General features: G+C 46.0%; 1 protein-coding gene across 3 annotated transcripts; it reads right to left on the bottom strand.

Annotated features, from left to right (window-relative positions):
* Positions 1 to 24,871: 24,871 nt before the first annotated feature.
* Positions 24,872 to 45,546, bottom strand: TFAP2A (transcription factor AP-2 alpha; the record flags this gene model as incomplete). Of its 3 annotated transcripts, none has more annotated exons than XM_080917422.1 (7): positions 24,872 to 25,160; positions 26,825 to 26,966; positions 28,817 to 28,935; positions 30,746 to 30,977; positions 32,778 to 32,829; positions 36,024 to 36,458; positions 45,514 to 45,546. In XM_080917422.1, 7 exons carry the CDS (start codon positions 45,544 to 45,546, stop codon positions 24,872 to 24,874), a joined length of 1,302 nt encoding a protein of 433 aa, XP_080773548.1. The 3 variants fall into 3 exon arrangements, with proteins under 3 accessions (XP_080773548.1, XP_080773547.1, XP_080773549.1); XM_080917421.1 differs by lacking the exon at positions 45,514 to 45,546 and adding an exon at positions 41,230 to 41,280; XM_080917423.1 differs by lacking the exon at positions 45,514 to 45,546 and adding an exon at positions 37,701 to 37,727.
* Between the last annotated feature and the right edge of the window lie 26,138 nt (positions 45,547 to 71,684).

Raw genomic sequence — 71,684 nt, 5'->3', positions numbered from 1 at the left:
GGGATGAGTGGTCCTGATGGAGGAGGGATGAGTGGTGCTGATGAAGGAGGGATGAGTGGTACTGATGGAGGAGGGATGAGTGGTCCTGATGGAGGAGGGATGAGTGGTGCTGATGTGGGAGGGATGAGTGGTGCTGATGGAGGAGGGATGAGTGGTCCTGATGGAGGAGGGATGAGTGGTGCTGATGTGGGAGGGATGAGTGGTGCTGATGGAGGAGGGATGAGTGGTGCTGATGGAGGAGGGATGAGTGGTACTGATGGAGGAGGCACTACACATGCTTATGAGGGCCCGAGTGTGGCCCAGTGATAGGTCTTTTCTTGAGCATGTGGGAGGCCCAAGTTACACCCCAGCCCTGCAAAGTGAAGATGCTATGTAATACAAATTTAATCGGTAAGAATATATTTTGAAGCCCAGGAGTTGAAGCACACACTTTCAATTTCAGCACTCAGAAGGCAAAGCCAGGTAAACCTCTGAGTTCAAGGCCAGTCTAGTTTACAGGGTGAATTCCAGAACAGCCAGGCTACATAGAAAAACCAAGTTTCAAAAAAAAAAAAAAAAACAAAAACAAAAACAAAAGGAAAGAAAGGAAGAAATGAGGGAGGAAGAATAAAAGAGAAAAAAAAAGAATATGTTTGAAATTTCTTTGATGAGAATGTAAGATTTATCATGAGATTCTAAGCTAAGTAAGACCAGGAAGGAGGAACCCTGTAAGTTCTCAGTGTATCAAAGACATGACAGCAGCCTGTGGCCTTCAGAGTCATTTCATGGGTCAAAAATCCAGAAAAGCAGTTTAGGTGAGGTCAAAGATGACCTCACAAGCCAACTTAAGAGGTGTGAGAGATAAAGGGGGCTACAGGAAAGTAATTGACTTGTGCTCAGGAAAACAATTGTATGCCACATAGAATGTTTCACTTAAAGCCAGTATAAACTGGGGCAAGGGAGGAGAAACAAGATATGAAAATAACAGGAAGAAAATCTCTGTATTAGGTCATCCTCAACCACCTTGAGTTTTCAAGGCCCTCAGTAACTTTACCATGGATTATTTCATCTCCTTCAGTTGGGATATCTAGGAGACTCAGTCTACATGGAATTATGTCCTTGATAACATAAGAACAATGGGGTCATACCCATAGTAATCAGCTCGCCAACAGCACTGCATTGCCTGCCTGTCAGCTTCCAGATCGCTCATCTTTCCCCTAGACCTCAGCCAGCTTCACACAGGTCTGTCCACACTCCACACACTTCCATATCCTCTCTGCTCACAGTTCAAACCTTTGAATATTGGGGAGTTTAAAATAGAGTGTCCTGGCTGAATGGTTAGAGCACTTGTTGTTCTTGCACAGGGTGAGGGGTTGGGGACTGAGGTCACAGTTGTCTGTAATTTTGGTTCCAGGGATCAGGCACCCTTTTCTAGCCTCCTTAAGACACCAAGCATGTACATGGTACACATACATACATACATACAAGCAAAACTCCCATACATAGAAAATTAAAATTAATATTTTTTATCCAGTACCCCTTCTTCCCTTCCTGACTTAGTCAGGGTTTCTATTCCTGTACAAAACATTATGACCAAGAAACAAGTTGGGGAGGAAAGGGTTTATCCAGCTTATACTGTCTACATTGCTGTTCATCACCAAAGGAAGTCAGGACAGGAACTCAAGCAGGTCAGGAAGCAGGAGCTGATGTAGAGGCCATGGAGGGATGTTACTTACTGGCTTGCTTCCCCTGCCTTGCTCAGTTTGCTTTCTTATAGAACCCAGGTCTACCAGCCCAGGGATGGCACCACCCCCAATTGACTGGGCCCTCCCCCCCCCCCCCCCCCCCCCCCCCGTGATCACTAGATGAGAAAGTGCCTTACAGCAGGATCTCATGGAGGCATTTCCTCAACTGAGGCTCCTTCTCTGTGATGACTCCAGCTTGTGTCAAGTTGACACAAAACCACCCAGCACACTCCCTTTCTCTCTGTTTCTCTCTAACTCTCTTCTTTGTGTCTGTCTCTGTCTCTCTGTGTGTCTCTCAATCTCTCTCTCCTTTGTCTGTCTCTTTGTCTCTGTCTCTATCTTTGACTCTGTCCCTATCTTTCTCTATCTGTGTCTCTGCATCTCTCTCTCTCTCTCTCTCTCTCTCTCTCTCTCTCTTTCCTGCCAGCAACAGTACTGAGATCTACAGTGAAGCAAATGTTAGTAGTCAACTTTTAAACTTTGGGAATGGTGTCATTAAAGGAGTAACAGCCACAATAACACGACTACAATAAAACAGTCAGTACCAATATGGTGTGAATGGGAAGAATTGTTTGTTACACTGGCTGAGGAATGTGGGACGGCCTTCTCATGCCTCCCTCACTGCCTTGACTACAGCACTAACAAATGGCTTTTGTGTCTCTGTCTGTGTGACTGCGGTATGTAACCGGACAAGCAGTCACTTCACGTGAGAAGGGTTTCTACATAACGACTTATATCTCCCCATAGCCCCCGCTGCAGCCTGCTGACCTGTGTAGATTGAAAAGCTATTCCAGAGAGAGGCACTGTGGGTCAGATATTTTTTCCAGCCCGTGGCCTTAGTTTGAGAAGTCACTAACTCCAGCTGGCTGAGCTTTGTACTCGGCTGGCAGGTTTTCTGCTCACACAGCCTACCAGGTTCATGGCCTCCTTCAGACACTTCTTAGAACTACTCAGGCTGTCTTTGTGGGTGGCTTTTTATTTTTTAAACTCGAGTGAAGGAGAAACAAGAGTTGTCATTATTCTTTGTAAGTGGGGCCACTTCGGGTAAAGAGACGTCTGAGACCATTTTTGCCCCATCTCCCTCGGGCCATCTTTCCCCCATTACTCAGTAATTATCATTATTTCTGCTTTCTTGATTGTTAGAGTGTAGCTTTTAGTACACTTTCCAAATTTGTCTTATGTTCCACCACTTAAGTCTTTATACAGTGAAAAATTCCTGCCACGCTGTCTCCGAAACTCCCAAAGCTTGGGCTCAGCAATTTCTCAGGTTAAGCTTTGGGCAAGACGTAGCAGAGACAATTACAGCTGGCCCAAGGATTAAAAACTCCAAACCAAAAGAATAAATTACGGGCGTCCTTAGAAGGAGGCTTATTGCTTTCTCTGTATATTAAGATCTGATCCTGTAACCTCCAAGTGAATGGAGGGGAGACGGCTTGCCAGTTTGACATCCGCCTGATTGTTAAGTGGTAACCTGAGCATGTTTGCACCAAGTCCTGACCACTCCAGATCCTAGCACTCTGTCCGGCAACTTCGTTTGTCTGTGGAGCAACTGAGGCCACACAGGGTGGCTTCCCGGGCTTCCCTTGAATTAACCTACTTCTGGAGAAGCTACAGGAAGACTGGAGAACTGACTTAGCGGTTTTATAAATCAGATTCAGGTGGCAGTGTGGATACCATGATACGGATCTGGGCTATTTTGAGGAAGTGTTAGTAATTAAACCTAGCACCTCCCGGGCACTAAGCAGGCATCCTACCGCTAAACTACAGCTCTTGGCCAAGGCTGTTTCTTCCTTCCTTGCTTTTTTTCTTTCTTTCTTTCTTTCTTTCTTCTTTCCTTCATCCTTTATTTTTCTTTTATTTCTTTTTTTTTAAATTTCTTTTGTTTCTTGTTTTCTCTATATAGCCCTGACTCTCTGGAACTCACTGTGTAGACCAGGCTGGCTTTGAAATCAGAGATTCTCCTGCCCCTACCCACTGAGTGCTGGAATTAAAGGCATGTGCCACAACACCCAGTATAAGGTGGTTTTCCTTAGTAAAATACTGTCACATTTTTTGAAGACATCAGCCAGACTGTCCTGGAACTCCAAAAACCTCTTGCTTCTGACTTCTCCTACAGACCAATATTAAAGGAGCACCCCATGATCCCGGACTGCCTTTTCTCTTCTTTTAGATTATTTAAATTAAATGTATGTGTATGAGTATATTCTCTGTATGTATGTGTGCATACTAATGCATGCCTGTATCTAAAGAGGTCAGTAAAAGGCATAGGATCCCTTGGAACTGAAGTTGTAGATTATAGCAAGTCATCCGTGGGTGCTGGGAATCGAACCCAGGTACTCAACCAGAGTGGCAAATAATCTTGATCACTGAGCCACCTCTCCAGACACACCACCAGTGCTTTAAAGAAACAAACCACCCTACTTAGTGTGTATGAATGCTTTCCCTACATGTATGTATATGTACTGAAAGCATGCCTGAAGCTGAACAGAAGGTCCCTAGGGACTGGACTTCGAGAGCTGTGAGCTGTCATGTGGGTGCTGGGAATTAAACCTGTGTCTCTTAGCCACTGAGCCCTCTCTCCAGTCACATTGCTGCTTTCTAACAGCTGCTCAAGTCTCTTTTTCCCACGGGTGCTGGGGCTTGAACCTCTGCCTCCTCCAAGTATTGCACAAGAGTGCTCCACTCGTGGGCCTGATATCCTTAAATGAAAGAACCAGCACCCTTAAGACTTCCAGCTGACCCAGTGGCTTACCAGCTCTTTATTGCGTTACCACCTCCTCCGAGGAGAAGAAAATAAATTCAATTTTAAAAATCTAACAAGAGAGATTAAATCAGAAGACATGTGATGTTGTTGGATAGGGTTTAACATGGAGGACCACAAATCACTGTACTAGCTGAGATTATTTTGTTTCCTGAGAGACAATTTTTGTCCCTTTGAGGGCAACATTATCCCAATTGGGAACACATTTCCTACCCTGATTCCATATATTAAAATGGCTAAGTCCTATTGCTGTTTAAAACATTATAGGGGCTCCCCCTACTGTTCTTTTGCTGTGCCCCTCCCCCAACACACACACACACACACACACACACACACACACACACACACACACACCCAGCAGGGGAAACGTCTCAGTGAGATTTTTCTTTAAAAATCACTAACGATGAAATTTCAGTTTGAATAAATGCATAAACAGGGACAAAATAAAGTGCAAAAACTGATGGTTGAAGAAATCCAGTGTCCTGGTAGATCTGCCTTTTCACTCCTTGACTAAGGAGAATTTCAAACATTAAAGGCACCTCCAGGTGTTGCAAAGACAGTAAAGAGTTTCAAAGCCCACAGGTTTCGCCCACTTTTTGAAGGATGGCAGGTGCAAGGGGTGGCCACAGAGACCCAGTGTGTGTTTGATGTCTTTGTGACCATTCCTTCACCAGACACAAAACGGTGTGGGAAGTAGTAATTATGTCGTCTCAAAAGGAACACTGCAAATTTCCGCACAAAAATGAACACTTAACCTTTCTCACTGTAATGCCTGGACCGAGAGCACAGACAACAGCAGGGCTAATGGTCTGGGCAAGGCAGGACAGAGCACCCTGCAATTAAAAGGGAGGGTAACCCCAGGAAAGACTGTGGAGGTGGGCAGTGGGCTCACCTAGTTCTGCCAAGCCTAAGACCCCACAAGATGCAGAGAAAACTCATTGTATCCTAACAAATGTTTCCTGCATTTATCCAGGAGCATCCTTAGCCCCCATTCTCTTCCAGTCAGTTATCTTCTGCACCTCAAAGCGATACTCAGCAGAAAGTCAGTCAGTTCAGCTGTGGCTGCTATAGGCCGGGTGCTGAGAAGCTGGAGATAAGAAAGAACCCTCAAGGGGGAGTGTGTGGACTGTCACATGGTCGTAGAGCCGGCAAACATTTCATAAGGTGATGCCCTTCTTCTAGCTTCTCCACACTGTACTAGGAAAGCTCAGGCTCCTGACAATGGACTTTTCCAGCCTTGTATCACAAAGACCTGAGCACCCCCACAGGTGCCTGAGACACTGAACTTTCCCCCTTTCTTCGATATTTGTTCTCTCATTTAGAAAAAAAAAAAAAAAAAAAAAAAAAAAAAAAAAAAAAAAAAAAAAAAACAGGAATCTGGGGTGTAGCTCTGGGGCAGAGAGGGGTAAGGTTCCAAGTTCTCTTCAGAGATGCCTGGAGGTTTGGGCTCTTGAGGCTCAGGTTACAGTGGCTGGAAAGATGATGGGCTGAAATATGTGAGAGGGAAGAAGGGAACACACACAGAGAGAGGGGAGAGAGAGAGAGAGAGAGAGAGAGAGAGAGAGGGAGGGAGAGGGAGAGAACTAGTGGAATACAAATACGTGAGCTAAAGGGATGGCTCAGTGGTTGGGTGATGCTGGCTGCTCTTCCAGAGGTTCTGGGTTCAGTTCCCAGCAACCACATGGTGGCTTGCAACCATCTGTTACCCACTTCTGGTGCTGGGGACAGCTACAGTGTGCCTTGATACATAAAGTAAATTTTAAAAAATTTAAAAGAAATACAAATATGTGTAAAGGGACCATAGAAAGGAAGAGAAGGCATTTGTGAGGTAAAAAAAAAAAAAAAACAATAAGCCGGAAGTAGAGACTAGTGGAGGAGGGGAGCAGGGAGGAGAATGAATAAGAACAAAATGTAATTGTGTGCGCACACATGTAAACATGCCAAAATATACTGGATTTAGTGATGTAGGTATTTAGGCTTCACTCAAGAAACAGAGGCAGTTGTGAGTTTCAGGCTAGCCTGATCTAAACAGCAAGTTCCCAACCGGATGGGGGTCACATAGTAAAACTCTGCCTCAAAACATGCAAACAGACTAAACAAGAACAAAACAAGACAAAAAGAAAAGAAACTGTAGTGAAACCCATCACTTCATAAGCTGACTTTAAAAATAAATGAAATTAAATGTCTAGGCAGGAGATATTTGTGGGTTGCAGGCCAGTCTGATCCACATAGTGAGTTCCAGGCCAGGAATACACAGTCAGACTCTATCTCAAAAACAATAAGTAAACAAACAATTATTCGTATTAGTACTTGAATCCAGACTTTATGAAACACTAATCTGTACAAAGCCAAAATGACTTGATTTTTGCAGCACTTGAAGGGAAAAAAGAGCTGGGTGTGGTGGCACTCATGTGTAATCCCAGCACTTAGGAGGATCAGGAGTTCAAGGCCAGTCTCGCCTAAAATGTCAAGTTTGGTGGGAGACTGGGTTTCAGGAGACCTTGTCTCAGAAGCAGATGGACAGGATGCTAATGTTGAACTTGTTTACCATGTAACCTTACGATCAAACACATTCGTGGATTTCTAAACAGACCAAGTGCTTGAGATTCAATCTCTCCTTCCAATGGGATCAAACACATCGTCCCTGCTTTATTTAACCTCCTGACAAAGATCCTCTGTCCTTTACTTTGTTAACCTCACCCCAGGTAGATCACTGGTAGGGCTGTTGTTTAGCATCCAATTGGCCCTGTGTACAATACCAGGTAGAAAGGGAGGGAGAGAGGAAGGAGAGAACAGGAAAGGAGAAATTTACTTGCTCTGGAGCTCACATCCTGATTTTCTGCACAAAAAACTTGGCCATCCTCTTCCTCTAGGCTGGAGAGCTCTTTTCTCCCCATAGTGTCTGATAAATCTTGTTTCTAGAACAGGTTTTCCCATGTCAAATGGTAAGGAAGCAAGGTACATTTCAGAATGCTGTTTGACTTCTGATCTACCGTCTTCTGCACCTCTAGATTTGTGTTTGGTGGTGGTGGTGGTGGTGGTGGTGGTGGTGATGGTGGTGGTGGTGGTGATGGTGGTGGTGGTGGTGATGGTGGTGGGGGTGATGGTGGTGGTGGTGATGGTGGTGGTGGTGGTGATGGTGGTGGTGGTGATGGTGGTGGTGGTGGTGGTGGTGGTGGTGGTGGTGGTGGTGATGGTGGTGGTGGTGGTGGTGGTGGTGGTGGTGGTGGTGATGGTGGTGATGGTGGTGGTGGTGGTGGTGGTGGTGGTGATGAGGTGGTGGTGGTTATGGTGGTGGTGGTGGTGATGGTGGTGGTGATGGTGGTGGTGGTGGTGGTGGTGAAGAGGTGGTGGTGGTGGTGGTGGTGGTGGTGGTGGTGGTGGTGGTGGTGATGGTGGTGGTGGTGGTGGTGATGAGGTGGTGGTGGTGGTGGTGGTGATGGTGGTGATGGTGGTGGTGGTGGTGATAGTGGTGATGGTGGTGATGGTGGTGGTGGTGGTGATGGTGGTGGTGGTGGTGGTGGTGATGATGTTGGTGGTGGTGGTGGTGATGGTGGTGGTGGTGGTAGTTGCACCTGTCAGTTAGGCTGCCCAGTGCCTGCCAAGTGAAGAAGCCTCTCAGTGGCCAACCTCAAGGAGCTACAACAGAGCCCTGGGCCTCTGCCACCTGGTCAGGTCAGCACCATTGTTGCAGCTGCTGCTTTAATTATGAGTGTGTGTTAAGTGGCACCTTCCTTCCTCTGCCTCCCTTCAGAGGCAATGATGTATGGTTACTTTTTGGTAACTGGATTTCATTAACATTTATGAACTCTCATAAAGTAGTAGAAAAAGCAATTTGTGTGGAAGAATTTTCCACCTCATTAAACAGTGTTCTTTGGTTGGGGGGGGGGGGCGGTGGTCAAGCTGAATTTTGTTGTAAGGTTTTTGTTTCTTTTTTGTGGGTTTTTTTTTTTTTTCCTTTTGTAGGTCCTTTGTCCTTCTCTAAGCTCTGGAGTGGGTGAAGGGAAAACTGCTCACATACAGCTGGGTCTCTGGAACCCTATTTAGGACATGCTAGTGGGAGGTTTCCCACACAGGCTTCGGGCTTTTAACACTGCCCAAAGTGTGCCTTGGGTACACACCCTTTCAAACCTCCTTGGCCAGAGCTCACTCTTTTGTGATAGGGCCTAGCAGAGGGCAGTGTGTAGTTACTATCTGTGGTGACTGTGACAAGGATCTGGGGCCTAAAAGGATTCAAGCCACCTGACCTGGAAGGAGTGTTCCAACCCCTTCCAGAAGCTGGATGATCAGCCCTGGCGTTGTCTTTCCAGTGCTGAGTTATATGATCCCATCGTGGTCTGTGCATTCAGAATGCTCCAAATGGAGGTGGGTGGGTTTTGCGTTGACTGTACACCTCCACTGTGCAGACCCTCAAGTGGCTCATCCACTTCAGCCCCTATAGACAAGGGCACCTCTAAGCTTTAGTCTTTAAAATGGTAAGTGGGGAGTGAGGTCCCCCCCCCACGCACACACACACACACACACACACACACACACTCCTGGTCCATGGAAATTCAGGGCGGTGGCCCAGACTCTGAGTGGTTAGAAAAACACTCCTCTCTGGGTAGGTCCCCTTTCAAGCCCTCAGGCAGAAGGAAATATTCCTCATCAGAACCCCAAGATGCCAGTGCCTGAGGGCATGGTAAAGTCACTAAGAAACTGGGTGACAGGTGCTAGGAGAAATTAACATGCAAAGAGACTCCTGTTCTCTAGTCTAAACAAAACAGTAGTTCAAACCCAAGAATCTGTGTGTCCTCCTTGGCAAGAAAACAAAAGCTCTCCGCCCCCCCAAAAGAAGGAAAAAATGGAAAGATAGAGAAAAGAAAGGAAGAGGGAATCGAAAAATGGATATTTAATCCTGGTAGCAAGCGGTTCAGAGGTAGCAGCTCTGAAATCAGATGGTATTAAGGAAAAATGTCTAAGCCTGCAGGTGACCAGGACAAGCCCCAAAGCATCTGCCAACTGTCCCAAGAAGAGGTCAGTGTAGACCCAGACTCAGTGCTCTTGCAATTCGCTGAGTCAGCGCTGGGCTGCCCTGGGTTTAGCTGTTTCCCGCTGAGCAACTGTGCTTTGCTGCCTTGTGTGTGGACAGTGTGGTGTAATGACTGTTTTGCTTTCTAATATGTAATTCTAATACTCTTTGTTTTTGTTGGTTGTTGTTAGGAGTCCACCGAGCTTGACTGAAACCGCAAGGTGGAATCAACATTGGGGTTAAGATCCAATTCCTGGGCTTCTCCCCAGCCCAGGACAACTGGAACAACCCCAACTTACCAAAAGGGGAGAGTCTGGGTCACTGATAAGGGGCCATCAAACCGAGTCTATATTCAGTAAATAACTGTAAATTAAAGATCCCTCCTTTTCTTTTCTCCCCCCTTTCTATTTTTGAGACAGGGTCCTATGTGTCACAGACTGGCCTGAAACTCTGTATGTAGCCTGTGACAACTTTAAACTGACAATCCCCCAACTTCATCTCAGTAGTGCTAAGGTTACACAGGCATACGTGATCATGTTCAGTTTGTGTGGCTCAAGGATTCAAACTCACTGCTCCCGACATATTGGCAAAGTACTCTAAACCAAGCAACGGAGTGCCTAAGAAGTCTCTTCTTTTTCCAAATATCTCCAGAGAAACAAAAATAGGAAGCAAAGGAAAGGGAGGAGGGAAGGTTAAAATGTTCTTACTTGGATTCTGGGAACTCCTGTTTCCATTTTTTATTTTTTTTAACATGCTTGCCTGAGTTACTTCTTAGAGATGCCCACAACCTCAGTGCCTGTTATTCCGGCATGCCAGTCTCATATTCTCCACCTGTGGGGGTGACCCCTCCTGCCTCCTAAGGTTGCCTCACCCTTAGATCAGGAAAAGGCGTGGACAAAGAACATGTTCCCAGGAACCCGAAACTGAAGGACCACACTAGCAGATGCCCCAGGTCCCCAACGAGGCCGCAGGAGGAAGTTCAGCACTCTGTTGAGCCTTGTAATACCCACGTGCTCGCCCGGCCCTGCGCTGCCCCTGTCCGTGGGTGCCTGGCCTTGATGACCTAGCAATCAGCCTAGGAGAAGGAACTGCCGACCCCGGCCGGAAATGGGAGGTTCCCGGCCTCAGAAAAAAAACGATCCATTTTCTCTACCCATTTGTCCTACAGCTGTCAGGGTAACTCAGGCTCCTCGGCGGTCCAGAAAAGAATGCGTTAAAAATTCTGCGCTGGGGAGTCTCCCGACCCCAAATATATCATTCCATGGCTTTCCTGACACCAACCTCTGGTCCCTAACCTCGGCCACCTTCTCTCGTTGAAATATGCACGTCGCTCTTCAATAATTCAGACACCTGGGAAACTGGTCAACTATAATTTTTCCAAACATCCCAGCATCGATGCTGTCATTCATCATGCGTCTGTTTTATTTGAAATGGGCTTTGTGTGTTTTCGCTGCCCAGTTCTATTCCATTTGCATGAGGCTATTTAATGGGCATTTGTTTTAGCTTTGAAGATCTGATTTTAGAATCTAAATCCAGAAAGGCGGGAGTGTCGTCTCCCTTGAGGCTCGGAGTAGATTTGCCTTTGGGACCCATTGCTTTGAGGAGAAGAACCCTGAGGGTCCTGATTACCCATGAATTTTGATTCTGAGATGGGGTAGCGAAGATGGTTCGGCTTCCTCAGGCTTATGGTTTCTTTTTAACCAACCGTGCTCCAGTCGGCATTCGTGTAGGACACGAGTAATTGTGCCCCAAATGCTTACATAAATCACTGATGGCTGAAATCACTCGCGCTCACTTAAAATGTAATGTGATTAAAAGATTATGAGGTTGAAGCTAATATCTTGTCTCCCAGCTCCTGGACCCAAATCTTGACATCAGAAATTTATCAACGACAACTGTCTTGAAACATCCAGATACAATAGGTTTCTATGGTCAATGCATTAAAAGAAACCTCAAAAATAAAAATGAGAGGATGTGCATATGTTCTCTATGATAGTTGTGTTTTTCTCAGAAAAAAAAAAATTGGAGCTATGGGCAGAGGGTGCTAGCTCAGGGGCATCTTTTATTTAAAGAGAGTATATAAGGAAGGGGAGGGAGCCCCGTGACCCACACTACGTCTGCGAGCTGATTACTGGTGCTCTGAAAACCACGCCATTCCCCGCACGGTGGGTAAGTCCTTTATCGGGGGAAGCCCCGGTCTCGCCCGCAGCCATACGTCGCCCGAAGGCGCGCGCTGGGCCGGGGCGCGGGAGCTGCACGGCGACTCCGTAATGACCCGGGTTCGCCGCAGCTGCGCCCTGACCCTTTGTGATGGCGCCGATAGCGCTCGGATGAAATTATGTCCTTCTCCGGGTGTGAAATTACCATGTTTATTAATTGAGCCAGACATTAGCTCTACCTTTTCTTCCTAAGCCGTGAAAATTTGTGATTCAGAGCAAATGGTTTTCCGACAGACGCGGCGCTCCATGTCCTCCCCCTCCCCCCCAACCTCACATCCCCTTCCCTACTCTAGCTCCCTTCCCCCCACGGCCCGGGCAGTCAGCTAGAGAGCTTTCTAGACGCGGGTACCCGGAATCCAAAGAGAACAAGGCGGCAAGCCTGTGAGCACGTGTGCGTGGTTATGCGCACGCGGAGACATTTTCTTCTCCTGTGAGTGTTATCAAAAGTAACAACAGTCTGAATTACAGCTTTGCCCCCGGAATTCCTGATCAGTAAAACTCAAATCGGCTTCAGGACAAAGAACCATCAATCAGAGACAAAGACAGATTTAGCGTATTAAATCTTTATTAAAGTGAAGTCATTCTTATTGGAGTGATGTATTGGGTTGCAGAAAGATTGGATTCCCCACCCACCCATGCTTGGGATGGAGACCGATAGTGGTGAAAAACTGCCAGCGTTGAGGCACGCCCCGGTTGTTCTGGGTAGCTATTGGGGTGCCTGGGACTCTGTGGGGGAGGGGGATGTCCCTAGCTGGGCCACAAGGCTTGGACTCCCTCACCCCGGCTGGCGCACCTCTCCTCCCTCCACCCTGCATCGTAATGGCCCGAGAAACAAGCATAGCCCTGGCCACCTCCCGGAGAAACCTTTCCCTTTGATCTCTGAAGTAGGGAAACTGAGGCACAAGTCTGATAAATAGACTTTCCCAGAGGCCTAGAAAAGAGAAAGAAATATTCTGGTTTTCCGAAACAAGACTTGTTCCGTATAACCTAAAGGAAGTTCCTGTGCTTGGGGTATGAAGGAAAAGGGAGAGTATGTTTGTTCCCTGCGGGCTCGAGGTTCGTTTCCACCATCTCTTACTCCTTGGGGCAAGATTGGAAGCCGGAGCTAGCTGCCCTCACGACTGAAATGGACTCTCGATTAAATTGGCTGGGTTGGACCCCCTGCCCTGCAGTCAGCGAAAGCCGAGCCAGGAGAGGAGTTCAAGGGGAAGTCCTCTGCCTGAGGGATGATCCGCCCCGTAGGGCCGCGCGTCGCCAGCGAAATGGCCCGAATTCTTATCTCCCCGGGAGCAAAGGGAGGGGGCGGGTCTCCCAAACTGCCCGCAGCTTTGCAGAATGGCAGCCTCAACCCCAACAAGATTTATTTGTGTCCCTCCACCGTCAGACACGCAGACATCCATACCGACTAGAAGACTGAAATGAACTGTTGGAATCAATTTCCTTGGAATACCCAACTTTTTTTTTCTATCATATTTCAGCAACGGGCTGAACGTTCTAGCCAGTTGATTCAATTTAGTATTTGCATAACCAACCGGAGAAGGTGGCAGAGCCCATGAATGGATCTCTTGTTTGTTGTCAGTGTGAATGTGTTGTAGGCTTGGGTTTTTAAAGATGTGTAGGGGGAAGGGCATCTAGGGCTTGACTGAAGCAAGCCTTCACAGGTCAAGAGAGAAGCTGCAGACGAACTGAAGACAGACTCAGGATCCTTCTACCCCAAGTTGCTCGCTGCCATTTGGCCCACGTGCCTGCAGAATCCTTTCCGGGATTCACTAGTAGGGCCTTTCGTTCACGCTCTTCTTGCAGTCCGGATCTTAGACTGCCTTGGCAAAATGTTTGAAATAATTTGGTGGCAAAGAAGGAGGACAATGCTGTCCCTTACTTTGCACATAGGAAAGAGACAAACAGGCTTTTCTAAAATAGAACCTGCTTTAATAGGATTCCAGCCAGGGCACTAATTAAATATTTCACAGCTCCCCCCAACCTAATGTGCTAACACTGTGAATTCTTTCCACCAAATCATACAAATTGGCCTTCTCTAATACCACCCCCTACTCTATCTACCCTTTTCATATTCCACACACATACTCACACACACACCACACATACTCACACACTCACATTTTCTCTCTCTCTCTCTCTCTCTCTCTCTCTCGCACACACACACACACACACACACACACACACACACAATACCACAAACTCCTACCAACTGGTTTTCTGAATGGCATTACAAAAAATGTTGTTAAAGAAAAGTCAGACTAATTGCTGCCAGAAGACCCGGCTCTTGGAGAAGTCTGGTTTTCATAAACCAGACTCAGTCAAGGTTGTGGTTAAACCTAAGCCTATGGAAGGTTCTTAAGGTTTCCTCAGCAATACAAAGAAACACTAAGTTCAGCCAAAATACTGGGAAGGGAGGGCGCACTGGGGAAAGGGCTCCACAGAATTATCAAACTCTTTTTTTTTTCCACATTCCTCCCCTCTGAAGAACACCCTCAAACTTCCTAACTCCATTTTCCCCCAAGCAACACCTCGAAATTATTCACTGACTTGACTATCACCCATAGCTAAGGGCTGGAACTTGAGCTAGAGGGTATAGAAGGATTACAAATTTTAAGGCACCCAGGATTTCCAGAAGTACATTTTGCCCAGTCTGCCTCTGTTTGAACTACCTTTGATTAGGAGTAAAAGGCCCTCTGAATTCCAAGCAGGTGGCATTTTCCTCTTTTACCCAGTCATTGGGAAGCACAGGGGCTCCGGGAGACTTTAAAGAGACTGCCACTCCCAGAATTCTCTGCCTCTGGTCTCCCGGAGCTCAACCAGCAGGACACTGCTTACTTTAGAACAGCCAGTTAGAAAGTGGGTGGGAGTGGTTGAGGTCGTGACCTTTGAGCATTTAAGAAGACAGGACTCTTCTAAAAATAATCTTGTTATTGAGGAGCTGGTTTCATTTCAGGCTTTCCTGATCCAAATTTTTCTCTAGTCACTTCTTAAAGCCTCCATGGGTGTGGTCCCAGGGCTGGTTAGAAACTCCTCCAAATGCATCGTTTCCTGACTATGGACCCCCCCTCCCCAAGCCTACTTCATTTCTGTTGATCCAAGAAGTTGAACCTATCTGATTAAATGTCATGATGAAAAGAGAGGAGAAAGTCAAACCAGGCCTAGTAGCAATGGCCTGTGATCCCAGCACGGACACAAAATCATCTAAGCTACTGAGGGAACCACCCTGGGTTCCAGAAGACCTCACCTCAACAATAGAGAAAAGGAAAAACATTCTATTTCAGTCCCACAAACTTTGAAAACTTCACATCTATTTTAGTTTTGAAGAAACAGCTTCCATTTTAGGGCCTGTTGTTTTCATGCTCCCTGATAGTTCAAGGAAACACTTTTTCTTCTTTGGAAACATTGTCTTGAATCTTTTCACTCAACTGGGTATGGAAGGTGGAGTGAGAAAGAACGAATCAGCAACATGTTGACCAAGTATGGTCTCCCCTACTGTATCCTCAACTCTTGTTATCCTTAAGGTTCATACTGAATTCCTTCCCAAGATTCTTAATATGTTTTTTTCTGAATCCACACCACTTACCATAGAGATGCAAGAGATAAAAGAGGGGCAGTGAATGAATACAAATTTCAAAATCGTTCTCCAGATATTTTTCCTGGTTGGGATGGATGTCCAGAGAAATCATCCCTTCCTTACTTAAAACCACTGACAAAGTCAATGCTGCCTAGCAAAACAAAACAGAAAAGTCCCATTTTCTAGGCCCTGCAGAAATCAACTCCCACCCCACCCCACCCCACCCCACCATGCCTCATTTTGAACATTTTAGGGGCTTAAGGAAACATGTTTCCAAACATGTACTAAAGTATGATTACGGAAATTGGCTTCAAATAAGTACCTAGGCATCTTCTGGAATCAGCTGTCTGATCTGTTCTTATGCCCTCGGAATAGCTTTGTAGGAAATAGACCAGTGGGTTGATGCTGAAGATGCAGGCAGCTAAGAAGACCTTACCAGCTCAAGTCCTTAGATCTAAGTGTGCATAGGCAGGAGAGTTGCCCCCAAGCACTGGGGAGTTTCATGACTTAAAGACTTACTGAAATTTCAGATCTGCAGGATGGGGCTGGGGGATGAAGGAGAGCATGCTCACGAGCACTGATTTTTTCCTCTTAGCTATCAGGAGGAAACTGTGACAGGAGGAGGAAAACCACCCACACCATAGGAATCAGTCTCCATGTAGGGTGATTTGGGGATTTGAAATCCGTTCTTTTACCCTATGCTCTATTTAATAAATAAACAACTAGGATACTTCCTCCTAATAGAATGACCACGGCTTCTGCCTGTGTCTATTTGCATAATAATTGCTACACAAAACCAAACCTTGTGCTTCCTTTTACACATTTGCTTTCCTTCCCCTCCCCCACCTCTAGCATTTTTTTTTAAAAAAATGAATTTTTAATCTGCTTCTAGGGGTTTTTCCTAAAGTTTTCTTCAATCTTCCATAGCCTCATTTTTTCCCTCAGGAAATTCAGAATACAATTAAAACATCGGATAGAAAACCAGTGAGCATTCCCATTTACCAAGAGGGTGTTACCATCAGGTAGGAAAGGCCACGTAAAACGTTTCCTGGCGCCTGTCCCTGGCAGCGGAAGAGATGTCATATGTACATGAAGGAACCTTTGGACTGGGTTTTCACAGGCAGAGCCCACCAGTGATGTCCTTCAGGCCGGGCCTCTCCTCCTCCGGGGCAGCAGCCCACGTTGCTGAGCTGGCTTCTGTTGGCCTTGATCACCCCACCTGACGGGCCAAACACTTCCCAGAGAAGCAAGTCATTCCCGGGATTTCAAGGAAAAAGAAAAAAAGAAACAAAAGACTGAGATGAAACATGTTTTCTGCTTTGAATGTAACCTTTGACCTTTTCTTTCCAGTACACCTGACACCAGGGCCTTCAAAGAGAGCTTTGGGTCTGGCCTGCTGGTCCTGATTCATATTCTCTGTCTGTGTGTGTGTGTGTGTGTGTGTGTGTCTGTCTGTCTGTCTGTCTGTCTCTCTCTCTCTCTCTCTCTCTGTGTGTGTGTGTGTGTGTGTGTGTGTGCCTTCTTCTCCTCACCCCTCCTCTCCCTCCTTTTCCTCTCCCTCCTTCCCTTCCTCCCCACCACTGAACTCTGTGGAAAGTTGTTGCTCTAATCGCAGCTCCGTGCTCAGGGCCAAAGGAGGCCGGCAGAACACGCTGGGTGTTTTGTTAACTGCTCCCGTCGTTCGCAAGGGCTGCGACTTGATAAAAGGAGACAGTTTTCTGAAAAGATTTGATTGAAATGGCGTGTGCCAGGACTGATGGGAGCCAGCGAGGGACAAAGCGCAGAGAATCCATGGACACTCGAGCAATTACGCCTCCACGCTGAAGGTGGATTAGCGCGCTGGAAAGAAGCATATGTTTGGCCTGGGGCGACACTTCCCCCCGGCTGAGCTTAGAGAATGGGAACGCGGAGAGCGGCTGGACCCGGAATATCAACTATCTGCGAAGCCCCCCTCGCCCGCACAGCCCAGCTTGTCTCCCCGCCCCTGTCCCTGAAAAGTCAGAGTGGGTATTTGCAAAGAACAGAGAAAGAGGGAAGAAGTAAGGAGAGGAATGGAGAAGGGTGGGAGAAGAGGAAGGACGGACGGATGGGTGGATGGAAGGGAAAAGGGGGAATTATCTCAGAGGTGCAAATGAATTGATATTGCCTAGGGGCGCCACCTTCCTTGGGGAGGGAAGGTCATCCTACTGAGACACTGAAGCGCGTGGGTGTGGAGACCCAGACCAAGTCAAATGATTGGCATTTCCACACTAGTAAGACGTTTAGGCTCTCAAACCTGTATTGAAAAGTGACATAAATTGTTACAATAAAGCAAGAGATCTTGGATGCGACTGCAAAGCCTACGGTGACAAGGGGCTTCGAACAGGAGCTCAGGGTATAGGGAAAGAAAGGCCTAGGGAGAAGTGTGGGGCAGAAATTGGTGTAATGGGCAGAAGGTAGCCAGTTCCTAGAAGGCAGTGGGAAAGAAAGGGGAGTCAGCCAGTTTACAGCCCTGGGCTAGGGATAAGCGTGCTTCTTGCTGTCCTGGGTCTGCTGGAGCCAAAAAGTTTCCCAAATCCTGCCTGCAGACATTAATTAAAGAGTCGATCCCGTGAAAGGGGCCCTTAAAGCCGTAACCCCAAGCCTTTCAGCTCTCGCTGACTCCACCGAGAAATAGTGGCGGTGATGGAGTCGCAAAAGGCTTTCAACGCTTTCTCAGACCTGTGTTTCAGTTTATTTGGTTCTAACCTGGATGCAGGTGGCAGTGGCTACCGTCCAAAACTCTCTGAACTCTACCTTCACTCGAAGCCCCAACCTAGTCTTTCCCTAGCCCCATGGGCACCCCAAAAAAAAGGCTCAAACCTCCCACCAACGCTGCACCTCCACCTCTGCACCTCCACCTCGGGGCCAACAAAACCAAGTTGTGAATTGCTCCCAACACCAAGGGCTCTAAGCGGAGTGGGTGGGGTGAGGGTGATTTCGGCAGAAGATTTGCCTTTTCAGTAGGCCGGGTCCCTGAAAGGCTAGATAAAACCTCGTCAGAGGGTGCACCGGGCGTCGCTGCCGCCTCCTTCTCCTCCCGGGCTGATTCCCTGCTGTAGACAAAAGTGCAGCCCAGACTTGGGGCTCCAAAAAAGACAAGGGCATCCTGAAATAGGATTTGGTAGCTGACAAAGCAAACGGAAATTTGATCCTAGCATTAACTCGGTGCCTCAGGAAAAAAAAATTATTTTCAGCTGTATTAGCTAAATTTAGTTTGACCGTGTGTGTGTGTGTGTGTGTGTGTGTGTGTGTGTGTGTGTGTGTGTGCGTGTGTGTGCGTGTGTGTTCCATATCCCCAGGTCACATTGGATTTTTAAAGAGTGATGATCTAGAGAGTTCTGGGTACTCCGTTCCACAAGAAAAACAGTGGCCCAGGCTTCTAACTAGTAGAAGCCACAGGGCATCAGAATTGATTTGGAACTTCAGCCCCATGGATGGGATCACTCATGGGCTGGCTGCTTTCATTTGGACCATTTGTGTTTAAGATTGTTACTGGAACTCAAAAGGACAGGAGGTTGCCGTTGTCTGGTTTTGGTGTTGAGGGGCTGTAGAAGTATGTACACCCAGCGTTAGTCAACTCTACCACCTAGTTACCCCTTCAGCTTAAAATAAAACCAAAAACTTTATTTCCATAGAGGAAATCACAGCACGGTTCTAGCCACTTTAGAAAAAGAGGAGGTAACTGGAAAAGACAACCCTTCTTTGCAATTGGAAATATCACCATTCCTAAGACCTAATAAGGAAATGGAAGGTCAGTCTATAGAGCTCAGGATCACCAGACACAGCAGAAGGGGCCCTCAGTATGGAAGCTTCAGCTCCTTAGCTTTATGCTGGTCCACAGCTCACTCCAGCAACAGAAGCATTGCCTTTGTTCAGGAAGAAACCTGCTCTGGGAAAATTCATTTACCTCTGCTGTCTACCTGCTGTGTAAGACAAAATAAAAGCACAACCTTGCATACAAATAACGCAAAGTTTTGTTTCTGAGACAGCCCCACCCAACTCATCCCATGACCCATTTCCCTCCTCTTTTTATACACCTTTGTGTTTTAAGCCTGTGAACTCTTCACAAACCTGAATTCCACCCCTGCTCTCCTGGCCAGCACAGTCCTTCCTCTCCACTCTACAGACAACCCTCCATCACAGAAAATGTTGATTGTTTGTTTGGAGATAGCATGATTTGGTTGGGAGATGGGTCTGATCTATATCCATACACTAATGTTTCATTGGGCTGTACTGTTCATGTGCGTATAACTTGTTTATCTTGACCTAGTCCATCAGAGGCAATCAACTCAATTCTGATCACTAGTAACATTTTTACTTCTGACTCATGGTTAGCTTGGTCCTAGGGGTTATTAAAGATGAACTTCTCCTAGAAGGAATACTCATGAGGAGAATGTTTTCTAGTCCCAGGTGGGTCAAAAAGGAGGGCAGTGTCATTACACATAACAGGTGAGATGGCATCCTTTTTACAGTTTAGCTATTGAGCCAAGTTTAGTATGGGGGAGGGGTGTTGAAAGTTACAAGGACAGATATTGTCAGGTGTGACAGATGTTGTCACTTGCTCCGTGCTTTTATTCTTATTCTCTCTCGTAGGATGGAGCAGTTGACTGATACTTGGAGCTGAGTTTTGTCTTCCTAGATTATCTTCTCTCTCTCCTTCCTTCCGGTCCAGCAGCTAACCATGGAGAAATATGGATCTGTTTTAAGTCTCTACTTACTTCGGATAATCACATTTGAAACGGGGCAAATTCCACTCAATTGTCTTGTCTCAACAATCTCGGCACCTGTAACTCGGGGGATGAAAACATTGGCTATTTCTGTTGTTCTTTCTGCCTCTCGGATCTCTAGTGAGTTGACCTGGTTTTTATAGCTCTTTTACCCTGGCAAGGAAGATTCTTCCCCACTCAGCCTCCACTCCACCCCATCACCGAGTGGCTTAAAAGATCTGTAACTGGGCTCCAGCAGCTGTTGGCTTCATGCCCTCCTCTAACTTGATTATTCTTTGGACGCGTTAGGCAAGCATTAGTGATTGATAATGACGCTAATTAACCCCTTTCCTTTCCAGAGAGTACGTGGCTGCCAGCGGGGTGCTGCAAACAATAAATATAAAGCACTGCATACATCAATATCTGCTTAAAGCACAACTTCGTTTGGGCACATGCAACTGTGCAGCTTTGCCTATTTATCCCTGCACTTCTCAAAAGGCCCTAGGGTGGGGGCAAAGGAAGAGCTAGAGTTAAGAAAGTAGCCTGTAGCTTTAAGACCACAAAATACTGTGCACCTGTCCAGCAAAGTAAATCTCCAATAGAGACCATGCAAGTTATTGTATCTTTTTAATTTCAAGTCTACACTTTATAAATGAATCAATCCAGCTTTATTTTTAACCTGTTTAAACTTAGAACAAGGCTAATGACCACATGACTTTTTTTTTTTTTTTTTTTTTTTTTTTTTTTTTTTTTTTTTGCTTTATGAGGAAACTCCTCTGCTTGACACAGAATTATTGTGAACACACTTTGGGTTGAAAGAACTGGGAAGCATATTTCAGAGTAGATAAAATTTGAACTTTAGGAGGGATTTGGGGAAATCCAGGTAAACTGGATTTGATTGTGCAGTCTAATACAACCTGAAATGTAAAGAAATGTACATTAAATGTGGATTTTTGATAAATGAATATTCCTAGCAAGTGAATAAAATGTATTCAATTAACTAAAACCCTGTGCACTTCTGAACGGAAGTGGAATCGACTGTAATTGATTTATTTGAAACCAGAGGTTAAGGACTGAATTAGCTAAGTACAACTGGGTATTTCAAGCCACTGACTTCTCAAATGTCAAATCCCTTCTATTTTAAATATTATTTCAGCTGCAGGGCATTGCGGTCCTGATGGTAGTTCCGTCACGAACACAAATTGTATTAATATTCGATTTTGGGGAGGAGCAGGTTAGATGGTGATTTTTAGAGGGTGTTAAAGTTGAAGAGGGGGTTCTGCTGACTAGCTTCCTAGAAATTTCATTGTGTTTTCCTAAGAACTGGGTGTGGTAATTAGGATAGGGTAGCAAGCTTCTTTATCATTCAACAATGTATCTAGATCTGGTTTAATCTAAAAAGAATCTTTGTTGTTAGCATACAAACACCTCACCTGTCAAGCAATTCCCTGCATGTTTGAGAGTATATACAACAGTTGCAACAGAAAAAGCTAAAGTTCAAATAGCCTTTGGTTTGCTAAGCTTAAAAAAAATTATTGATAATCACCTTCTGCATCCCACTCCCGTAAAATGTACATAACACCTTTGAATTTTATTGTTTAAAAGCAGTGGCAATATCATGAACCCAGTGCAAGAATAAAAATCACCAATTCTCTGAATTTCAAAAACCATTGTTTATTTTTTACCTTGTCCTGTTTCAGCTGCTATTTCCTTTCCATCTTTCTTGGGATGCAAAGATTATATTGGGTTCAGGTTTTCCAACGTAACGAGCATCTGTAAATCCAGATATGAATGAATGGTGTTTAATAAGATTGTTTTCGTTTCGAAATGAGTATTTATGTGTCGTTGGAGAAAGATCGGCAATGTATGGCTGTTTATGAATGCTATTGTGCCTGAGGTTAGGGTTCCCCTCCCACCCCACAATCTGAGATGCAGCCAAGAAAAACAGTCCTGATAGACACAATGCTTCACTTCACCTGCTACGACGATGTGTGCTTTTCATTTCTGTCAACAGTATGTACAGTTAGGGTTCATTCGCCTCATTATTTTATTACATCCGCGTCACAGTTAACCAGTCTCTCTAGGAAATAATGAATAACCGCTTTAAAAAGCAATTGCTGCCTTGCGTTCTGAGAATACACTCTCCATCTGAATTCTTTCCCTTTTTTTTTTTTTTTTTTTTTTTAACCCACCATTGTTATGAATTCTCTGGCTTTGGAAAATAGAATTTAGACTCCACCAACTCTTGTTGGTTTGTGGAGATTGATTTTTTTTTTTTTTTAACATTGCCTTCCGTAAGGCGATCAGAGGGGGAAAGGCTGCAAAAGGAAGAAGGATGGTCCGCCTTCTCAGACTTCTAACAGGCCAAAGCCCAGGACAGCCCTTCTCAGCACGCCTACCTACACAGCGTTTCTTCAAGCCTTCCAGCTAGCCAATCTCCATTTCTTTGTTAAAATAACAACAACAATAATAATAACAAAACCATAAGTTAAATCAAAAGAAAAGGCCACATTACTTCCAATGCAAAAAATTTTACAAATTTCATTTACAAAAAGCTCCGAATTTGCTTCCTTCCGGTTCAGGAAGGTCCTTCCCCTCCCCTGAGCAGTCCTGTTACTGTAGAAGACAGATAGGGAAGGTTTGCAGAAACGACCCTCCCCCACCTTCTCTACCCCACTTTGAAGACTTTTGTGTTTCTAAAAGGTCCTAGGAGGAGCCAGTGAAGACAGAAAGGGCTTCTGGTAAGCCTGTATTTGGGGTGGGGGTGTCAAAGATTCTAGGAATCTACCTACTTTGCCACTCCTCTCTACTGGCTCCAGCAGCAGTCTCTGGATGAAATATTAAAACAAATAGGGCATTTGGCCTCTCTTTCTGCGTTCCATGTATATTTCTGCCACCTTCTCTTTTCTCCTCCCGGGGGGGGGGGGGGAAATGGAAGTTAGCTTAAGCCATAAAAGCCTAAGCAAACAAGATTGAAGTGGCCATCTTCCTTGTCCTAATGAACTAATCATTTCAGTTTCAGTTGTCTTTGGAGACAGATTCTAGAGTTCATCAGGGAGGAGGGCCCTCTGTTCTTACTCCACTCACCACCAGATCTGTCATTGCTAAGGCTTAGTTCTGAGGACTTTATATTTTGGCTTCCAAAATGCAAATGAAAACCTAAAGGGTCAACATAAATAAAATAAAACTTTATTTTTTAATAATAAAGTTAAATGCTCCCAGCCAGGAAGCAATAGTATGTTATTCCTTTAGCATTACAAACAATCTTTTATCCAAAAGAATACATCGGGCTTTATTGGGTCGTTTGTCTGAATACAGACTCCGTGGAACATCTAAATGATAGCCTGCTCTGAACTCCAAGTTGAAAGTAAGTTTTTATTATACTTGAGGGAAACAATGGGTTCAGCTGCTTATTGCAAAGTGCAATTGCCAGGGGAGAGTTAAACTCAATTACTGTAACCATACTGAATAAAAAATACTGCCAAGAACAAAAATACGCCTGGGTAAAGACAGCCACCGAATAAAAAAAAAATCGACATAAAGCGTATCAAATATTTATTTATCTGGGCAACAAAGGACTATGATACATTGACAGGCATAGAGGATACTGCCAGAGCAACTCAACACAGCACATCTAGAACCGCCTCCACTGTGGCCAGTGAAGACACAGAATACCAGGTGGTCCCAAATGCTTAAAGTGAACAACGGGGTGGGGGGCAGAGAAATCCCTAACCCTTGGTTTAAAGACAATATTCATCTATTGCTCAGAGGACACTTTGAAGGGAGGACAGGGAACTCAAACTTTATTTTTCTCCCCATGATACCATAGGATTTATCAAATCACTCCAGGTTAAGAAATTTTTTCCAGTGTCCCAATATCACTGATTTTTTCCCTTGTCAGCTCAATGAAAAGCTAAATGTAATACTAATTATATATAAATTTTTATTTTACCTTGAAAATGTTTTGTTCGGCTGTTTCGTTACCATTGTTAACATGCTACCACGGGGCTAAATCCATGAATTCCAGAAAGGGGGCAGGGCATTACCCAAACCTCGGATTTCTAAGTAAAACCACATGAAGAACTAAGAGGGACGATCCAAAGCCCACTAAACAGGAGGTAAACGAGATCACCAGATAAATTAAAAAAAAAAAAAAAGGTTTAAAACAGACTCACCATATTTACAAATCCCATTAAATTACACATAAATAAATATATACAGAGACGTGAACACTGATTCCCTTATAGAATTGTGGGCTGCATCAGAGGAAGTTCAAGTGGGTGGCTGTACCTTGCAGAGACAACGTCTACAACTGAAGACAGGACATAGAACTTCTGTATTTGTGTTCAAGTTTATTCACAATACTGATAAAAAATGTCATTATCCTCTTTGCCTTTTTTTTTAAGTATGGCTACAATCTGAAGTATGCAAGGGAAGGCGATGAGTTAGTCCCATGAAGCTCATATACTTTTTAAATTTTTTAAGGTCCTTTAAAAAAAAAAAGTTTTACTGTTTGTTGTTGATTTAAAAAAAAAAAAAAGGTTCACAAACGCGACAGAACTTTTCTTTGCTGGCTTCACGACCTGTTCTGTTCTTTTAGGCTCCACACGAGGGTAAAGGGGGTGTTGGTGCTGATGGGGAAGTTGAGGCAAGGCGCGCTGAGTAAGCAGCGGCTGCCTCACTGGCAGTCGAGAGAGCAATCCCGAGGACTCCGGGGACGAAGGGCGGCGCGGCAGCGCGGAGTAGCAGCAGCAGTAGAAGTGGCTGGTCCCGGAGCTGTCACCTGCCCGGTGGGGGAGGGGCGAGTGGGGACACCGGCCGGTGAGGCGGGCGTGGGCGGGGCCGGAGGAGAGCCTCACTTTCTGTGTTTCTCTTCTTTGTCACTGCTTTTGGCGCTGTTGTCCGTGTGGCTGTTGGGGTTGTTGCTGAGGTACATTTTGTCCATGGCCTTGAGGGCCTCGGTGAGATAGTTCTGCAGGGCGGTGACCGCTGCACACACCGCTGGGCTGCCGAAGCCATGGGAGATGAGGTTGAAGTGGGTCAAGCAACTCTGGATGCCAGGCTCCAGGATAGGGTTGGGCCGCGAGTTCCCCAGGGGAGATCGGTCCTGAGCCAGCAGGTCAGTGAACTCTTTGCAGATCTGTCTGCAGGGGAGCAGAGAAACAAGTGACAACTCCCATCAGGCTTTAGTGTCAGTGAAAAGCCATCCCTCCCTGCAGATACCTCTGCTGCCTAGCCCACGTCCCCCACCCCAGGACCTAAGGTCAGCCACTCAGAACACTCAGAATAATAAAGCTTATCACTATCAAACCAACTCTCCTCCCTTAAATGAATACCCTTTCTACTTCTAAAGGACCTCTCCTTTGCTCCTCAGTCCCAGCCCTCAGACCCAACAAACTCCTGCCTACAGCTTTCTCACAGCAAACACCCTGAACACAGGAAAGCATTTTTCAGGGCAAAAGAAAAATTGCACCAGAAGTTAAAAACACACCTATCTGTCTTTAGTATTCTAGAAATGTCAGACTTGTTCTTCACAATATCATCAGAGCCCGCTTCCCACACCCCAAAAGGAACCACCATAAGAGCTGAAGGAATGGGGCCTCCTCTTTTCACTTTCAAACCAGGTGAGGTTTTCAAGTTTAGGCAGAAAGGCAAACATTGCTTTTTAAAAACAACAGCAGGGCCGGGGAGAGAACTCACACTTGACCATACACACAAGGACCTGCCTTTGGGTATCCAGAATGTATGTGAAAGTCCAGATTAGAGGTTTATGTCTCTAAGCCCGACGTTCGGTAAGAGACGCAGTGAGATCCTAGTGGTTGCTGGGCAGCCACTTTAGCCCAAATAGTGAGCTCTGCTGTCAGTTGACAGAGACTGTCTCAAAGAATAGTGTGGGGAGCCATACAGAAAGTAACCTTAGCACACAGAAAGTTTGTCTAGTCCTGGAAGCCAGCATTAGAAGAGGCCTTCCTGAGGGGGACAGGGTGAGGGAGCCTGTGGATAGGCCAGAAACTGTCCCACCCAAGGTCCTAGCCTCTCAACTCTGCTGCAGTGCCCTCCGGTGACACCAGCTTTGATAATTGAGGACTTCTAAACAAGCCTTTTTAATTTCCAGCAAACATAGCAAGACAGTCATTTTCTTTTCAACCTGGAGAAGTCAATTCAGCCCATGGGAATATAACAGGCAATCTTGAAACCCAGTGGATAGCCTGCCAGTAAGCTATAACTTGTAGTATAACTGTAACTCGCTTTCTCTCTCTCTCTCTCTCTCTCTCTCTCTCTCTCTCTCTGTGTGTGTGTGTGTGTGTGTGTGTGTGTGTGTGTGTGTGTGTGTGACAGAGAGAGAGAGAGGACAGTGGGAACTGGATTAGGGATGAAAGTGGAACTGTTTCTAGATAGCACATTTTGTAGGCCTGGGCTTAACCTTTGCCTTTCAGAACATAGTGATAAGAGAAGAGAACCTAGGCAGGCCTGGTTGGTAGCCCATGAAGGATCTGATTCTGGTTTTGATGAAACAACATCGTCACAGATCCATACTCTTTCAGTGAAACCCAGCTGCATACTACGCACATCCACATTCCTTTAGAAGTGAATACAGAAAGACCCGAGGAAGGACACAGAAAACACACTGATAATCCCACTGTTTCCTCTTTTAGACAGACTGCGCCCCCTGAAACACTGGTGCCCTGACTTTAGTGTTCACAACAAAGCTGATCATCAAGAAAGGAAGAGAAAAAAAGCATGAGATAATTTTTTGTGTTTCTTTTGACAGTCAACAGTCCAGACCCTGCAGAGGTAAATGCCTTACTTTGTTGCCAGGAGCATGTTTTTTCTTGTCACTTGCTCATTGGGATCGGAATGTTGTCGGTTGAGAAATTCTGCTACTGCTTTGGCAGGAAATTCAGTTTCACACACGTACCCAAAGTCCCTGGCTAGGTGGACGGCTTCTCCTGGCAAAAAGTAGAGGGAAGTGAGGGCCAGAGAACCACGGAATTGAGATCAAAGTTTCCTCTCCACTCCCAACTCCCTTAACTTTCACCAAAAGTTGGAAGGAACAAAAACCACTTGTTTTCTTACTTTAGACTTTTCTTCTTCTCTATGAGATCTAGAGAACAAATTCATCAGTAAAAGTGGCAGGCTGGCTTACAAGACCAAGAGGCTTTGAAAATGTTAATCTCTCTCATCACCCCTACCCATCCCTAACTGATGTTTCTTCAACTTCTGTTTGAAAATGGCTGCCCTGTTCCAACCTCACACCTCTCAACACACCCATCAGTGGCATTTCCTACTCACTCCTTGAGCTTTTCAGCAAGGGAACAACCCGAGCGTTTACATTTTAACTTGATCACATACAATTATCTGTTCATCCAAGCCGATTAACCAAGAGGATTTGAGGGTCACTCCACCGAGTCTGTCTGTGTTGTTGATTTTCGAATCTTTGGTTTTAATTTCCTGAACCAGTTGGTTTTTACTGCAGGGCTTCCTGCCATTAGCTCCAGCTCCGGAAGAACGCATGCGCCAATTAGAGCATCAAAGCCCTCTCCTTGGAGCTTGTTTCCATAAAATGGAGCGGATCACAAACAATAACAGTTCTCCAGAAACTGCCTCCCCACTGCACCATTTAACCCCCAGCCCCAAACCCACTCCTCACCCTCGGCTTCTACCACCGTTTTCCTGGCATGTGATTTGGGGAGTAGGATTTGAAATTGTGGGTTCTCTACATACGACCACTATTTTAACATAATGTTGCTGTATTTGAATTTCTGGCCCCAAATTACATTATCACCATCTTCAACACCATTTAACACCCAGAAATCATAGAATTCTTCCTCAAAAACATTGTCTCAGATGTTTTCTAGAAACTTTCAAATTCTTGGATTTGGTGGCAATATCTGACCAGATGCACTACGTGAATAAATTATGCCTCATTAAAATATAAGTGCTAGTTTTAAATCTGACTGGGCATAAATCACCACCTTTTTGTTTTTCTATTAATGTGAGATAGTGACAAAACACCCAACCTTAAAGGAACTGACTATCAGAAGTTAGGCATCTAGGACACAGGAATGTGAGTGGGCAGATTCTGGTGACAGCTTTTGGAATAACTGGGCAGGATGACTTTTTGTCTTAAGGACTTTAGAGGGGTATGTATGCTAAAAGGAGAAAATGCATTAAAAATACTCTTTTACAATGTGTCTGTTTCTTTTTCTCTTTCTGTATCAAACAATTCACATTCTAAAATTGTTCCCTTTCCTCCCCTCCTGGGGAGAAGACACACAATGGAAATAAGAGGTAGAAAGTGTGTGAACGAACCCAACAACCCACAAGGGCTTTTAACCCTGAGCTTTCAGGACAGTCTTAAATCAGGATGCAGGTCAAAGATTCCCAGATTAATTCAGGAAGTAATGGTCACGCATTTCTCAAATGCAGATGTCAGAATAACTTAAGTGATTTACTGCTGAGTTCTTTAGAGGAGATAGGAACTTGGGGAATTTGTAGCTCTTAAACTTGTGCACTGTTTAGGTCAGATTTGTACTGAAGGTAGGGTGACTCTGCCTTAGAGAGAAGAACATATAGGCAAGAGTCTATACAAACAGACTTTCAATCTTCTGTTTTATTTTTGTTTGTTTCTTGTTTTTCCTTGGTATCCCAAATTCTGTTCTCTTCCAGTTATAGCTACGAGTATTGAAAGGTGAAGCTACCCAAAGAACACAAAACACTCAAACATCTGGCTTCTGATTATTACCCATTTCCCCCCAGGTTGACAGTGCCCTTGTAGTTAGCAAGTAGATGTGCTTACCTTCCACTAGCGACGTGAGGAGGGTGACATTGGCGGCTTTACGTCTCCCTGCTGGCAGATTCAGTCCTATTTTGTCCAGTTTTTCTCTTAAAGATCTTCCTCCATTCTTAGACTTCGCTCTGTTTCAGAAACAGGGAGGCAAGGATGTAGAAAATACTGACTTTCTCTGTGTCACATCAAAGTCATGCTGAACACTTGCGTAAAAACTGAGAGGCATGGTCCCAAGGTGGGGGAAGAGAGCGCAAGAAGGAACTGTATAGAAAGATTGTAGGACAGAAAGGCTTGTTAAACTGTAAAGCATCCACTGTGTTAGTTAACACTGAAGCTATTGTGGCAGGTTGAGAGCTTTCCATTTTCAGCTTTCTGAAGAAGGCTCACACACACACACACACACACACACACACACACACACTTGCACACACACTCACACACACTCAAAAACACACAGTTGTGATTGACAGAGGTATTCTTGAGGTCCACTGATAACTGTGTATTTTCCTTGTTGCTACAATCACTCAGCAAAGCCCAGTGAGGTCTTTAAATTGTCTTCATAAGATCTGCTATTAGGTTGTTCCCAGTAACCAAAGTTATCATCATATTCACATTTCATGTCCTGGCTTCCATCCCAATGGGAAATGCACCTCGCCAACTGTTTACATGCCATGTCAGGAGCGTAACTGGAAATGTCAAAAGGCTGATGGCTGATATCAGCCTTCAGAAATTTCCCTGATTTCAGAGACAATGGAGGCACTTGTAAATAGATGTCTAAATAGACTCTCCCATAATCAGAAAGTGGTTAAGATAAATTGTTTAAATAAAACAGCAAATTAATTAATTTCAGATTTTATTCCCTACTCAAGCGGTTCTTTAATTGTGTGGATTAGATTATACTCCCATAGGTAAGCAGGCCCGATATTGGGGGAGGGGGAGAGGAGGAAAAGGCAGAGGGCAGAGAAAGATATGCGGCAGCAAGAGATAAATAAGGAGAGTTGCTGGTATTAATTCTATAAATGCTCTTAGAGGATGTAGGGGGCTGTACCCACCAAGGCCCAACTGCGGGCTATTAAGATACAGGGATAAAGTTAGACAATGAATTACAAGCCTTTTGTGGAGAGGAGAGTAAGGAACTCTTTGGCCAAATTTAACACTATACCTACAATTCACACCATTGGATAGAAACCTAAGAAATGGGAAGGCCACACAACACAGCTGGCCCCGAGACTTTTCTCTCTTTAGACTCTACCTCCCCGGCCCTTGTGAAAAGTGACCCACTCACTTCAGAGAGGTGAGACTCCTGTGTTAATGGACGCAGTTCCCTGAGCGACTACTTTTAATGAACGGAAACTGGAAATGTACTCTGCACATTGCCTGCCACACATCACAGCAAATCAGAACGTCAAAAGTCAGAGCCTCCGGTACCGAGACTGGGGTGGGGGTAAAGGAGCCTTGCAGCCAGCAACCAGAAATGAAGAGGCATGAAGCCAACAGAAGTCACTCTCTCTTTACTTGAAAACCTGTCTGTTAAATCTCCACTCAAGAGCATCCGGTTCCCATCAGAGACCCTACAATGTGGTAAGGCAAGGCAAGGCTCACAGACGCTTTTCTGAGCTTGTAACCTATGCGCAACCAGGGAAAAGGCAGCAGCACGGCGCCCCACGGCTGCCAAGGCTGGGACTGAGCCCCTGAAGGAGACAACTGCGCCTGTGTGCTGTTGAAAGCAGAATTCCCCGAGTGCGCAGGCGCGTCGCCTCACCCCGCCTTAGGCCACGCCTACAAGGCGACACTCTTTTCTCTCCGCCCCTTTCCCTGCCTGCGTGTAGTACCGCTACCATCCCGGCGCAGGCGCAGGCGCACTGGAACCGCGTTCGCGGGGAGGGGCGGAGCGGGGCGGGGCCGGGTGGGGCGGGGCGGGGCAGGGCCGAGCCTCACCTCCGCAGTACTCCTCCCAGGAGCGACGCGTTGAGACACTCGGGCGGTGAGAGGCGCCGCTGTACTTCCGCCACCGTGACCTTGTACTTCGAGGTGGAGCTTAGGAGCGACAGGCGACCCGGAACTGAACAGAAGACTTCGTTGGGGTTCACCACGCCACCGAAGAGGTTGTCCTTGTTGATAGGGATGGCGGAGACAGTATTGCTATTGGACTTGGACAGGGACACGGGGCCTGCGAAGACAGATGCGGGCGTGTGTATGGAGCGGACCGACCGACCGATGCTCAGCTCAGGAATCCCGAAGCGACTTCCTGCCCTCACCCTTGCAGCAAGCTGTCTAGAGATGGCTGATGCTGGCGCGACCCCTTGGGCTCTCAGAGGGCTCCGGAGTGATGCAGAGGCTCGGGTTTAGGGAGATAGCGAATGGGTTTTATATGCAAACCGTGGGCAGGGTTGGTGTGGTCGGGGTTTTGCGGGAGAAAGAAATTGCTGTTAAAACCAGCCATCCAACAGTTTTGATGGCTGCAGCAATTAATGAACATTTCATTTAGCTAGCAAGTGGTGGATTCTGTTGTCACACACTACACGTCCGTTCTTTCATCAATAGACCCTTATGTTCCATTTGAAAGACACTCAGGCTTTGGAGATCATTCCAAGCCTATGAACCGGACTCAAGAATAGGCCTACAGTTGAACATTAGGAATGCATCCTTTTGTTGAACAAATACTAAATGAACCCTGTCTGTCTAAGCCTCTTCAAAGGGGTGGAGGTTAGGATATATAATCAGTTAAAACCATAAGCTCTTCATTGTTGGATCTACCATTGTTAGAAAACAAATTCAAGACCAGCCAAACAAGGGGTTCATTTCTTAACACCAATGTAATTCAGATGCATTTACGCCGTTTTAAGTTCAATGCGTTTGTATCTTAAAATTCCACACCGAAACATATAATAATATGCATGTTCCCGTCATAGTGATTCTCATTTTTTTGTTGTTGTTTTTGTTTCTTAATGGGGATATTCTAGTTGTATGGGGAGGTGAGGGGCTCTAGGTTTTGGATAGATCACTTGTGACATTAATAGCTCTGGGGAGGCTAATAGAGACAATAGGAGTTAAACGAACTCGAGAGAGATTACTAATAAAAGAGCCAATTATCATGTCGACTTGGAAAGAGTACTTCTTAAGATTTATCCCTTACACATCTAATTTGACATGACAAAGATTCTGCAGATGCAAAAATGAAACTTTGAACTAGCTAACAATATACTGATTGGGGTTAGAAATGAGAACAGTTTTATATAGCATCGTCCTCTGGTGGTGCCTAGAATCCTGAAGTGACAGCCACCATAACAACAAAAGTATTGCTACTGCATTTAATACAAGAAACTTTATTGCTACCCACTAAGCACAATGCAAATGATAAACCCATTCAAATTATATAACATCTTTCTAACCATTTCTTTCCTATATACATAGGCCAACAGTAGCATCTTCAAGATGGTAATTTTAGTCAAAAGCTAAAATTTTGCTAACCTAATTCAAGTTTTAAAGCCTTGGAACTCAACCAAGAGACTAGAAACTAAACCAGAGATCTCAAAAGTTGTCTTCCCCTTATACAGTGTGTTTTTCAATATGACTTTATTAATATTAATTATTTGTATTATTTCAGCTTGATACACTTTTTAATCCTCATGACCTTTAACTGCACACAATTAATTAACTGTGAGACTATTTCCAAATTGAAATGCCACTTCCAAATCAGGTCAACTATTGCACATTTCACTTTGTGCAAATATCATTAAACTACATTCAATGCTGAAATCCTGATTAGAACCAAAGTAGCCTGTTGCCATTACTAAGATCCTGAAAGCTGGTTATTTAAGCACTGTTCTTCTATGCCTATCTATTTGCTAATTCTGAGCCTTTAGGAAATCCTATTTGAAAAAAAAAAAATAAATACAGTCCTGTAAGTTCTTTTAAATAGCACTCTGCCAGTAAGGACATGCTTGGAATGCAGGAGGAAATGGCTTACCTTTCTTAATTACAGTTTGATCTGGGATGTTAATACCCGGGTCTTCTACATGCTGCAACAAAAGGATACACATGAATGTAAGTGTATAATCAAAACAAAAGGAAATGAATATTCGCTGCAAGGTGGGGGAGGGGAAGGTGGAGGAGGGGAGTGCTCCCTCTGCCTCCCCAATGACATTTATATATAAACATCTTATCTTGGCTTACTGAATTTGGAGCTTTAAAACTCAAGAGGTTTGACTGTACACCCATGGCCCATTTCTTCTCCCCCAGCAGATAATCCATATTGAAGAGGACAGGATGGAGAATGAAACTTTCTTTGAAAATCAAATGAAGTTTTGGAGTTCCTAATCTTTTTTTTTTTTTTTTTTTTTTTTTTTACAGTCAGTTCACCCTTTAGAAATGCACCTAGCTTTAGTGTGGCACCTTTCAGCAGCATGAGACCTCAGGGATCCCAGAGTGAAGGCAGCCAAAGCCAAGGAAACACAATAGAAAAGACAGGGGCGGGAGAACAGCACGGTTGGAAACCCTGTAGGTAATTTGACAAAGCACACAAACACACACACACACACACACACACACACACACACACACACACACACACCTTCACTTAAGAAAAGCTAGAAATCATTTTAAAAAGACTGCTCCCCGAAGTAGATATGGCAGGAATGTGGAAAGATCAGGAACAAAAACCCTTTGAGGCTGCTTCCCTGTTTTCCAGCAGCAGTGTGGGGTCTCCCCCCACCACCACCCGTCCTGTTTCTCTCTCTCTCTCTCTCTCCTCTCTCTCTCTCTCTCTCTCTCTCTCTCTCTCTCTCTCTCTCACACACACACACACAAACACACACACACACACACACAGATGGATGGGTATACGTGTATGCTAGAATCAAAACGTGATTAGAAAGTAAAATGAAATCATGTTTTTTAATGCAGAAACTGACAGGCAATATAATGTCTGGCTGTGTTTACAAATTAGCACCAGGGCTGCTGAGATAGAGGATTTCGAAATTGTTACCAAGCACAGGCATTGCCATTTAAAAAACTATTACTTCCTTCTCTAGTCTTTGTCCAACAATAATACTGATCCGAACATTTTCCATTCTGTCTTGGATTTATGCTCCTGTTAATTGTGCCTGATCGCAATGATTCCGGGTGGATGGCACTAAGTTGCTTTATTACAGGTTTTATTATACTCAATGCTCTCATTTGTAACTTGCCTAAAGTGCTTCTGGATTTAAGTATAATTAAATTGAGAAATGTTCAGAAATGACTACTGCTGCAGTTCTTGTGTTTTAACTATATGGGGAAATATGATCCCTTTATGCATGCACCCTAAACCCATAAAGTAAATGTAGTGTGGCATAATACTTTTATTTCTGTTATTTCTAGCTAGACCTTGTCCATACAGGGAAGACTGTTAAGTTTAAAACCCCACTGAGATATTAATGATTAAATAATTTTCACCATGGACTTGATTTTCTTAAATATTTAGCAGTCATTCTTATTAAAAGTTAACTGTGGCAGCAGTGAGAAAATTGAAAACAACCCTTTTCCTGACCCAAATTCCTTTCGAAGATTTTTTCCCCCTTGAAAGGTGGGGGAGGGTGAGAAGAGCTCTGGACTTCTTGCTTTCATGTGATCATTTGGTTAATTTCTCCTACTGACCAATTTTACCACAAAGAGTTACCACACAGGTATCAAGAATTCCCATGAGCCACAGGACATTTTTGCAAAAGTAGACCTATGTCCAATGCAAGGTAGCTCCAACGCTTAAGACATTATTTTGCTATTTGAGTGTTTTCAAAGAACAGGCAAAGAAAATAATTCAGAGACTAACTAAAATCACCATAACTTCTAGACCTATTCAAAATTACTTTTAAAATAAAATATTGCCTCCAATTCACTACAGACAATTTTTAAAGCATGTAAATATGAACACGAACACACACACACACAAAACACACACACACACCCCCACACACACACACAAACACAGCTTACTAAGCCTTGCACTGGACCAAGCGCCTGCTTTCTGTGTTCCTTGCAAGGCTGTTAAGCATAACCAACAAATTTCGGTGATTAACTGGACTAAATGAGAGAGGTAATAAATTTTCTATTTTTTTGTAGAACTTCAAGAATGTTTTAAACCCACTAGGCAATCAGGTAAGTTCATGTGGCCCGTTTTCCTTACAATCTAATTCACTAATCATTAAACTGTCAACAGACATACCACTGCTATATTTGATGTAGTAATTTGAAATAGCATTTTAACAAAAATTACATCCAGATACATTTCCTTTCCAAAGAAAAGCACCTTTAACAGAAGCCATATATATTATATATATGTGTGTGTGTGTGTGTGTGTGTGTGTGTGTGTGTGTGTGTGTGTGTGTGTATTTCCATTTCAGGGAGATAGTAAGAAAGTCATGCATTTATAGAGCTGACGCTGAGATGCTGGCTGCAATTTAATTTTTAAAAGAATTTTAAAATTATCAATAGCCTGGGTTACATTCTAAGTAGTTCGTGTGCTAACGCCCTGCTTATTTAGAAATCATTTTAAACTGCATTTATTGATAACTGAATTAGAACTCAACACAGGACCCAATAGTCTCCAAACATTTAATTGAATATGCAGTGTAGCAGATTCTGATAGGCGTTGGGAACCTAGCTAATGATTTATGAGGTCACCACTTAGCACCCCCAGGAAGAGGAGAAAGCTGCATTTTAATGTCCTGGTACTTGGGTTTGCTACTTCTGTCCCTTTGATCAGGATAGGGTAGGCATAACTTCTAGGTTTTACTAGTGCTTAGTAAGGACCTTTTCCTAAGTCTCCCATACTTTCTTTTACTTTGAGAGCGCATCTAAGAAAGCTCTCTAGATTAATTTAACCTTTTTTCTAGAACAGCGAGAAATCCCCCATGACATTTTCAGCAGTGGAATTAGATTCTCCCTCGAACCACACAGTTTACAGCCTCGGAGAGAAGCTACCTGAAGGGTGACAATCGTTTGATTTATTTGTGTCGGTTGGAAGTGGTGACCCAGGCATTGTTGAGCGAGCTCCAGAAAGCATTGTTCTCAATTACTTTTTTAATTTCAAAATTCGGTTGTTCAAATGAGTCTCACCCTCACTCCCAGCAATTATTGAGGAAAACGAAGGCCCTGAGGGCCTGGGCTCCTCGAAGCTTCCCAGAGGGCAGGTGAGCCTAGGGCTGCTTTCCCTCCCGCGGCCTGCACCGCCTCTTACCGGGACGTCCTCGATGGCGTGAGGTAAGGAGTGGATCGGGAGGTCCCCGAGCCCGGAGCCGAGCCCGTGCGGGCCGTGCAAGAGGTCCTCGTGCCGCCGATAATCCCTGCGAGGGTCCAGGCCCGACAGTTGATGTGGTAGCCCCCGGTGTGTGTGTAAGAGCCCAGACTCTTGGCTCTGCCTCTGGCTGGGCCAGCCCGGGTGCTGTGGCTGCGGCTGGGCGTGCAGGGGATTCAGGCTGTAGGGGTCGTTGACGTGGGAGTAAGGATCTTGCGACTGGGGGTAGATAGGCTGGTAGGGCGGGGGGAAGTAAGGAGGCTGGAAGTCGGCATTAGGGGTGTGGGACAGCGGCGGGGCGCTGGTGTAGGGAGATTGACCTACAGTGCCCAGCTGGGGCAACCGTGCCGTCCCGTTGCTGGTGCCGTCGTGACGGTCCTGGAAGAAAGCAAGACGGGAAGGGAAGAAGAAATGAGGCGCAGGGGTTTCAGCTACCCTACTAAATTCATTCCACAAGCCCCGTGTGCGCAGGCCGCCGAAGTAGGGGCAGCAACTCTACACTGTGCATATTGGAAAACACCCAAGAAGTGGAGCTGGCCTTTCAAAAAAAAAAAAAAAATGCAAAGAAATCAGAATATGTAAATCTAGTGACACCACAGACTCTCAGGGACATTCCTCTCAAAGGAGGGAAGAAGACATAAAAGAGTGTGTCCTGTAATACAGCCCTTAACAACCACAGTACCTAACCTCCCTTAAGCAAAATTCAGATAGCCACTAAATATTAAACAGGAGAAGCGGCCTTTGCTCTTCCCGGATTTGAACCCGTCTGCCAATGCATTATTGCTTACTCTTCCATTAATCTTGAGGGGGGAAAATCATAAACCTTCAAAGACTATTACCATTTCATGACTATTTAAATAGAAACATGTTTCACACAGAGGCCGCAAGAAAGCACAAATTTAAATGACCGACTTAAAGGTTTTAACTCCATGGTTGGGGAGGGGGGTCTGTCTTTTCCGTTTCCTCCGTTAGAAGGCTTTTTACACGGCAGGGTCGTTTTATGATATGAATGGGGAGCGAAGTACGCCAAGCCAGGGTTTAAAATAGAAAGATTCTGTCTTACCGGGTTCTTTTTAAAAGAAAGAGGTGCACCCCGGGCGGGGGCTCCCGCCCCTTCCACCCCAGCCCCAAAGGGCAAAAGAAACCCCTGATTTTAGGTTTCTTAACGCAATTCCCTCGCAAAGCAAACCAAGGGTGGGTTTCAGAGAGCGGAAACCTTCCGAGGTTTACCCGTCAGGCCCCAGGCTAGTGGGGCACACCGGGGTGCGCCTTTCACCCCCCACAGACGGATTAAACATCAGCTGTGGAGAGCATCTCTGGAACAAGTAAAGACGCAAGGAAATAAAGACGAACCCGGCGAGAAACTGGCCCAGGGAAAGAGCTGCGGGGTAGGTCTGCGTGCGCGGAGAGGTTCAGCAGGGACCGGGCAGTGGCGACGCGTTGGATTTGGGGATGGAAAGGAGCCAGAGAAAAGAGAAAGGGGGGATAGGAATGCAAACGAAAAGCGAGGTTCACAGGGAACCCTGGCCAAGAAGCTCAGGATCTCGGGCAGCTTGTCGGCTGAGGGTTTCTGGAACAGAATTCCTAAGGAAACAGGGTTGGGGGTGGGGTGGGACTCACCATAGCTGAAAAACTGTGAACTAACATCTGCGAAGAGTCTGGGGTAACCAGTCAGGGTGAGGAAAAAAAAAAACAACAAAAGCAAAAAGCAAAAACCACCACGCTTCGAGCGCCCGGCTGCCCCGCGGCCCGAAAGAGCCACACACAAAAGGCGCCGAGAGTCCCGCGCCACCCAGGACTCGAGTCACCGCGCGGACGCTCCCGCGAGCGCCGGAGCCCCGCTCGGATCCATCCGAACTTGTACCACCGAGTCGCGCGGTGCCTTCAGCTGGTCGAACCCACGATCTTTATCCTCCCGGGATCGGTTAGGAGTCAGAGCTCTTTAAGAAAAACAAAAAGCAAAAAACCACCAACCAAAAAAAAAAAAAAACCAACCAACAACAACAAAAAACACCGAAAAACCTAAAAAAGTGTGTGTGTGTGTGTGTGTGTGAGAGAGAGAGTGTGTGTGAGTGTGTGTGTGTGTGTGTGTGTGTGTGTGCGCGCGCGCGTTCCTTAATCCGTGTCTCCCCCTCTTTCCTTAGCGGCGGCTTCACTTCAGCTTCTAATAACCGCGCTGGGCAGCGTTCCTGGAGCCTCCTAATAGCAGATATTCATGACTATTAATATTACACGAATACTTAATAAGGGAAGAATGCCTGGAAATCGAGCGTGAAGCGGAGAGGCAACTCGCGCCGGAGCCGGCTCTCAATGCAGTCATTGACGGGAGTCTCAGTGTAGCAAATCGGAGGTGGGGAGAGGGAGCGCGAGAGACAAAAAGCGAGCGACGGAGGGAGCGGGCGAGCGTGCGGGGGGCCGCGGCGCGGCGTCTGGCGAATCACAGCAAAGGGGCAACATTTTAAAAGGTTGCAGGGCCTGCAAAAGTGAAAGAGAAAGAAGGCGAGAGAGGGAGGCCGAGGGGCCAGAGCGCGGAGAGGGAGGATGTGTCTGCGTGTGTGTGCGCGAAAGAAAGTGTGGGCGACGAGTAGAGAGAGGACTGGAGAGAGGGAGGGAGGAAGGAGGGAGCGCCGGGGAGGAGGAAGGGAGGGCAGGAGGGAGGGAGGAGGAGGGGGAGGAGGGGGCCGAGCCGGAGCTGCGGAGGGGGAGCCCGCGGCCGGCGTGGGGGGGGGGGGGAGGGGAGAGGAAGCGAGGGAGGACAATCGGACCTAAAAGGCTAAGGCAGACCTCGGGATGGAGCGGGGGTCGCGCGCCGCGGGCTGGAGCTCCCGGGACCCGCTGGCGGCTGCCCACCGAGTTCTGCGCCTGGGAGGTGCTTCCCGCCGCTCTCCGGCCCCGGGATTCTCTGTTGCGCAGCGGGGCCTGGGACCCGGGACTCGGCTGCCCGCTGCCTCGCTGCTCCTCCATGGCCCGGCGTCCCGCCTGGGAGCAACCCGCCCGCTTCGCTAGCCCTTGTCCTCCGCCCGGTCGCAAGCCGCCTTTCCTAGGACCTCGGAGCCGTGCGCTCGCCGGCTGAGGCTGCTCTGATCTCGGTTGGTCCCCGGACCGGGTTTCGGGAGTAAGAGCCGGAGCCCGGTCGCGGCCCCGGGCGCGCACACACGCGAAGCGGCCCAGCCTGGGCGCCTCTGGCAAGGGCTCCTGGCTCCCTGCACAAACCCGTCGGACTGGCTGGGCCACTCCCGCCGACACCCCCTAGATGACAGGGCTAGCTCTCCCCGCGCGTCGCCACTACTAGTCTGCCCGTCTGGTTGTCGGAACAAGCGGCACCTCGCCTCTTGCGTGTCCCTGCAGAGCCTCGGCCAAATCAGACAACTCCAAGCCCGCTCCGAAACCCGAAATCCCTGCTCCAGCGCTGGTTATCCCGCCACTACCAAAGTTGTTGAAATTGCCTAGACTTTTTTTTTTTCTCTACCACCCTAATCTCATCACAGCCCTCTCCCATCCCTTATTCATGCACCTCCAGAGTTCCTCTTGGGGGGTTCAAGTTCATCTCGCGCCCTACCCTCGAGATCCCTTTGGTGTGTAGAGCCACACGAAGGTTCTTAACACTTCCATTCAGGGCGCTTGTACCCCGAACTGACTTCTGGGTTCCAAGAAAGTGAAAAAGCATCAACCTGGGAAGGGAGCCCAGAATCCTAAGGGAAGAAAACTGCTCTTACAGAGTCACAGTAGTCCCTAGGCCTGCCGGCAAAAGTCACCCTTAGCTTAGAAAGCAACGCTATCTAGTCCTACGTGGGGTTCCGGTGCCCCTTCCGGCGCACCACAGGAGTACCCCAAAGAAGCACGGATATTGGTGGGATGTCTGTCACCTAGTGTCCCATCGGCCAGGTTGGGAGTGGAGAGGAGTAAAGGGAGAGCTGAAGAGGAGAAAGAGTTGCAAAAGTAAAGGGGGAGGGAGCGGGTGTCACTTCCTTCACGTAACCCCAGTTTCTGATTTTGAGTGAAGACGGAATTTGTGCCTCTGCGCCCGCGAGCAGACGTTTCAGCCGGAACGCCCCAGCTCCAAATGCCAAAAGGAAAAAAAAAAAATAATAAAAAAAAAAAATAAAGCAAAAGAAGAACAGCGAAAGTCAAGGCTACTACAGATTTGGATAATCGCCGGCTTCCCACTCCTCCGTCACCCCACGCGCTCATCAGCTCCCTTCAGTGGAGTTTGTTTTTTTACAAAAAGGCTAAGGCCATCCCCGGCACAAGCCCTTGGTGTTTTTTCATACCTCCCTGGCTGTCCCAAAAGTTATGCTCTGAGGCCCTGGGTTTTAATATGAGTTCCCAGGGGAAAGCCCTCTGTGATCCCAGCGGACTAATCGGCAACCAGAGACCATCGGCAGTCGCCCCCAAGATTTTCAGGGTCCTGCCGCTCCAGCAAGTAGAAGGGGGATCCCTCCCCCACCCCACCCCCGACTCCGAGAGGCTGGTAACACACCAGCACCCAACCACCACCATGGGGTGTGTCCACCCCAAAGCTCGGCGGGAGAAACTGCTTAGAACTTCAAGGACTATAGAAGCTAAAAAGTGACAGCAAGGGCTGACGTGAGGGCTCCCGAGCCGAACCCACTTTACAGGTCAGGGCAAAGTGTGTGGGCCCTTCTCCAAATGTAGGACGGGAAGCTCTTTGGGACGAAAGAAAAGAATGAATGGAAAAAAACGAGGGGGACTAATGTCATATAGGGGGCAAAAGGGACAACGTTTTTTTTTTCTTCCTGCTACTGTAGGCACCCCCAGGATCTTGCTCAAAACACACCAGAGTGCACAGGCACGTGCCGAGTTGCCAGGTTTTTTTTTTCCTTTTAAAACACAGTTCCTCTCATCCACGCTCAGGCAGAACCAAAAGTAAGCAGAAAAAGGGGGGGGGGGCGGAGGGAGTGGGACACGGGCTTCGAAAGACAAAAGTGAAAGAAGCGAGATCCACGTCCACCGTCTCCAGCGTCTTTCCCGGTGCTATTCGGGCGAATTCCAGGGGTAGGAGCCGCTCTGGTGTAAGTTTGTCCCACCCGCTTTTCTCAGCTAGCTGCGTGGAGAGGAGGAGGAGGAGAGGGAGGGTCGATCTCTAAGCCTGTGGCGGAGAGGCTGACTGAGCCGGCGCCGCGCTTACCTCGCAGTCTTCGTACTTGATATTATCCGTCAGTTTCCAAAGCATTTTCATGGATCGGCGTGATCGGATTTGCCCCTCTGCGCCTCGCACCCCAGCGGAGCTACTCTCTGGGTTAGCGCAAAGTGCGGGCTGCGGGCGGTGAGCAAAAGAGGAGGAGGAGGGGGAGGAGGAGAGGAGGGCGAGGAGGAGGAGGGTAGGAAGGGGGAGGAGGAGGAGGAGGTGGAGGTAGAGGAGGAGGAGGGCCAGGAGGAGAAGGGCGAGGAGGGAGGAGGAGAGAAGGGTTAGAGAGCTCCCGTGTGCGCTCGGAGATCTCCCTCTAATGGCAGAAACTTTTCCCTCACCAACAGCCTAATCGCCTCATTAGCATATCAACAATAGTCCAATTGCTCGCCAGTACCACAATCTGCCGCCGGCCGCTCCGACCCAGGTATAAAGGCCTCTTCTAGCCGCGAACTTGCTCCTAGAGCACACATTCCTGCCTGCTAGCCCAATAACTCTCCTAGAGCTCCAAGCACCCTCCCAGTTCCAGCGACCCCTGTCCCGAATTTCATCCCTTTTCCCTTCGTCAGTCTTCTAGTCCTGCTAGCCAAAGATGCTTTGGATAAATCTCTATACTAAGCAGAGTAACAGCGGCGGTGCCTGGGGTCCAACTTTTAATACCCCCACCCCCACCCCTACTACAACCGCCACTATCTGCCTTGGTCCCGTCCGATTTTATTAGAAATCATTATCCCTTTCGCAATGAACCGTAACCACCAAACCAGGACCAGCAAAGTCACTCCAGGATTTTTGCCCAACTGGAGATCGCCTCCGCTCAGGGCTGTTAGCCCCTCGGGCTGCTGCGCCCTGGGAGTTTTATTAGCTTTGCGCTCCCCCCTTCCCCCCCACCAGGTTGGAGATTCTGCCAACTTGCTCCGGTGGCTCGGTTGGGGTTTGCGATCTCTTAATTGCTACGTGTAAAATAAAAGTTGTACCCTGAAGAGGTTACTCGACAGATCCGGGGGTTAAATCATTTTCCTCCCGTTTGTATGAAGCCGAAGCAGACTGACTATTCATCGGGGCGTTCGGACTGTAAGGTTTCCCAGGTGCAACGTGGACAACTCCACAGAAATCGGATGGAGATGCTCAGCCCCTTCTGGAGTGAGCCAAAACGCAGACCCATGAGCTCCTGCAACTCTCCATGCGGTGTCGTACATGCATCAAAATAAAACATTGGGAACCAACTCTTCCATGCTAATCGGCTCCAGTTCTCCCAAGATTCTCCTTTTTAATTAAAGAAGGACGCGATCCTTCATGATTTAGTATTACTAACGCTGGCGTTTGGGCGGCGCAATGGCCTGCTGGTGAAGAAGCCGAAGGCGGGAGACACCCCTTCCCCAAGTTGACCACTCCTGGCTTTTCCAGCTCCACCCAGGGGGCTTACTCACTCCACCGGGACTCTTCCTCCCTTCCAGCAATCATATTAAAGTAAGAAAAATTAAATTCTTTAATGCGACGCTTTGATATAGAGGGATTTATCTGGCTGAGTTCTCCCACTGGCTCTTTAAAAAATATTTTTATCTGTCTTTCTCCTGCTAATTGTGGTAAACTGCTAAACGACAGCAGACCTCCTCAGAGACCTCTAATTCATCCGATTCTTTCTTCTTTTGTTTTTCTTCCTTCTTTTCTTTCTTTTCAAAAAACACTAGGCCTCCCCAATTTCCATAGTGAATCTCTCATGGGGAGGAAAACATCGGCAAACCAAGTGCCCGCTAACAGGTGGAAGAAAAGCAAGAAGAGGACCCCAACCTCCACTCGAAACTGAAGAGGTGCAAAGAGTGCTTCTTCCTCAAGACTAACTGAGTCTCCTCCTTGAAAAGCCAGAAACAAGGCCAGAGCTGACAAATGAATTCAAAGTCCCACGGCCCTGGGTACCCCCTAGAGATGCATTTCCACATTTAAGTAGGCCTTTGGCTGATAGGTGTAGAAGCCTGGAACCCCAGTCTACCCAGAAAAAAAAAAAAAAAAAGTCAATTTCTATGCTAGGCTCCGAAAGGTTTTTCTCAAACCCAACTAAGTAAGCTCTAAACTGGCTTAAATCCTGAAGCTCAGCCTCTGGGAGGGGCCAGCACCTCCACTTTTCCCAGAGGCAGCCACAGCCGGGTGCCCTATGACCTGTAAGGCCCGCTCCAAGACCTGCAAGCAGGGGTTTTTTACATCCTGCGGGCTCACCAGGATGCTTGCGGGAACTCTTAAGTTTCGCTTTCTTTCCCTTCAGTTGTGACCTGGGGATAGGAGCTTAAAGGGTTCTGTGCTCTCTAACCCGACCCCCAATCCCCTCCCCTTCCCTGCCGCTCAGTGCACGGCGGATCTCTGGCTCCAAATCAGCTAAAGGCTACTAAACTGTTGAAGTACTCCCGCCAAGGGCACCATTGACGTGTAGATTAGGCCTGCCAACTCAGGGCCGCCGCAGCCGCCGCCCCGCAGTGTGGGCGCTTATGAAAGGCTGGGGAGAGCGGCCGCCTAGCCCCCTGAGCCTGGGAAGCTCAAGCTTGTTTGAGCCTCATTACCACGACTCAGCTCTTGAAGTCAGTTCTGTAGCTGGGCAAGGGCCGTGGTTCCCTTGGATAGCAGCCTAGAGTTTGAGCTGAGGATGTAGGCCTGACCCGGGGGAATGAACTGCACCGAGGCAGGGGCATCGACAGAAACAAAGAAACACGGGTCAGAATGATCTTCTGTTTTCTGATTGTCAACACCCACCGCTCAAGCGGCCAAGCCTGGTAGATCTGTTCCTGTGAGTCTCAAAACCACTGACCCTCGGCTCCAGATTCAGGGCTACAGACACTTGGCAATGTGTGGGTTCTCCGAGGCAGGCCCTGAGCTCCACCACGTCTCTTTTCTTTAGTAATCTCTGGCTTTCAAAACTTAGCCTGGAGGCCCGACTCCAACCACAGCCCACTCTGGGCAGTGGACATCTTCTTGCCTCCTGCAGAGTTTTTTTCTGAATTTATCTATAACTGCCCCAAGCTTCAGCACCCAGAAAGAGAGTTAGGTGCACACGGCAAGGGGAGAGAAGGGAGTGGGCTCTAGCGTTTGTGTTTTGTGGGAAACTTTCATCCTCAGGTAAAGTTCACCTAAGTTGGAGGAAGGAATATTATTTAGGTTTAAGTAAATGAGAGTATAAAAGCATTCACTCAACTAATAACAGTGAAAATATAAGGGGAAGCAAACGGTTAAATGCCTTCCTTTCTCCAACCCCAGACGACACCTCTCAGAACTTTATGGCTGACCTCTCAGGTAAAAGAGAAAAATAGAAGCTCAACTCCAGGGCCTTGCTCTGAGAGGAGCAAAGTTTCCAGCTCTGGTTTTTACTTTGGGAAGGTCGAAGCCCTTGGTTCAAGTTGCCCCTTAGGCTTTTGGCTTACAGAATCAAGTTCTAACCAGGCCTCGGTTGGCTGGGGCAAAAAGAAGGAGAAAAAAAAAAAAAAAAAAAAACAGCGTCCCATGATTCTTATGAAATTCTCCACTGGGGGAATGGCTGCATGTCTACCTAGCTAGAGCCTTGTTTTTCTGTCAGGAAAATGTGAAAGCACATTCCCAAGGTGGATGCCCGGGAAAGGCCAGACCCGGTGCCTACTCAGCCGAGGAGTCCAAGGCCTAGTACCGAAAATTCGCTGTCTTACTCACCACCACAATTCTGTAGACCAACAACCGAAAGCCTACCCTAGGAAGCTAATTGGGAGAAAAGCTAAACTTGAGGCAAACTTTTAAAAAGAAAAAAAGAAAGAAGAGAAAAAGAAGGAAAAGAAAGTGCTCCAGGCTATGTCTGACCATCAGGACGTCCTTTTATGTCACCCTCTAAGGTCCCCAAAATGCAGGATACCAACCTCTCAGGTGCACCAGATCTAGGGACAAAGCTGAAGGCATGGCCATCGGGGAACCCACATCTCCAGCCCGGCGTCCCTCCTCACTTCTTAATTAGTCACCCACCCAAGTTTCTGTTGGGATGGAGGTGGGAAAATGGCTGGAGATCAAACCACGAGTGACCCCAGGGGCCACCTGTGGAACCTGTGCCGGACTTTTTCCGGATCCTGGCCCGGAGCTTGGCCCCCAGCTCCGAGGCTGTTGCCAGCTCTGGTTTGTCCAGTCTTTACTCTCCTGGGAGCACTCATGGGCGCTGCCAGGCGTGCCTCACCTAGGACTCCCCTGCCCTGGGCCACGGCACTTCTCCGCCTCCCCACTCCCGGCCCCCTCCTCCGCTCCACCCCCGCCCACCTCAGCCCCAGCCAAGGCAAACCCCCGTACCTGCCAGTCCCCCATTTTGGCAAGTATGGACATCGCGGCTTGGCGCTCCTGGCGACGGGTCCCCGCCGGGCATGGGCTGGAGGGCTCGACCGGGCCCGCTCCCTGGAATCGCTTAGACAAATCCTTTTTTTTTTTTTTTTTTTTTTTTTTTTTACCTTCTCACCAACATCTCACCTGGTCATAAAGAGCTGGGTTGCTACCTGCCGACGCATGCGCGTTGGCCTAAGGAATTCACTCCGCCAGCTCCAGTCCCAGCACCTCTCTAAACTGACCTGGGAAGTGATGGATTTATAGCTACGGCAATCTCACCATCAGCTCAAGCTTTTCCCAACAGCCCTAACCCGCTTTCCCGGTCAGTTCCTGGCCAGCGAACCGAAGCCAGGCACTGACTGCTGAAGGTAGCCGAGTCCCACGCCGGTGTGAGCGTGTGTTTGAGCACTCGTGTAGTGGGGACATCTGCAAGCTCATTCCCCGTTCCCTCGCCCCCGGAACTTTTGGGTTAGAGGTGGGGGAAGGGATGGGGGGATGGGCCAGACCTGGAGAAAGGGCCGGCGGAGAGTCTGGGCGCACCTGGGCTCTAGAGGTAGGACAGGGTCCCCACCCCTCCTCCTCACCCGCCCACAATCTTGAAGGCACTGCCAGCCTTAGCGGATCTGACTGCCACCCCCAGAGCGGCCTCAGCGGTGAATTCCAGATCAAGTGTTACTCAATAAGCGAAGATTTGAAGATCTTCGGAGCTCTGCTTTGCTTCTGTCTCCTCCTGTAGGCTGAGAGTTGGGGGCGGATGGGGGGGAACCACAAACACACACGTGCTCTTTCAGGTTGGAATATATAACACTTAAGTATAAAGCCCACCAACCCATGTGGACGATTCCCTGCCCCACCCCCACCCACTATAACTTCCAGGCTCTTTATCTTTTTCTTTAAAAACTTTTAAAAGCGAGAATCGGGCGTTGGTGGCTCTGGGATGGGCAGCTGAGGTTGAAGGGTTGGGGTTTGCTTTCCCATGCCAGATAAAATCGTTCAGGTGACTTCACTGCTGTTTCTAATTAGAGGGGAGTTTAAAAGAAGCCACAGGATTTGGGGCTCCCATCTTGCTCATTACTGTCAGCAATCACACCTGGGCAGGAGCAGAGGAGAGAGGAGATTCGCCTCGGGGGTGGGCACCTTGCTCCCACAGTTGCTGCAGACCCTTTCCGGAGGACCATGAAGTCTCAGATTGTACAGAGCACAAGCCTGGAGCTCCAGAGACAAACTCAATCATTCTCCTGGTGCTAGTGTCGCGGGGACTTGGGGAGGAACAAAGAACCGCTCTCCAATCATTTCTCTGACAGAAGTCAGCAAATGTATGTAAAAGGTCAGCTATGAATTGCAGAGTGGAGAAGCCGTCTCCACCCCAAAACTCCTCCTTCCTACTCTGGCGGGGAGCCTGGTCTAGATGGGGCACCCCACTTCATTGTGGAGGGGAGGAGTGTTGCTGTCTTTCCTTGGAGTCTCTTCTACATTTTAATCGTCCCTTGATCTGCTGGCCTTTCATCTCAGGGCCGATTTTCTACTTGATTGGAAACGTTCTTGGACCTGTCTTAAAACCTTGCTCAACAAGTTTGGAGTTTGTTTGTAGGTGGAGTTTTGGGGGTTGCTTCCCCTTTATTTTGTTTTAGTGAGAACTAGTAGTCAAATGGTGTTTTAAACTCATGAATGGCTATACTGAACCCTCCCTGATTTCTGGTTTTGTTTTTTGTTTTTTATAGGCTCTTGAAAACAGAGTGGGGAAACCTATTTCTTTTTCTTTTCTTTTCTTTTAACCCAAGCCACAGGTGGAGGCAGTGTTTGAAGCTCTTTATGGTTCTCTTGGAGCATTGGTGAGCATGTTTGCAAATGTACAGAGGTTACAGGTTCCCTCTGCCAAACCTGCCCCTATGGACCCATAACCCATCCCCTTATTGGGCCTGGACGGGTCCTGAAACACCTAACAGACAGGTATGGGGCTGGGGTGGAGCTTAAGGAAAGCATCTCCACCCTGGGTGGATTTTGTTGGTGGGTAGGACCAGGCACGCAGGAAAAGGCAAGCAAGGCAATGGTGGTGGTGGTGGTGGTGGTGGTGGTGGTGGGTGCAAAGTCAATCGCTGCTCAGAGCAAAATAGAGAAACTGGACATCGAAGAGCCTGGCCATAGGGTAGGTGAGCCTTGGGGAACTCTCGTTAGATGCTGGAGGAAGGAAGGAAGAAGATTGGAAAAGAAGAAAGGTCTAGAATTAGAGTTTCCGGCTGAAAGTTTAAGAGTACACATCAGTTCTGCCCGTTTGCTGACCGAGTAGTCTTGGCCAAGATTCTGAATTTACTTGAAACTCGGTTTGCTCACTTTAAAATGGGTAATTGGTAAGAATTCAGGAGAGGAGCTGAGCAAACCCTTTTAGCCAGAGCATGACCACATATACATTCCAGAGGCTCCAATCCAGAGGTTCCCAACACACCTTACATCTACAGTACTCCAAACCAGTCCAATTCAAGATGAGATCAGTTCCATTTTCCTCACTGCAGACCCCCCAAGGCTAGATGTTTGTCTAGATCCCTCCCAAGATGACCTCCCCAAAGCCCCGTCCATTCAGATCTGGTTTTCCAGACACCAGCTTCCATGACTGTACCTCATCTGTCTTCTGTGGCACAGAGGGACTCAAACACCTGCAATGCCCAGGACAGGATTGAAGGACCCCTGGGCCACATCCCAGCTTCATTTGACACAAGGCTTAAGACAGCCTTCCTAGAGAGGCGGGACGCAGGCTCTGCAGCTAACAGGGTCTTAAGACTTAGCAAACTTTCTAGAACGCGATCTCGGGGAAAGGCAGAAGACTCACAACTCCAGCTGCTGGTAGAGCTGAGCTGGGGCTTTGCCAGGCCGAAGTATCAAATACAAATCCAGCCCTCTCCCGAAGCGCTCTGCTCCTTTAGCGCCACCAGCTCCCAAACCGCAAAAGAAATATGCTGGCATCAAGATTAGTCTCTGCTCCTTATTTTCATTCACCCTAGGGCCACCACGAATCAACTCTTTAGCATTTCTCATTTGCCGATCTGGTGTGGGACTTCCAGCTCTGGACCCCAAAGATCCTTAAAAGTACTTCAGAATCTGGATACAAGGCTAAACAGTGGGTAACTCTAAAGTCATCCCTGGGGTGCCCTGTGTGTGGTTCTCTTTTCCCCTTTGCAGATGAAGAATCAGTGAACACCGTCCTCTTTCCCAGCAGTGGTTTCTCTTCCTAGCTGCCGTTGGGCCAGAGAAAACTTGACTCAACTTTAAATAGCAAACTAGTTTTTAGGGTCTGAGCAAGGAAGGGAGATTGAGAAAAAAGAAGTGGGGACGGGGAGTTGGGGGGAGGTGAGTGACATTTTCCCACTGTACCTGAGGCCTTCATTGGAAACGATGTCTCCAGGACCCCAAAGCCCTCTGGACTCTCCAGTAGGATTAAGGCAAAAGAAGAGGCTTACCAGAAAACCACAAGAGAAGGAAGCTACATCGCTTTGCAAAGGTGCTGAATTGAGGACCTGAGACCTTGGAGTGTAACCAGGCTGCTCCACATTGAGGCTCCTTGGTGCCAGTAGAAAGAGCCATCCTGGGCCAAAAGCCCTAGGTGTGTACTAAAGGAAAGAAAGGCCCAGTGGCTGGGGATATGCCCTGAAGGCTGGGAAAGCACGCTACCACTGGGTGCAGACCTTTCACGCCCGGCCTCCTGGCCCTGTCTGCCCTGGGCAACAGGTGCAGCGGCTGCCTCCGCCGCCGCCCCGCTGTGCCAGGGCTGCTGTGGCATTGGTGCGGAACCACTATCAGAACGGAACAAGTTTGTGCTTCTGTTTACAAAGCAATCCTGCCATCAAAAGAGGAACAAAATCACCACTTGTCACACCCTGTCATAAAGTGATCTGCCTGGGAGCAGAACTCTGGAGAACCGTGTGGTGTGGTGGGTGTCGTGAGAGGCCACAGAAGAAATAGAGACTATTCTAACTTCCTTGGCCACAGCGAGTCCCCATCTTGTCTTGTCCTGACAGGCCAAGAAAGACCAGGGTAGGCTGGGCTTTGGAGCAGGAATGTGGCAGAAGAGCTCTGCCAGTTGATACCCAGAACTGGGTCAGGCAAGGTGCAGAGTGTCCCCTCTTGGCCCTATGGAATGAACCCACCCGATGCCCTCTTAACACTAATGCCAGCCCTTAAGGCCCTTCAAGATAAATAAGAGAATGGGGGGGGAGGGTTAAATTCTTAAAAACTGTGTCCCTCTTAGCATCCCTGGCTGCAGGGGTGCTTATGAAATTCCTGACAGGTGCCAGTGGACTTTGCTCCTGCAATGGAGGTCATTCTCCTGACTTTGTTCTGGAGGGGAAAAGATTAAGGTAGAGCCAGGTGATACCCACTAAATGTCAATGTGAAACTGGAAAGGTTTGTCCTAAGACACCATGAGAGATCCTGTCTTCACCCACAAGCCTTGGGATCTTCTAAATTTTTCCAGGTTAAAGCAGAACAAGAGGAGCTTTGTGTAGCCAAGTTCACACACCGGGATGACTTGGGGCACCACTCAGGAGCCTCTGCATTAAAACAAAAAACAAACAAACAAATTAAGAGAAGATATCTGTCCTTTTAGACTGCTTTGTTGGTCTTGGTATCACTTTTCACACCTTACTATAACCAACACTTGAGTTTGTACCTGAGCATTCAAAACTGTGTCCTAACTCACCACCCCTATCCCTGGCCTTTCTATTCCTCATCATGATCCATGAAGCATACACATCCACATTTGGGAGGTTGAACTCCTGTGCATACAACCCACCCTAAATTGGGGGGGGGGGGTCTTGGTGTCTGTTACCTGAGTCTGAAAAGTCTGTAGCCATTAGCCTTCAAGAGATCATGTTGAGTCCTAAAAGGCTAGCCTGAGCCCAGAGGGACAAGGGGAGTTATAAGTTTGCCTCAGATCCGGCTGGAAGAGTTTCCAGCGTGGAATTCTCCTTGGCACTTGCTGAAGGCCTGGGAGAAGCCACATCACCCTTTACAACTCCCATATAGCTCATGAAAGCAGAGTCCGGGCCAGGCTTAAGTCCTGGTGCAAGAGTTCAGTCAGGTGTGTATGTCAGGACCTTGAAAAGCCTAAGGTGGGGTGACCCCAGTCCCTTCCCCAGCTAAAAAGTTTCCCAGGGAGCAATGAATGACTAAAGAGCAGTGATTCTCAGAACTTTGCTCTTCAACGAGGACACCTGCAGAGTTTTCTAGTTTTGATGTCTAAGCAGCTCTCTGGGGCAATTACATGAGAATGTCTCTGAGGAAAGACGAAGCAAAAATAGTTCAAGAGAATTTAACTCTAAGACACCTGCCTAGCATAGGAGAGGCCTTGGGTTTGATCCCCAATGCAGCAGCAGCAGCAGCAAGGAGGAGGAGGAGGAGGGGGAGGAGGAGGAGGAGGAGGAGGAGGAGGAGGAGGAGGAGGAAGAGGAGGGGAAGGGGAAGGGGAAGGGGAAGGAGAAGGAGGAGGAGGAGAAGGAGAAGGAGAAGGAGGAGAAGGAGGAGAAGGAGAAGAAGGAGAAGAAGGAGAAGAAGGAGAAGAAGAAGAAGAAGAAGAAGAAGAAGAAGAAGAAGAAGAAGAAGAAGAAGAAGAAGAAGAAGAAGAAGAAGAAGAAGAAGAAGAAGAAGAAGAAGAAGAAGAAGAAGAAGAAACCAGGTACTGGCAGCCTGCAAGCTTCCCAGGGAAAAGTCAGTATCAGCCGGGAACTTAGACTGTGCAGGCTCAGATGCCTCTGCAACAGAGACAGCAAGACGGGCGGCCCATGGACATTTTAACCAGCTGCGTTGTCTGTTTCACCCCTGGGACAGCTCCTACACACTTAAAGCAATTTTCAAAGAAAATATTTGAAATTATTTTTTGGAGTGCGTGTCCTGTGAAGGTGCTTGTAGAAGCTAAAAGTTACAGGGTCATTGTGAGCAGTCCGATGAGGGTGTGAGAGTCTGACTGGGGTCCTTTGCAAGTGCAACAAGTGCTCCTAACCACGGAGGTGGACTTTAAAAATCTGCGGCCACTCTTTCTTTCCCCTAAATTAGGAAGAGAGAGAAATCTCTCTCTCCCTCCCATCTCTCTCTCTCTCTCTCTCTCTCTCTCTCTCTCTCCTCCCTCCCTCCCTCCCTCCCTCCCTCCCTCCCTCCCTCCCTCCCTCCCTCCCTCCCTCCCTCTCTCTCTCTCTCTCTCTCTCTCTCTCTCTCTCTCTCTCTCCCATCCTCCCCCCCACCCCACCCCCACACTCTTCAAGCTGTTTGCTGACCACTATCAGCTCTGTCCTAGTGCCCTCTCCGGAATCCTCCCTCTCCTGGGTGAAATTTTCTATATCTGAGTATGAAGATAGGTCTGGACACAGCGGCTCGGACACTTTTTTTCTGCAGTAGCCCCTGGGATTGGCGGCAGGCTAAATTTTACTCGGCCGTCCTAAAGGCTGCAAGCCCAGGGGACTCTACACGCAGCTCGTGTCCGGAGGCTGTTGTCCATCCAGCACCTTAATTTGCAGGAGGATGTGTGCCCCTGTAGTTCAGTGGTGTCTCTGGTGGAGTCTAGCCTCTAGTTGAGGTGTCTTTGCCTGAATAGGACCATTCGTGAGCAAACAGGTGGGTGTAGCCTACTGTCAGGAAGGGGACACCAGGGCCTTCTGGCCATCTGTATGTCCAAGCCCCCAGCCCAAAGACTCAGATCCTCCCAGCTCCAGGGGGAGCCAAGGCTGGTAGCTGGAGTCCAGCCTGGGGGCGGCGCCAAGCATAGGAAGCCCCCTCGGGATGGATGGTCCCTGCTGCGCACAAAGGCGCCAAATCCTGCCGGGCCAGGGGGCGGGGAGCCGATCTGGCTCCTTCCCATTCAGAATTTAGAGGCTGGTGGAGACAGAGAGTCTCCTAATTTGAAACAAGTCTCCTGGAAGTCTGGGAAGGAAGCCTCAAAACTTTCTGCCATGCAAAACCCGGGCTGTCGCCAGCGCGCTCTGTCCTGAGTCTCTTTATCCGGGTCCTTTCACGCATTTTTCCCGCATCAGCGCTGAACAAGAGGGAATCTGAGTCTCACACAAGATTGCGTTGGCTTTTAGCTAATCTTAGATGAATGACGGCAGATGGGGTGCAAGGCGTGGCCTGGGACTTTTCAAGTTGTTTCTCTAATCTGGAAATACCCTGGCTTGTCTTTTTAATTATCTATTTAAAGGGCTTTATTTTTAAAAGCTGAGATACTTGCTTTGCCTCTTATGGAGCTAGATCAGGGGATCCCTGGACCCCACTTTTCTTCCAGTGTAAACCTCCACTGCCATTAAAACCTAAGTTCTATATGCTAGTCTCTGAATTCCTCCCTCCCTCTGCCTTCCTCCCCCACTTCCTGTTGTCTTTTCTTTCTCTTATTTTTTAGACAGGGTCTTACTATGTAGATCAGGTTGGCCTCAGACCCATTTTAGCCTGTATGTATGTATGTATGTATGTATGTATGTATGTATGTATGTATGCATGTATGTATGTATGTATGTATGCATGTATGTATGTATGTTGGTTTTTGAGACAGGGCTTCTCTATGTCCTAGAACTCGCTCTGTAAACCAGGCTGGCCTCGAATTCAAAGATCAGCCAGCTTCTGCCTAATGCTGTCATCAAAGGCAAGGACCACCAATGCCAGCTTCTTCTTCTTCTTCTTCTTCTTCTTCTTCTTCTTCTTCTTCTTCTTCTTCTTCTTCTTCTTCTTCTTCTTCTTCTTCTTCTTCTTCTTCTTCTTCTTCTTCTTCTTCTTCTTCTTCTTCTTCTCCTCCTCCTCCTCTCTTCCCCCTTTCTTCTTTCTTTGTTTTTGTTTTGTTTTGTTTTGGGAGGTATAGTCTCTCTACATAGCTCTGGTTGTCCTGGAACTTTCTCAGTAGAGCAAGCTAGACTCCAACTCCAAAGAGCTGCCTGCCTCTGCTTCTCAGGGATTAAGGACTAGGCCCCAAGAGCTTGCTGGGTAATTTCTTCACATTAGAGCCTTGTTGACTTTCTCAAATGTGGCTTAAAGGACAGGTATCAGTGCTTGTAGGTATGCTGGGCTTTGTAATATATTCTTTTTACATATTGTAATATATATATGGACAATCCCAAAAATAACAAGCCAGATTTTTCTTTTTTAGGAATAGCTGGTTTTTCAAAGTCTGGGAAGTTTCATTTCTGTGTGTTTTTTAAAATCATTCACCTTATCCCCAGTAAAACAGTATTTGACACTACACTGGCACCCTGGAGAGACCTTCAAACAACATTGTGTTTTTCTCTATCTTTATTTCAACGTGGCAAGTTTAATTCAGGTTTTAAATGGGCAATTTAACAAAGCCAAACCAAGTACATGCCACTGAGGAGGGAGATGTCTAGGGGACTTTTGACAGAATACTCTGACATCATCTGTCCCCAAACTTAAACCTTCTGGTTCTGAAGCTCACAGTATAAATTGTGTAACCATTTAAATTAAATGATTTGAGCCAGGAGACTGGGGATGTGAGAATTTCATCATTTTCCTTTGAAGAGTGGCTCTCAAAAGTAGGGAAGGGACTGCTTCCCCTCCCTCTACTCCCAGAGTGACTGAAAGCAAATACACAAACCTGACAATTTATACACACTTTCTGACTTGGAGAATTGCTATGTAAAATACTCAAATTATAGGATACTAGGATAATTGTGGTCTTCAGCTTAAATAGTTTATTTCTAATTGTGAAAAACTGGTTTTCATTTGCCTCAGGAACTTTTAAAGGCAAAGTTGCATATGGCACTTAGTAAAACAAAGATTTTACAGCAGCATTTGGCTGTCTCTAGCTTCTATTTTAATTTTTTGAAAAATTAAATTTGAATGAAACTCATATGTTTACTAAAAAAAGAATATGTACTTAAAACAGTCTCACTATTAGAATTAAAAAACTCTCACTATTAGAATATTCAAGAAACTCTTCTGTACAATACAGAATGAGTATGTGCATGTAAAAAATGCCCAACTTAAGCATTCCTGCTTCGTTTAAATATTTAATAGAAAAAAATCTTATGATTTCAAGCATTATTTTTGACATATATACGTGTGTTTTTAAACTTTACTGCTAGAAAGACAGGCTAATAAATGTGCATTCTATGGCTTTGGCAACTTCCAGTGTGCTGAGATGCCAGGGTGCAATAGGGAAAATTTGACTTGTGGTGTTTGAGGTTAAACAGTGGCTTGGCTCCAGACTCTGAAAGAGACAGAATTCAGTACATTTCCATAATTTTACCCTGAAGAAGAAGTCACGAGAACTAGACTCCGAGAGCATTAGGGCCTGTATCATATCGCCCCTTGTAAAACTTGAAGTGTGAAGTGTGAGTATGCTGAGCCCTCTACACATCTATATGCTGATCCCAGTTCACCCCTATACAGTGATCTGAGAGCTACTGACACTGCTAGTGAAAAGGTAATCAGATGTAGATGGCCTGTCCTCTCTATAGGGATTTCCTGAGGAGTTTATGCATCAATGTGTATCTTGGATTTTTTTTTTCTAATGAATGTTTGTAAGCTGAGAGGATGGAATGACCAATGATGTTATGTATCCATTGCCCATCTTGGGCAGGAAGTGTGAAGAACTCCAAAGTTGAGAAAATGTTCTTCACTCTAATGTCAAGTGTGTGTGTGTGTGTGTGTGTGTGTGTGTGTGAGAGAGAGAGAGAGAGAGAGAGAGAGAGAGAGAGAGAGAGAGAGAATCTTTCCCAGCAAGGAGCTCAGCCTCTACTGAAAAGAAAGCCAGAATAGGAATGTTACCTAATTATGCAGATCTATGCCTGACTCAGGAGGCAGAGACAGGTAGATCTCTGAGTTTGGGGCCAGCCTGGTCTACAGAGTGAGTTCCAGGACAAGCAAGAGCTACACAGAGAACCCTGTCTCAGAAACACAAGACCCAAAACACTTGATGCTCTTGCAGTGGACCCAGGTTCAGTTCTTAGCACTCAGATGACAGCTCACAATCACCTGTAATACCAGTTTCAGGGTAGCTGATGCTCTCCACTGACCTCCCAGAGCACCGGGCATGCACATGGGTACACAGACATTTATACAGGTACAGACACTCATGAATGCAAAAGGCTCATATACACAAAAAATAAAAATAAGCATTCTTTAAAAGAGTTTGGACACGGAACTAATACCTTGTGACAATAAAGTCACAGAAGAAGGATGTCATGTTCAATGTTGTCAGTGTGCCCCCTGCCAGCCCTCCAGTCTGCCCAGCCTCACCCTGGTCCCTTTCCTGCAGGCAATCCTACAGTCTTAAGCCTTCTTAATAACTGGAACCACAGACACTCAGCTGTATTCATCCATCCTCCTGCCTTTCAGAATCCACAGGACATAGTAGAAAAGCAGATGAAAATTCAATAGTCACAATTCGATTGAGACTTATGAAGGATGAATAAGAAACAACAACAGTTAGAAATGAAAATTTTAAATGAACAAGCGCTTAAAAAGAAAATTGACCCAAAGAGGGAAAAACATCTATGCCGATAAAAAGGTCAGGATACCAGCAAAAAGAAATCTTCTCCAAGCTTCATGATTCTTAATCTCCATACCACACCAAAGCTCACAATTTCTGCAAGGATGTGATTCAAAGTTAGCAATCCAAAGGGGACAAGCTTCTATTTTAACACTTAGTTATTTACTTCTTTAACATGTACATGTGCTCATTTGTAAAGGGCAGAGGACAACTTAAAGAAATCTTGCTTCTCCTTCTTCCTTGTAGACCCTAGGAACCGAACTCAGGTCACTAGACTTGGTAGCAATCACCCTCTCCTGCTAAACCCCTTTACCAGTCCATAGTTCCTATTTCTAAGGAGTGCTTTACATCATTTCTTAGCAGAGGTACATTTAGAGACCGATTGAGCGGTGACAAAGGACACATCTTCTACAGTCCTCAAACACTTGTTGAAGTAGACAAACAACAATCCGTCTCAGGACTATCAAATAAACAAGACAAACCCCCAATAACTAACCTCTTTCCCAAATGTCTTGAACTTCTGTTGGCCAATGAACCAATTTTTTTTAAACCTTTGCTGCCCTCGTGTGTCCCTTTAGAAAACTGACAGATAAAGCTAAATCCTGATCGGGTAGGAATGGGGCAGAAGCGGTGGGGGGCAGGGGCGGAAAGTGTGGGGCAGTTTCGAAGTTTAGGTCCAGTAAGCACAGTCAAAGAAACCTTGTAAGGAGCCAAAGACAAAAAGAAGGACTAGAGAAAGTATGGGGAAATGAGAAGGGAGGGTCTGACTTTTGCTACAGACTTCTGAGATAATCCTGTCATGGCTCAATCCCTGTGTCCCAAATTCTTCAAACTTGAAACCTGTAGCGAAAGGTGGGAGGATTAGGCAGATCTTCTCTGAGGTCTCATCTAGCTCTTAGATTCAGTCATTCTCCTGGAGGGTAATAAAAAAGGACTTTTGGAAAACCCAGTTACCCATCTTTAGGCAAGCCATCAACTTAGCGGTCACGGTGCCAAAAGCTTGTGAATGAGTTTCCTGTTTCATCATCAGAATCCATGACCTCGGCTCTCTGTCATCTTGGCAAACCTGCTTCAGCTGTCTGAGTAGCTCTGATGAGAGCTGTCTGTGATGGCCAACCATTGTGCTCTGTCCCACTATAACTTCAGAATCAAGCCGGCCTTCTGTGTCTACAGAAGTGAGGAAGCTGTCTCCCATTCCTCCCAGGGTTAGTTTTGTTATGAGGCAGCCAAGTGTGTCAAAAGAAGATACTAACCTCTTTTGCCCAAAGGGATGAATCTTGGCTTAAGAGTCACACATTTGGGCACGTGAGATGGTTCTTTGGATAAAAGATCTTACAGTCAAGCCCAGCAACTGGATCTTGATCCCAAGGATCCACATGGTGGAAGAACAGACTCCAGCAGGCTGTCCTTGTAGCTCCATACTCTGGAGCTGTGGCCATCTGTGCCATGGCACAAGTGTAGACCTGAGGACAACTCTGTGGGATTTGTCTGCTCTTTCCACCATGCGAATTCAAGAGATTGAACTCAGGTCACCAGGCGCGGCAGTAAACACATTTACCCACAGAGTCATCATTCTCACACATCCTTATCTACATACAGGGATTCAGATGCTTCTGGGCAATCTATAAACACACTGAGACCAGGAGCTGGAGAGATGGCTCGGTGGTAAAGAGGGCACACTGCTCTTCCAGAGCACCCGAGTTTGGATCGCAACCCCTAATCAGGATGCTTATAATTTCTGTATCTCTAGCTCTAGGGGATTCAATGCATCTGGCCTTAACAGGCACCAGCATTCAGGTGCATGTAGAGCCCCCTACTTATGTAATTTAAAGAATAAAATAAATCTTTAAATAGAAAAAAAATTACCAAGATCAGTGAGAGTATGCAAAGATTCAAGTTTAATTGGTTTAGAGTTTGGCAGCTTTTGAAAACTCCAAGCAGGGGGAAGGGGATAACATTTGAAATGTAAATACAGAGAGTATCAAAAAACAAAAAAAAAAAAAAAAAACAAACAAAAGAAAACTCCAAGCAGACCAAGCCTGGGTGTGATGATTTATATATGCTTGCTCCAGGGAATAGCACTATTAGAAGGTGTGGCCTTGTTGAAGTAGGTGTGTCACTGTGGGCGTGGGCTTTAAGACCCTTGTCTTAGCTGCCTGGAAGTCAGTGTTCTGCTAGCAGCCTTCAGATGAAGATGTAGAACTCTCATCTTTCCTGCACTGTGCCTGCCTGGATGCTGCCATGTTCCCACCTTGATGATACCTCTGAACCTGTACGCCAACCCCAGTTAAATGTTGTCCTTATAAGCGTTACCTTGGTTGTGGTGTCTGTTCACAGCAGTAAAACCCTAACTAAGACACTGGGTCATAAATGTTCGTATGTACAATTTGAGAGGAAGAACAGAGAGGGAGGCAAGGTCTTACGTGTCTCAGCCAGGCCTCAGACTTACTATAAAGCCAAGAAAGTTCAAGGATGAGCTTGAATTCTTCATCCTCCTGTTTCCACATTTTAAATTCTATGACTAGAAGGCATCCAACCTCACACCTGGTTGAGAGCAGTACCTGCTGCCCCACAGTTTCACATGGTGCCAGGGATTGAACTCATAACTTCATACATTCTGGACAAGCATTTTATCAGCTGAGCTGTATCTCCAGTCCAGTGTGTGGAGTTATTAACATCATTTTGACTTCCATATTCTACATGATTATTATCAACTATTATGGTCATTATCATAGTTTTTTTTTTTTTGCAATAGGGTCTTGCCAAATGAGCCCAGACTGGCTCAGGTCCCCCAGTCCTCCTGTTTCAGCCTACTGAGTGTGCTAATATGAGCCACCATGCCCAGATTACAAATGGTTATTGGTGATAAAAGCTTAATTGCCATTTGGCTTGAGTACATAAATTAGTAAGTTTTTACTATCATATCAAGATTTTCTGATTGTTCTTAACTTTAGTCATCAATATGTTTGAAACTCCTGCATTCTAACCTAATTGTTTTATCTTTAGCTTCTTCCCATTGGTAGTGTGTGTGTGTGTGTGTGTGTGTGTGTGTGTTCGGGTGTGGGTACATAGTACAAAAGTGGAAGTAAGGATAGGATCACCTTAACTGTCAGTTTCTATCCTGTTTGACACAATGTCTTTTTTGTTTGAAAGTACGTGAAATTTACTGGCCAGCCAGCTAAACCAAAATGAACTCCATATTCAGGTAGAGCCTGGATATGGCTCAAAAATAAGGCAGAGTGACCGAAGAGACAGCCAGTGTCAACCTCTGACTTTCATACACATTCATACAAACATATACATATGCCACACACATGCTCAAAAACATCTATATCGGTTAATAAGTGATATGTCTCTGATTACAGGATTTGAAACCATGGTCACATTTAAGAACCCTACCTCATTGATCACATACCAGTAGCAGACAGTGTAGACATACCTACTGTGCCTTACCAGACAAGGTACCAAGTGATCACCTTCTCAGATGCTTTCAGGAAGCTGACCCTCGTCATCGATATCCTTACAGTTCCCGAACATGTGAGTTTATTGGTGTAATGTGAATCATATGTGCACCCACCCAGACCCAAACTTGTGCTCATATCCAGGAAAGTTAATACCTTCCACCCCTTAAGAGTTAAAACATTTCAGCCCCCAAGGCAGAAAACAAAACATTTCAGGTTAATTCAGATTTTTCATTTTCCCTGTTACCAGGTGGCCTAACGTTTAGCTGATTGGGAAACAGGTTTACAGAGTAGAAAAATGCCCATGTGTCCTTATCTAAATAACACACATGTCATCTGATGTCTTTTGTCAGTGGCATTTGATGAACATTGTTATTGTTAATAATTGGAGGTCTCTGTCGTTAAGGGTGGATGTGATAGCAGGCGTGAAGTCATCCTGAGGGTCACAGTTTGATTTAATGGAAAAGCACAATGCTGGAACTGTTAGTGTCCTGTTCTTCACCCCCACATTTCTGTCACTCTGGCCATGGTTCCTAAATTCCAGTCCCTAGTCCCAGGCCTCGAGGCTATCCTTTTAAATCTACACCAAGAGAGTCAGCCCCACACACACCTCCAGAAGGGCCTGTATCTGTGCTCAGCAGTGTTTTTCCCAGCACCAGGCAACTGCAGTCAGAAGAGCCCTGTTCTATCGTCAGCCACAAGCTGACTGGATGTCCTGGGCAAGTTTCTTCTTGTCCCAGAGTCTTGTTTCCCAACCAGGAAGGCAAGGTGATTTCTGAGCCCTACCCAGATGCGCAAGCTTCTCAAGTGCCCTAGCAACTTGACTAGCAACGACGACGGTCCAATTGAAATGCGTAGCTGAAAAACCACAGTTGGGAGACTGGGAGAAACCAGGAATGTGTGTTGTCAGTTTCCCATGGAACAAGTCAGAACACAGGAGCGTCGACCCGTTTACATTGTTTGTGTATGAGGCACAGCATTTTCAGTGGTTCCCATCTCAGCCTACAAAAATCCAGGTGACATGGGTCAGGAGAGAGTGGGTGGGTGGGGGAGCACTCTCATAGAGACAAAGGGATGTGGGAAGGGGGGCTGGTGGGAGGATAACCGGAAAGTGAGATATAATTTGAAATGTAAACAAATAGAATGATTAATTAAAAAACACTTTAATAAAGAAAAAAAGAGATCCAGGTGACTTCTTTCTAGTACAGAAATGAGGTAAACAACATCTGGCTTACTCATTATCTTCTGAAAGAGCTATATGAAAACATGCCAGGAATATACAGGGATGTTTAATATAACAATTATTGTGTGTCCTTAAAGGAATTGAGTCGTATAAGTCCTGAATAAATTTTATATAATAATCATTATAATTATTTATTACATTTAAATTCATTTTACATTTAAAATTCATTTATTATTTATATGGCATTCTGCCTGCATGTATGCCTGCAGGCCAGAAGAGGGCACCAGATCTCATTATAGATAGTTATGAGTCGCTATGTGGCTGCTGGGAATTGAACTCAGGACCTCTGGAAGAGCAGCCAGTACTCGTAACCTCTGAGCCATCTCTCCAGCCCCCGAGTTATTTTTCAAATTAAAAAAAAAAAATCGTGCTATTTGAAAACCCACAATTAGTGGTGCAATGTCATTCACCATCTACACAAATAATCATGTTGCTGTTAATATTTAAGTGTAGAAAAGTTGTTTGGTGGGGTTGCACTTTAATCTCAGCATTTGGGAGGCAGAGGTAGGTGGATCTCCGAATTTGAAGCCAGCCTGGTGTACAGAGCAAGCTCCTGGACAAGCAGAACAGCGCAGAGAAACCCTGTCTTGAAAATAACAAAAGAGTGCAAAAGTCCTTTTTGTTTTCTTCACCTGGACAATGAGAACTGCCTGCCTGGCCGTCGTCACCGCTAGTTAAACACGAGCACGTGACCACCGGCTAGCTAAACATGAGCAAGCTAAAACTGTTGTGTTTTCAAATTGTGTGTCGCTGTTGCTCTTCACAGCGTCCTCCGGTATTTAACTGCTATAGCTAGTGCCTTTCTCGGGGGCAAGTAAGGTTTTTTTGTTTGGGAGAATTTCATCAGGCAGCTCCATGGGGGCAGAAGTGTGAGGCTGTTCCCTCACACACCTGCAGATAAATCTGGAAACAGAGAGAAGGGGGATGCCGGTGCCCGGTGCCCGGATGGCTTTCTCCTTTTTTTTCCTTAGTCTGGTTCCCCAACACATCTGCTGCTACCAACGTGGAGGGTGAGTATCCCTTTCTTAGTCTGCTTCGGAAACACTCTCCCAGACACACCTCCAGGTGTGTCTCATTGCTATTGTTTGACTTTGGAACACCCTCCCCCGGTTCCTGTTTTGAACGATTTCTTTCTCAGGTGGTGGATGGTGGTGCCTAGCTGGGCGAAGTCACAAAGTCACAAGGGTGACCTTGAGGATCAGACCCACCCCTTCCCCTTTTCTCTCTACTTCCTGGGATGTGACCTGTGAACTGTACCCAATGCTCCTCCTTCTCCAAAGACTGCCCTGCTCTGTCATGCCTGCCCTGTTCTGATGGACCGTACTCCTTAAAATTCGGGAGTCCAGACCGCTCGTTTCTTCCCTTAAGTTTGCTCTGTCGGGTTCTCTGATTGAGGTTGTCTGAGGTGTGGTCGCAGATGAAGAGGAAAGAGACCCAGACAGAGCCTTCGGTCCTTCGAGTCCGAGAGACTTGTTGGTCAGAAAAGGACGCCTACCAAGCACCCCAAAGTAGGGTAGGGCAAAGAGAAAACTCACTTCCATATCCACAGCTGCTGTGACCCCAAATGAAGTAGATCCTGGGCGGGAAGTCGGTGGGGAAGATAGGAAACCAGAGGAACCCTGTAATTCGAGCAGCACCACAGTCTTAACCAAACTTACTTCATAATACCTCAGCACTGCAAGCCACTCACTGCCCCAGGGTCCTGCTGTGATCACGGGTAAGAGAGGAGCACTAATTCCCAGGCAGGGTTATAGTCAGAGAGCGGAGGGAGGCCGCAGAACTCCTCAGTTATTCCGTTAGGGCGGGCACGCAGATGGACAGCTTGAAGCTCAGAGAGATTCTCAAGGCTTCACAGTCAAGGTTAAACCCTCCAGGGCAGGTTACTGGCGCTGCCATTCTTCGTGGCTTGACAACTTTGTTCTTTTTCATTCTTTTTTTTACTTTATATATTACTTACCTATTTATATGTGTATGTGAGCCATATTATGCACCTCACAATGGCCTTTAACTCAGGATCTTCTTGGCTCAGACTCTGGAGACCTGGGGTCACAGTACACGTGATTATATGAGTGATTCTCTTGTGTTCTCATGTGACACTTACTCCTCACCTCTCTATGTACGAGAGATTAGAGTCCCTTCCTTTCTTCCTTTCGTATCCCTTCCTCCTACTTTTTGTCTTCTTTGTGATGAGACCAGATCCCGGGCCCTTGCCAAGTACGCATCTGCTCTGACTCTGAACTACACCCCCACCTTTCTCCCTCTCCTTACGAGAACACTAACCCTGGCTGATTAGGACTAGACCCGGAGACCTATTGCATTTTTATCTTCCTAAATTCCTATTTCCAAATACGGCGATATTTGGAATTCCTGCTTGGGCCCACGAATGTATTAACAACCGAGCGGCTAGGGCTCAAAACCACCATCTGTCTCCTCATCCCTTAGTGAGGCTGTGCTCGCTGGGGTTCTGTTGTTGATGCTATTGCTGTTGTTCCTTTGCATCTTTTATTATCTTACAGCATACAGTACAGCCCATAACATACCGAATTGCTACTCAGAAATTTAAAAACATATTTCTTTAAATGGCTCTAATCAGCGTTTTCAGGAATGTCAGTCTAACAAAAATTGGTCAACACTGCCATCTACTGGAATTTTCTTCAAAGCTTGTTTGTTGGGTTTTTTTATTTATCTTTTCTTAACACTGTAACTTATCTGCTGCTATCATTATCCCTCCCCCTTTTCTAATTAAAATAGAGGATACCCTGGCTACTTAATCCAAACAATATTCTAAAAGATACACAAGGATCCTAACATCCTAGGTATGTTTTTTTTTTTTTTTACTATCTCTAGGATCTACTCCAAATCTATACGTGTAAAGTGTGGGCAGGGGATGAATGAGGAGCGCTCTGGAAACAACATATGTCATCTTCATAATTAGGTTGATTTTGTTTATCACAAAGTGTTTGATCCCATGGTTCACCCAATCCATGAACGAAGGGAGAGAGAGCACCCCAAGAAACCCGGTGGTGGAAAATGACTTTATGATAAAAACTTAACAAATGCACTCTTACTAGGGTAAGGACCAAGTTGCACATCACAGAATAGGTTTCAAAGGCACACAGGAGTATGGGGAATCAGGCATTTCCACAGAAAGTGGAAACAGAGCTCCCTTACGGTCCAGTCACACCACTCTTGGCCATGACCCCAAGCCCTCCCATTCTCGTACTGCAGAGATGTTTACACGGTCATGGCCATTACAACACTGCTCACAAGAACCAAGATATGTGGAACCAGCCGAAATACACATCCTAAAATATATAGAGATATATAACTGAGATATTAAAATATTCAACATCAGGGCTGGAGAGATGGCTCAGTGGTTAAGAGAACTGTCTGCTCTTCCAGAGGTCTTAAGTTCAATTCCTAGCAACCACATGGTGGCTCACAACCATCTGTAATAGGATCTGATGCCCTCTTCTGGTGTGTCTGAAGATAGCAACAATGTATTCATAGACATAAAATAAACAAATCTTAAAAAAAATATTCAATATTGTCTTAGTCAAGGTTTCTATTCCTTCACAAAACATCATGACCAAGAAGCAAGTTGGGAAGGAAAGGGTTTATTCAGCTTATACTTCCACATTGCTGTTCATCACCAAAGGAAGTCAGGACTGGAACTCAAGCAGGTCAGGAAGCAGGAGCTGATGCAGAGGCCATGGAGGGATGTTACTTACTGGATTGCTTCTCCTGGCTTGTTCAGCTTGCTTTCTTATAGAACCCAGGTCTACCAGCCCAGGGATGGCACCACCCACAATAGGATGGGCCAGGGATGGCTCCACCCACAATGGGCTGGGTTCTCCTTCCTTGATCACTAGTAGAGAAAATGCCTTACAGCTGTATCTCATAGAGGCATTTTTTCCACTGAGGCTCCTTTCTCTGTCATAACTCCATCATGTGTAAAGTTAACACAAAACCAGCCAGTATTAACATCTTTTCCAAGAGGTGGCTTGGTTAAGTATTCATTTCTTTGCTTGTGTATGTATTTGTATAGGTTTGTGACTGCCCTAACACACTTACAGAAATTAAAGAATGTATCGCAGGAGTCGGTTATCTCTTTCTACCACATCGGACCTGGGAATTGAACTCAGAACATCACGCTTGGTGCTTTCCCCCTGCTTATCCATTGCTCCAGTCCCAATCTAGTCTTATCACATGTAAAGAAAAAAAAATAATTGTCATTTGCAAAGAGATGTGTCAAACTGGAGATAAACCAGATTCAGGACAAATGTCACATTTTCTTTCAGATGAAGAATCCAGAGGGAGAACAGACAGGGATTGATCAGGCCATGCACTTTGATGAAGATACACAACAGCAACCTTGAAACTCAGAGGTTTGTTATGTTCAGCACCAATGAGGAGGAGGCAGTGGCAGGTTAGTTAATCTCAGTAGCAGACCTTTGTAGGGGTGCATCTTAGGTTGCAGTGGTCTGGGAAAGAAGAAAATGTGGCTAATAGTTTCTGCACACACTGCTTGCAGCTAAGGGCCAGGTATCCATAATATCTACTTTTGCACCAGAGGAAGGCTTGGCCACTCCTTTGACCCTGACCTGAAAAGGTCTTCCCATTCCCACAGTCTGAGGTACTAGAGTCCTTGAGGTGACCTTGTAGGTTGATGTCAAGGCTATGCATGATTGGACAGTAGAGAGTGAGGCCGGGAAAAGTCTAGAGAAGAGGAACTGGTGGAGAAAGAGGTGGAGATTCACAGGGGAAGCAAGATGAAAGCAGATGTGAATGTTCCTCTTGGATATCTCTAGATTGATAAGGTTGTCATTATTATTTCTAAGAGTTTCTATGGGTCTATTTATCTCATCTAGATGGGCGGTTTATACCTTTGTCCATTGGTTTTAAGCTTATTGTGTAGAAGGTTTGTAGATTGAGAATTTAACACATGAACGTGTTTGATAAGTTAATGACTGTGAGTCATGTTTACATGGGGCATTGGAGGAAAGTGAGGGAAAACAACAAACGGGGTTTGTAGAGTGAACTGTGCCTGCGTTCTTAGAGGCGGCTTGGGGTTGCTAAGTTAGAGATACCCTGCAGTGCCATGTGGCCCTACAGGTAGCTCAGGATAAAACTCAGGACTTCATCTTCTCCCTATGGTGGATGAGGGGGGAGGGGAAACTTATGTAGTCAAAGTACACGATTATGGGAAATGTCATATCAAAATCTAGTATTTTGTACAATGATCTACATTAATAAAAATAGATTCGGTAGTAAACAAAGACAGAGTTCAGAGGTGACAGAGAGCATGTGGAGCACGAAATAGTCTGCTTCAATTTCCAGCATCACGGAAAAGGAAAGGACAAGGAGTCATGTAGGATAGGAAGGTGCTTGGTCTCATGCAATATGAGCCTGCAGCTGGCAGAGGGTTTGCCTAGCATGCATGAGACCATGGCTTCCTAGGGAGGGACGAAAGGATGGAGGGAGAAAGAGAGGAATGAGTGATGATGTAACAGAGCATCTCAGGAAGACCAAACACCACACAGTACATATCCTCAAAGCCTACGAACTCTTTCTAAAATAGATCACTTATTGGGACATAAAGCAAGTGTACACACAGGCATTTATGGATGTGTATGTGTGTGTGTGTGTGTGTGTGTGTGTGTGTGTGTGTGTGTGTGTGTGTATTTGTTGGTGATTGGTTTTGTCTAGTTGGTTTTTAAAGATTTATTTTACCTGTATGAGTGCTCTATCTGCATGTACATCTGCAGACAAGAAGAGGCATCCGATCACATTCTAGATAGTTGTGAACCACCGTGTGGTTACTGAGAAGTGAACTTGGGACCTCTAAAAGAGCAGACAGTGCTCTTAAGTGCTTAGCCATCTCTCCAGCTCTGTCTAGTTTTGTTTTGTTTTGTTTTTATTTTGAGACAAGGTTTCTCGGTGTAGTCCTAGCTCTCCTGGAACTCACTCTGTAGACCAGGCTGGCCTCGAACTCAAATATCTATGGGCCTCTGCCTCCTGAGTGCAGGAATTAAAGGCATGTGCCACCACCACCTGGCTAGTCTCACCAAATACTGAAAAATTGAAATAATTCCTTGTATCATTTCAATACAATGTAGTATTATTGTATTACCAAGGGAAAAAAAGTTAGAATCTATAACAAAAGGCACTCTAGAAAATACATAAAGCCATGCAAATTAAACAACACAGTATTGAATGATGAATGTGTCAGTGGAAAAACCAAGATGGGAAAATAGTCTTCTCATTGTACTGAAAGTACAACATACCAAACTCTCAGTGATATAATCAGAAATCTGTCAAACAAACAAACAAACAAAAACTAATAATGCACTTTAAGACAATGGGAAGGCAAGGTCAACCCAACCCCCAAAGCAGTGGGTGGAATAAGTAAATAAGTGGATACGGTGACGCACATTAGTCCCCAGCACTCAGGCAGAGGCAGGCAGATGTCCGAGTTCAAGGACAGCCTGGGCTGTTGGGTGACTTCTAGGACAGGCAGAGCTACACAGAAAACCGATGTCTTGAAAAAGCCAACCAACATATACACACACACACATACATACATACTTACTTACTTACTTACTCAGAGCAGCAAACCTCAAAGAACCAATGCTATGAGGGGCTGGCTCTTTGAAAAGATAAACAGTATCAACAAACTCTTGGGTAAACTAACCAAAGAAATGAGAAGACCCAAATTAATAAAATTTGAGACAAAAGAGATCCATTACAGCAGATACCAGTGGAATTCAGAAAATCATATGGACATAATTTCAAAATGCACCGAATTGGAAAATCTAAAAGAAATGGATAAATATCTTGATTAATATGTCTACTAAAGTTAAACCAAGATGAGACAAATAATTTAAACAAATCTATAACAAGCAACAAAGTTGAAACAATAATTAGAAACAAAAGTCTCACATTGGGAAAAAGCCCGATAGGAGTCTATTAGGCCTTTAAAGTGGAGCTAATGCTAACACGTCTTAAATTATTCTGTAAAACAGATAATGAACATTTCAAAACTCTTTTTATAAAGCTAGTGTTATCCTGCTACCAAAGAAAGACACAACAACAAAAGAGAATTAGAGATCCACTTCCCTGATGAATAGACGCAAAAATTCTTCATAAAATAGTTGGAAGCTAAATCCATGGACACATCAGAGATATCATTCAGTCATCACGATCAAATTAACTTTATTCCAGAGATTCCAAGATGGGTTGACACATATAAATCAATAAATTAAATTCCTCACATAAATAGACTAAAGAACAGAAGCCATATGATCATGTCAGTAGACACAGAGAAAATTTTTTGGCAAAATAAAAAATCCAATACCCTTTTATGATAAAAAGCTTTGGTGAGGCTAGTGATGGAGGGAACATACTGTAACATAATAAAGCCTGTTACACACTGTATATGGCACACTTATAGCCAACATCATGATACATAGATAAAAACTAAAAACATTTGCAGGATTAGGAACAAAGTACGAGTGTCTACTCTCCCTATTCCTATTCAAGATCTTCATGAAGACTTAACTAGAGCAATACAACAACAAAAAAAAAAATGAAATTAAAGAGATACAGATAAGAAATGAAGGAGCCAGGCTGGAGAGATGGCTCACTGGTTAAGAGCACTGTCTGCGCTTCCAGAGGTCCTGAGTTCAATTCCCAGCAACCACATGGTGGCTCACAACCATCTGTAATGAGATCTGATGCCCTCTTCTGATGTGTCTGAAGACAGCTATAGTGTACTTGCATATAATAAATAAGTCTTAAAAAAAAAAGAAAGAAATGAAGGAGCCAAGGTATATCTAGTTTTAAATGGTATATTCCATATGTAAAAGACCCCACTCAACTAAACAATTTCTATAGCTGTTAAACGTTCAGTAAAGTGTCATTATAAAAAATAACATAAAAACATGAACAATCTTATTATACCCTACGGCAAAGATATTGCAAAAGAAATCAGAGAAACAGTCTGATTCATAGCCTCAAAAACAAAACAGTGACAAACCTTTAAAATACTGAACAGAGGAACTGAAGAAGACCCTAGAAAATGCATTTCCTCCCAAGGTTCCTGATCGGTAGGATTACTACTGTGAAGAGGACCATTCTACCTACAGGTTTGGTAAATGTGCAATTATTCTTAACAGAATCAGGAACAATCTTTAAATTCATATAGAAGTATAAAAGCTTCATACATCCAAAGTGAGCCTCAGCAAAAAAAAAAAAAAAAAAAAAAAAAAAAAAAAAAAAAAAAAAAATACTGCTGAAGGTATCTGTTTTCAAATTATGTAAAAGTGTGGAGAGATAGCTCAGTGGTCAAGAGCAGGGACTACCTTTCCAGAAGTCCCCAAATCAATTTCCAGTAACCAGAGTAGCTCATGATTTTCTGAAACTTCAGTTCCAGGAGATTCAATGTCCTCTTCTCGTCTCCATGGGCACCAGCCTTGCACAGGATGAAAACACAAACAAGAGACAAAGCACTCAAACAGAAGTAAAAATACACCTTTGATTTCAAGAAATAACACAGAGTTATGGGAATAAAACAAGTATGGCACTGCCCCCGAACAGACACACAGGTGAACCAAATAGAATCAAAGGCCCTAGATGTAATTTCATGCAATTACAGTCACATGAGTGCTGACAAAGATGCCAAACATACTCATTAGAAAATGCCTTCAACAAAAGATGCAGGGGAAACTGTATATCTACACCAAAAGAATGAAAGTAGATTCCTATCTCTTATCCTGCACAAAATACAAACTCCAAATATGGATCAAGGACCTCAAGACAGGAGCGAAACTCAAACTGTTAGAGGAGTGTGGAGGGAGGCCTCTAAGAGACAGGCTAGTGCTGCTCACAGCTTCTTGAGAGAAGCTTCTAGAAGCAGGCATTGGTCGATGCAGAGATTCACCATAGTCTGGGTGCAGATAAGTGACTGTGGGAAGCTTCTCCCTAAACAGAACATCTACATCGTTTCTTCCAAGGCGCAGGGACTTATGGGATTTGGGAAAGTCATGACATAAAAGTCAAAGGCTCAGAGGAGTGCTTTCTGGACATGGATCTCACTGTGGCTGTGCTTTCCTGCAGAAGACCGTATCCTTCACCACTTTATAGTGCATGGGGAAAGGGCTCTTGAGGCTCCACTCCTCATCCCACCAAGGGGTTCTCCGTAGCTACTGGGTGCTAGCTTTCTTGTATTGCAATAAGTAACGTTTAAAGCATGCTCAAGCTCCAAAGCAGAATGGAACTCGGTAAAACTAACAAAGAAGACACCAAAGTAGAAGGAGTGCTGCTGGGAAGAAGGGTTTAGCAGAAGAGGGGGTGGAAGGAGGTAACTGGATGACAGTGACCAAGGTCTCAGTATAGAGATGTATGGGATTGTCAGAGAATAGAAAGAATTATGTTCCCTGCAAGTAATACCATCCCAGTGGTTTAGGTCATTTCTCCTGCTCAACCTCTCTCCCTCTTCCCCCTTATTCTCTCTCTCTCCACCCTCTCCCCCCTCTCTGTCTCTTCCCCCACTTTGTACCTCTCTGCTTCTCTCCCCTTCTTCCTTCCCTCCCTTCTTCCTTTCTTTGCCTCTCTCTCTCCCCCCTTTCTCTCTCCCCATCTCTTTCCCTCCCTCCCTTCCTCCCTCCTTCCCTCTTTCTCCTCCTCTCTCCCTCTCCCTCTCTCTCCTTCTCTCTCCATCTCTCTGCTTCTCTTCCCTTCTTCCTTCCCCCCTTCTTCCTTTCTTTGTCCCCCTCCCTCCCCCCCCCTTTCTCTTCCTCTCTCTCTAGATATTCTCTGGCCTTGGCTGATAAAGAGATTCAGTGATCTCCAGGACCTAGCTCTCATGTTTATCTCATTGCTCTCCTGCATTGAGTGACTGCTTCATGGTCCAAGAAGGTTGCTTATTCTGGAGCCATCAAACCCAAATCCCAGCTCTCAAAGGGGAAAAGCTTTTTCAAGGTGTAGCACAAGCTTAGACTCTAGGCACTACGGTACATGCACAACTGCATTGTCATGTAAGGGGAAGGCAGAAAATGAAGGGCTTTTATTCTTCTTGAAGCTGGACAGCAAAGAATAATACCCCCAGACTTAGAATGATAATCAAAGAACAGCATAAATAATGTCAGGACTGACAACTTGTAATCCCTGCCTTGGCATACTAATGGTTATGTGCTGGGAGAATGAACAGCATGCCTGTTGGGAAATCTTGTTTATCTAGACTAAAGTGCCCAGGGGCAGTCAGTGTTTTTGGAAAGAAGGTTTGTGTGCTAGAGGGAGAAGGAACAAAGACAGATTTAGGAAGCTACCTTTACAGTTTTTGTGTGTTATATTACAACCTGATGCTTTCTATAGACTAACGCCTGTGATGTAAATACCAGCGTTTTATTTTGGGTATTGGATGCTAACTAAAAACACCGCCACCACCTTGTGTAGGTCTAAGTGGTAGATACCATTGACCACATTCAAAATCTAGAACAAGATGCTTCTCTTGTGCTTGAGGGGGGATTGCATCCGGGATGTGATCCCGATGGCCTCGAACTCACTGCAGGGCTCAGGCTGGCCTCAGGTTTGATCCTTCTGCCTCAGCCTCCCTGTGGCAGAACCTTCCCCTAATGAATAAAGATTTCAGGGGACCAGTCACTGGGTGAGGAGTAGGAGGGACTTCTGGGTCAGAGAGGAGAAAAGAGGAGGCAGAAAAAAGGACTTGTTGTTTGGATTGGGAGAGCTTAGAGGACAAAATGTAGCTAAAAAGGGGCCCCTGGTTTGGATGACTGATCTGCCAGGACTCGCCACTGGAGGAGTTATATTTCATATGGCATACAGGATTAGGATGCTAGTTGCTGAGCCCAGCAATTGTGTCACCTGTTGACTCTAAACTACGATTATATGATGTTTTCCTTCATTTGACGATTCAGCTGGGTTCCAGAAAGGTATGGCAGCA

Source organism: Micromys minutus (assembly GCF_963924665.1).
Source record: "Micromys minutus genome assembly, chromosome: 1".
In the NCBI taxonomy this organism is placed as follows: domain Eukaryota; kingdom Metazoa; phylum Chordata; class Mammalia; order Rodentia; family Muridae; genus Micromys; species Micromys minutus.
Note: the sequence above shows the minus strand (reverse complement) of the source record. Positions and strands in the feature narration are given on the sequence as shown.